Consider the following 71,291-nt stretch of genomic DNA (forward strand, 5'->3'; position numbering starts at 1 on the left):
CATTAAGGATCTATCTATAAGATATAAACCAAAAAAAACTATAAAAGAATTTAGATAAAGAATTATTATATAGCAAGAACAGAAACTAGATAAGAGATCTAGTATATTAGGTTGTATAAGAGATAGAGCACTAGTATAAAGAATTACTAATAGGCCTAGGGCAGGCATACTAAGAGCTAAGTGGCTTACTAAATTGGAAAATAAAGAGAATTTAGAAACCCCTACTAGATTTAAAAAACAATATATAAAGGGCTATTATAACGTAGTAATAAGAAGATACTTCCTTATAGATAAGCTATATATACTTTAGTAGCTATACTAAAAGTAGTATAGGCAAAGACATAACAATAAGTAGAAAGATTTCTATATATAGTTGGATAAATAAGTTATCTATAACCACCTAATTATAGAGAAGGCCATAACTTATATTAAAGAAGCCTTAATTATAATGTTAAAGGATCTAGAAAAATAATTAGAGGACTAAAGAAGCGAGAGGCGTATCTTAGTACCTATAAATAAAGTTATAACGTTTAGATTAATATAATAAAGATTTAAACTTAAAATAAAGATAAGTTAAGAGTTAACCTAAAGCACCTAGTATACTATACGCTATTATAGATTGTATACGTGGACGATATATATAAAATATATAAGAATTTAAAGAAAAAGAATTAGAAATACCCTATAAAGATATATTAGGCGCTAGATAAATAATAGTATAGAAATACTAAGTATATATATAGCTGGCATCTAATAGAAGTTTAGGAGTTAGGATATTTAATACTTTAACTAGGAAGATTCCTTATAGAAGAATACTTAGACGGATAATAGTAGTAAAAATGCTTAGAGAATATATGTCTATAGTATATAGAAGATAAAAAGTAAACTAGGTATTAGCTAAAGAGTAAGCTAAGTATAATAGGATTAAGCAGCTAATAGTTAGGAAAAGTAGAGGCCTATAAAATTAAAGGGAGCTAGTAGTAGAGCCTTAGACCCTTAAAGGAATTTAAGAATAATACCTAAATTTATAAGTTAAGTAGTAAGATTAATAGTTTAAAGCGCTAATAGATAGTAGAGTAATACGGAACTATATCTTATTAGTAGTAGTTAAGAGAATAGGATTACCTTATAGATAAAAGAAATAACCTTACTTATTAGTTATAATTTTAAGAGATCTAATAGCCTATAGAGGAGGGATTATTAACCTTAAAATAGGACCTATTTAGATAACCATTAAAGGAAAATAAATTAAGATATCTTTTAATATCCTACTATTAGGACGGGATAAGGCAGTATTAGGAACGCCTTAGTTATAGAAATATAATCTAAAAATTAATTAGATTATAGGTTAGGTTAATATTAGAGATACTTAATGCCGTAAAATGTAATAATAAATTAAGTTAGTATAGTACTAAGTTAGAGCGATATATAAAGAGACTAAGTAAGGCTTAAGTTATATACTAAAGAGATATTATAAGTATAGTAAGAAACTATAAAGCCTAAAAAGTAAAAAGTTAGTAAATTATATAGTATAGAACTATAAGATAGAGTTAGAACTAAGAATAAGTTTAAGGTTCTTTCCAACTTATAAGCTTACTAAAGAAGAGTTAAGAGTACTTAAAGAGTTTATTTAGGAAAACTTATAAAAGGGATATATTAAACCATTACAATTATTAGTAGGTTATTTAGTACTATTTATACTAAAGAAGAATAGAAAACTTAGGTTATATATTAACTACAAGCAGTTAAATAGCATTACTTAAAAGGATAGGTATTCTTTACCCTTAATTAGTAAAATTTAGGATTAGATAGGTAACGTATAAATCTTTATAAAGATAGATCTAAGAGAGGCGTACCATTAAATTAGAATTAAGGAAGCTAACAAATAGAAAGCAGCCTTTAGATTAAGAGAAGGGCTATATAAGCTATTAGTTATATAATTTGGATTAATAAACGTACTAGTAATATTTTAAAAACGAATTAATAGTATATTAGGAGAACACCTTAATAAGTTTATTATAGTATACCTTAATAATATTATTATCTACTTAATAACTAAGGAAGAGTATAGGGAATATGTTAAATAGGTTTTAAAGAGATTATAGGAGGAATAGATACTAGTAGTAATTAAGAAATGCGAGTTCTTTATAAGAAAAACCAATTTTATTAAATTTATTATTAAACTAGATTATATTAGTATAGACCTAAAGAAGATCGAAGCTATAGTAAGTTAGTAAGAACTAGAGAATATAATATAGTTAAGGTTATTTTTAGAGTTTTGCAACTACTATAGAAGGTTTATAGCATAGTAATTAAAGAATATTAAACTATTTACTAGGCTTATAAAGAAAGAGGAACTATAGGTATAGGGAGATAAGTAAAAGAAGTTATTTAAGGAACTTAAGAAATTGTTTACCTAGGAACTAATCCTTAAAATTTACTAACTAGGACTAGACACGGTTGTGGAAATAAATATATTAGATTATATATTAGAAGTTTACTTACTATAGAGGTATAAGGACGTATAGCATATAGTATTATATTATAGTAGAAAGATAACACTACTAAAGTTAAACTATAATGTCTATAATAAGGAGTTATTAGGTATAGTTATAGTACTTAAAAAATAAAGAGCATTCTTATAAAGTATAGAGAAACTATTTATAGTTAAGATAGATTATAAAAACCTAATAGGGTTTCTAATAATAAAAGAACTTAATTATAAATAGGTTAAATAGGTAGAGATACTTATAGAATACTATTTTAAGATTTAGTATACTAAAGGAACTAAAAATATAAGAGCAGATATACTTAGCAGAAAAGCTAAACTATAAAATAATAAGAAGCTATTAGGAGCAATACTACGCAAAGATAAAGATAGACGGATTAGATATAATTACCCTAAACTAGTAGTAACTTAAGAGGATAATAAACTAGAAAGAGTCTATAAGATATTAGAAAGCTTTTAGGTATAAAAAATTCTAAAAGTATAATTAAAAGATTTATAGATAGATATATACGAGAATTAAGAAGTAAAGTATATCCTAAAGAGCATAGTAGAGTATTTTATGGAAGATTTCTATAAGGGAATAACTTAATGACATAATGGAGTAATAGGCTTAGTGTTAAGACTTTAAAAGAAATATATTATTAACGGAATCTAAAATATTATAAGAAAAGTAATAAAAAAGTATCTAGATTACTAAAGAAATAAACTAATAAGGTATAAGCTATATAGAGGGCTATAACCTATTAAAATACTAGAGAGACTATAGGAGGTCATATTATAGGACTTTATTATTAAGTTACTAAAATTAAGAGATCCTATTACTAAATAAGATTATAATATAATCTTAGTAATAGTAAATAAGTTAACTAAATAGGGCTACTTTATAGCATATACAGAAGATATCTTAGCGGAAGATATTGCTAGAATCTATATTAAAGAAGTATTTATAAGATATAGAGCACTAAGTAAAATTATATTAGATAGAGATCTAAGATTTATAGCAGTATTCTAGGAAGTATTCTTAGTAGAGTAAAGAATTAGAGTAGTAACTTCTACTATATATTATCCGCAAATAGATAGTTAAATAAAAAGACTAAATTAAACGCTAGAATAGTATCTAAGGCATTATATTAATTATATATAGAATAATTAGGTATTGCTATTACTAGTTATATAGTTTATATATAATATAACACTATAGGAAGGAATAGGCATATTACTATTTAAGGTAAATTATGGATATAAGCTAAGAATATTATTGTTACTATAATAAGTAAAAAAAAATAAGTAGCATAGCTAAAGAAAGAATAAAGATATTAATAAATCTTTATATAAACCTTATAGAATTAGTAAAAAAGGTATAAAAAAGAATAAAAAGGTACTATAACGCTAAGAGATCTAAGGGACTAGATCTTAAAGAGGGAGATAAAGTGTGGCTACTATACAAAAATTTTAAGGGTTAATAACTAAGTAAGAAGATAGATTATGTTAGACTAGGACCTTTTAAAATTATATAGAGGATTTTACTAGTTATATTTAAGTTAAACCTANTAGCTAAGATAAAGATCTACCCTATATAGTATATTATAATACTAAAGCTAGTATATAGGAATATTAAACCACTAGTTTATAAAGCAGACATATATAAAGGACAGGAAAAAGATAAATAGTAAGTTTTAAAGATTATTAGTTATAAGGATATTAATAATAAAATATAGTATAAAGTTAAGTAGATAGGCTACACTAAGACTACCTAGAAGCTATTAGAGAATTTAAAAATTGCTATAAGAAAGGTATAGGAGTATTAGAAGAGATTAGGTTAGGCAGTATTAATAAAGAAGAATTACTAAAGAATAAGTCACCTAAGGGGGACCTAAAAAGAGCAGTTGCCGAGCTACTTAGATTTATTTCCTTCCCTATTAAAAGAGAATTTGTTTTTTTATCGCTAAGTTCCTATAAATCTTATTTTATAAGTTTTTACTCCTTAAAATAAACCTTTTTACAACCCTTTTTAAGACGAAGTAACTAAGTAGACGTCGTAATATAGGCTTTAAGGGCCTTCTGCTCCACATTATAAGAACGTTTTAACTTAGTAAGGGCTTTAGACAGTTTACTATCTAGCTGCGTAGTAGTAGATTAAATATAAAACCCTAAGATAAATTAATTAAGAAACTAGACGATTATTAAAAGCAATAGGTTGCGTATATTTAGTATTAAAGACAAAGTAAATGTTATAGGATAAATAAATATTTACTTTAATGCACTCTAAATAAGAGGACAGTTATTGCGAAGATAGACTTACTAATATAATATAAACTAACCCCTCTTTTAAATAGCGAGAATACAGAGACGGTATAATCTTACTAAGAGATAATATCACAGCAATAGTACGAGCACGGCGTTGCGCTTGCGAAGAAGAAGAAGCTTTATGTATAATAAGTAATAATATTAACTAAATTAATTAGATGGATATTATACCTCTAGTAAATAACTTAAAGATATTAAGTGTCTTTAAGAATAAAGATGGAAAGAAGGGAGATAGTGTTACGGACGCTTTAAGTACAATATTATAACTACTAAAAAAGGAGTTAAAAGAAGCTAGTTAGTTAATTTAGGTATAGTCTAAAATAGAGCTAATAGAGCTATATAATAAGGAATAGTAACTAAAGTTATATAACGTTATATGTAGTATATATAGTGTATAAAGGGAACGTATGTATAATATATATAACACGTACCTTACGTATAAAAGGGATTTCTTAGGAGTACGGTTATATATTTAAAGGACTACAGTCCCTACTTAGATAGTTTTCTCCTTTGTAGTAAATCTTAGAATATAATTAGAGTTAATCTATTAGGTAACCAGTCCACTAGTTATATTTATATTATTAACTATTCTATACCTATATACCTATCCCATTAATAAGTCCACCGTAGTATTTCCTATAAGGCTTCATTACAGTTTTTAAAGCCACGTTTTTTAAGCTACCCTACCTTAGGCGGGATTCTTACCCTTATATAATAATGCCGACCTAGTAAAATCTCTGTTAAATCTATCTAAATTCTTAAGCTAACCTCTTTATTTCCTTCCTAAGTTTCTAAGCTGGCTGTAGGGAGATACCCTATAGGCTATATTTCTTAGTTTTAGTGTTTACCTAAGTTTCCTAAGCTGGCTGTAAGGAGTTTACCCTATAGGCTATAGTTTCTCTATCTTAGTCTCCGAGTCTCTATATCTAGCTATACTTTTACTTTATATTCCAAGTTTTTAAAGCTGGCTATAAGGAGATACCCTACAGGCTATATTCCTTATGTTTTGATTATAGTATAAGACTATAGGTTACCGATTTTAATCTCTCCGTCTTTCCGTCTTTAAATCCATATAGATAGTACTTTAAGTTTACCGCGATAAGAATTTATGTTTTAACCTTAATCTCTATACTCTAAGCCTTTTAAGTTTACGTAATAACCTTAATCTCTATAACCCCTAAGCCTTTTAAGTTTACGCCTTAACCTTAATCTCTATAACTTTAAGCCTTTTAAGTATTAATATCCGCCATATACCCCGTAGATAAATTTTTTCTTATCTCCTTTATTTTACCCCTTTGCCTTTAGCTTTATTTAGTACTTAAGACAAGCACTAGCGGAGAGCAATGTAGTAGGGATATAGGTAGGAGGGTCTAAGAACTATAAGGACGAGGACCTTTAAGGACTAAAAGAACGAGAACCTTTAAGGACTAGAAGGATAAGGATATATATCTATTTTTTTACCTCTATATTTTTACTACCGTTACTTAGCTTATAGGAGCTCGCCTTATTAGGGAGGGATATATTATTACGGCACTAACCTAACGCGTTATTATAGCTTATATACATGTATACATAAGTACGGACCTAACCCCTAAGCGATACGTATATATACCGCCTTACCTCCTATATAGCTCCTTATATAACATCGTTTGTCAATTATATATAGTCACCTTATATATCATACCTTAACAGTCCGCACGTACTATAACACTCCCTAAAAATATAAATAAGCTACCCCCTTACCAACTATAGGATTATAAAATTAAGATTATCCCCAGAAACTAGGTCCCGTACTATAAAAATAGACTACTCTTACCTACTAAACTTAGGTATATAAAGAAATGGATTAATAAAATGCTAGATAAGGGTTTTATCCGCAAATTAACCTTACTAGCTACTATACTACTCCTCCTCGCTACTAAGCCCGGCGGCGGTATATAAATCTACTATAGCTACTAAGGCCTAAACATAGTTACTATTAAGAATTGGTACCTACTGCTACTAATCCGCAAGATACTTAACGTACTTTATAGTGCTAAGTACTTTACTAAACTTAATATAATTACTACGTTTAACCAGATTCGGATTATAAAAGGCCATAAGTAGCTTATAGTATTTATTACCCGGTTTAGACTCTATAAAATACTAGTTATACTATTTAGCCTTTATAACGCCCTTAATAACTACTATACTACCTACCTTAATAACGTCCTTATCTTTTTTAAAATACGCGCTAAGTATACTAAGTATATAAATAAAGTTATCTAAAGACTTAGTAATACTGGACTTTAGATTAATATTAATAAGTCTAAGTTCTACGCTACTAAAATAAAATACCTTAGCTTAATTATCTTAACTAATAGCATAACTATAGACCCTAAGAAGGTATAGGCCTTATAGGAATAGAAGGACCCGATATTAATTAAAAAACTATAATAATTTCTTAGCTTTATAAACTTCTACTAATAATTTATCTAAGGCTACTCTACCGTCGCTATACCTATAATAAAACTCCTAAAGAAGGATATTAGATAGCTATAGGGACTAAAATAAGCTAAATCGTTTAAGGCCCTTAAGGGAGCCTTTGCCTTAGCACTAGTACTAGCATACTATAACTATTTAAAAAAACAGTAGTAAAAATAGACGTGTTAAATTAGGCTTTTAGCGAAGTCCTTTCCTAGTACAATAATAACAGTAAATTAAGACTAGTTGCATTCTTTTTCGCAAAGTACTTTACGCTAAAGTAAAACTATAAGATCTATAATAAAGAACTCTTAGCTATTATTAAGGCTCTAAAGAAATAGTGTCCTAAGCTATAAAGGACTAAGGAGCCGTTTAAAATTATTACCAACTATAAGAACCTATAGACGTTTATAACTATTAAGCAGCTAAATTAGCGCTAAATCTAATAGGCAGAGTTCCTTTTATAGTTTAACTTTATAATTATATACAGACCTAGTAGTAAAGCCACGCTCCCTAATGCCCTAAGCTGGCTATTAGGAATAAGGCCTAAGGACGCTAATAATAAACGCCTCCGCTACTAAGCCTAAGTCGTTATACTACCCTAAAAAGTTAACCCTATAATCTTAGAAGAATTACTATATAAATCCTATAACTTTAATAACGCGGAGTTTATAGCCGCTCTAGACCCTAAAATAGCTAAAAGGTTACTAGTTAAGTTAATTTAGTTAGGATACTAGGAGAACAAACTCGTAAGAGATATAGTAGCGGCCCTACGTAATTAGAAAGCTTACTAATAGCTAAAGAAGATTAGAAAATTACTCTATTATAATAAGTTAGAATATAGCATTATCAACAAATAGATCTACTTCCGCTAATATTTCTTTATCCCTAACGCCCTAGACCTCTACCTAGAAGTTATCTATTACTCTTATAGTAGCGGCCCCGCTAGTTACCTTAGTCGGGTTAAAACCTTTAACCTCTTAAACTAAATATACTAGTAGCTAGGAATCTCCTAATTTATAGCTACCTTTATTAAAGACTATGCCCTATACTTTCGCACTAAGACCCCCTATTTAGCCCCGCCTAGTTTTTTAAAGCTACTAAAACTACCCGCTTATCTATAAACTAATATTTTAATTAGCTATATTATAACGCTACTGGTATACTAACGCTATAGTAAGGTATATAAATATATCCTTATTATTATAAACCGCCTAACTAAAATATAATACCTTATTTTAGTAATAGGACTCTTAACAGAGGAGCTAGTTAATAGCTTTATTAATAATATATATAAGCTCTACAGTGCACTAAGTATAATTATCTCTAATTATAGTTTATAATTTATTAGCAACTTCTAGTAATAACTAAGTAAACGCCTTAAGATAACCCTAAGACCAAGCTTAGCCTAGCACCTAAAAACGAATAGCTAAACTAAAATTATTAACGCTACCATAAATAAGTACCTTTATACTTTTATTAGCTTTATATAAAATAACTAGGTTAACTACCTACCGCTTATTAAGTTTGCTATAAATAACTAAATTAATAAGAGTATAGGCATCTCCCCATTTTTTGTAAACCATAGCTTTAACCCTCGCCTTGGAATTAAGCCTACTAGCCCCTACCTACTAATACTATTAGTATAAGCAAGGAAGGAGCTCTTCTACGCAGACTTTATAGCCAACCACTTTAAGCGGATATTAATATAGCTTAAGGCCCTAGCCTGAATTTTATAGCAATACTATAAAGAGAATACTAATACCTATAGGGACGAGAGCGTGTTATTCTATAAAGGCAATATAGTTATAGTTAGCTTAGAAAATATAAAGATAAATAGACCTAAGAAGAAATAGGACAATAAATAGGACGGCCTATACTCTATACTTATAGTATACTAAAGGGTAGTTATAGTAAACCTCCCGGACTATATTTAAGTAAATAAATCCTTTTATATATCTAAGGTCCGTCTTTAGGCTACTAAAAAAATCCCTAGCTAAGTAAATATTAATACTATAGAGCGCCGTAATATATAAGGATAAGTAGTAGAGAGAAATAATAATAGTAATATAGAAGACAAATAGGAGTTTAAGAAAATCCTTAATATATATAACGGAGACCCCTAAGGCCTAACTTATAAGATTAAATAGAAATATTATAAGGATATAACCTAGCAGCTAAAAGAAAACCTAAAGGGTTATAAATAAGCTATATAGCACTTTTATAAGCAACACCCTAAAAAGCTAAGACCCCTAGACTAGGTATAAGATAAGGAAAAGCTACGCTAAGGTTATAGCCGACCACCGTATTAAAATTTATAGTGGTTAAGATGTTATAAAACTTTAACCAGTAGTTAAAGTTATTTAATTAGCTAGATTCTTACCAAGAAACGCCATATAGATTAATTTAGGTGGCGGTATAGAGTTCTGCTAACCTTACTTACTAAACTAACTAATTAGGATTTTCTATGCCCGGTATAGAAAATTGCCATTAGCTTAATTAAGGGCGATAAGCGGAATTAATATCTCTGCGGTAAAAAATAGGCGACCCTATATACTACCTATTTTAGAGTTATTTATTTAATTTAGGGACCAAACCATCTAGGGGAGAGGAGTACTATTACGGCACTAACTTAACGTATACTGTTTTATACTATCTTATACTATTTCCTATTATTAGCTAGCCCACTACTAGTACCTTAGTGGCCGGCACTACTACTTATATATAATATCCCCTTTCTACCTTCTTCTCCTCTTTATACTATAACGTAGTTATTTAGTCTACTTTATTACAGCACTATAATATCTACTACTATATTTGCCCTACCCTTTCCTTATTACCGCTACTAGCAGTTAAATAGTCTTCTAATAAAGGCGGCGATAGCTTAAACATTCTTAATATTTAATTGCCCCCTTATAGATGGGTTTAATAGTTCTATAAGAAGGCAAAAATGGGCATATATAAGCTAATTAAGTATAATCTAATTTCTAATACCTAACTATAAGTTAACAATTTAAATATACTTCTAACACCTCTAAAGCCGTACTCTACTATAATCCTCTTTATTAATAGCTATTAATTAAGCGCTCGTTAACTTAGGATTAGTGTTTTATTTCTAGATTTCTTATAAGGCCCTAAAATATAATCCTATAAACTAAAGGCTGCGTTACTATATATAAATCGAGCTTAATCCTCTAGTAGATAGCTAAGTAAGCCCGCGAAGCCCTACTGCACGCGTCCACGTCGCCGCGGGTGGAAACATCATCGGGAAATCATTCCCTATGATGGCTAAGTGCAGAGGCGATAGAGGAGAGCCGTCGCAGCGCGCGCAGCGCGCTGGTGTTGCGACTCTGTGGTGTTGAGCCTATAACGCATATATCGCCCTTAACAACACTAGAAGTCCTACTGCCCCTACTTAGGGCTCCTGCCATACCATCTAGGGGGGCCATTAAGGGAAACTGGGATACGAAAACCGCCCAACGTACGACTACCTAGCTCGCAGCCAGGCCTAAAACTAGCCTTATTCAGCTAGTCAACGTAAACGCGCCCTAGGCGTATAATAGGACACCCTTAGGCTTACACTAGCTTTAAGACTAAGAAAATACGGCAAGGGCGTAGGGAACCTCTTTTTATAAGAACTTATTAAGGTTAACGCGTTATAGATACTTTGTACGAAACTTATTAAGGCCCTAAGGCCACTATAAAGAACTTATTAAGGCCCTACCTAGAGAACTTATTAAGGCCCTACCTAGAGAACTTATTAAGGCCCTACCTAGAGAACTTATTAAGGCCCTACCTAGAGAACTTATTAAGGCCCTACCATGAGGGCCTATCTAGTATCTGGTACACCTAGGTAACTTAAAAAAGGGTCTTAATAGGCGTGGTGCGCGTAACCTAGACGACAGTAACGTAATAGCGACGTAATAGTAACATAATGGCGACCAGACGGCTTAATAAGGTGGAAATATAGGCAAAGCTCTAGGCAGCGGAAACACAGGCCAGCTTTAATAGCCCTATAGCGTACGACTTAGTTAACTTATAAGTAACTTACAGAAGGGTCTTAATAGGCGTAGTACACGCAACCTAATGCGCATATATATAAGGCGACTTATAGGAGGGTCTTAATAGGCGTAGTGCATATAACCTAATATATATATATAGGGGAGGCTATAGGGGAAATATAGGCTAGTTAGATAAGGTCTTAATAGTTAAAGATATAAGCTAGCTTATAAAAGGGGGGGACATAAGCTTAGTTAGTAGGAGAGGGGGGAGTAGGTCGTCCGGTACGGGACCTAGTATCTCTACAGCCCCTCTCCTATAAAACATAGTCAGCCTATTATAAGGAGACTCTTATAGGCAACGCGAAACGGGAACCTCCCGCGGGGTATAGTGTGTAGTAGCCACTACTAGCTCTAAGGACCTTACCCCTTAGCTAGGCTTTGACCCTTAGTGCACTTAGTAGGTAGGCAGGATTATATCCTAGCCAGAGAGACTACTATATGGCTTAAGAGAACGGATACGCGTGTTGGTATATTAATAGACGGAACTATCCGTTTCTAGGGCGGTACGCCAGTAAGATATACTTAAGGAGTAAACAGGAGTTACTTAGGCAGGAAGGTTTTAGCTAGGCCTAACTATAGAAAGTGCGCCTAAGTCTGCATTACAAGATGCAGCCATAACGCCTTTATAGGATTACGCTAGTAGGCGTATAAGACAGGAGTTGCAACCCCTAGAAATGGCAGCTTATACCCATACCGGCGGAAATAATAGAAAAGTGTAAAACTAGAGGCTATAGAAGGCTCCTAAGCTATATAAAAGCGTACCAACTCTAGAAGGAGACTCTTATATAGACTGCTGGGGGGGCAGACTAGTACTTAGGCTAATAACCCGTTATAAGATATCCAAAGAATAGTGAAATTCCCTATACGAGTGGTAGTGGCAGCTAACTGCTTATAGACTAGGGACTAAAGCACTAGAAAACTAAGGGTAGAGGCTTAGATAAGCAGGTATGTTAAACTCTACTATATTACTAGCTAATATATAACTACCTACCTCACATTACCACTACTACCTTCTACCCCTTTCTCTTCTAGTAGGTTCTACTTCTACTAGAAGTAAGAAAAAAGCAGCTATAAGAAAGGAAGCTAGTCCTAATTATAGACGAAAAGGACCAACAACCTTCTAGATACCTCTCTATACGAAATAAAGTCAATTAACTATTTGCATCAAAACTGCAAGTAAAAAAGCCAGTTTTAGCGTCTATAGCTAGAACTAAAGGAAACAAAATATTCTCCTTACGACTACAGAAGAGTATAATATGCCAGATTTCCTAGTCAAATATAAGGAGATCTGGCATAACTGCTTTACCTTTTAAAGAGAACAAAACTAGAACCATGGGGTTCAAATATAGCCCATAGGGTTCCTACCCTACCCTTTCTAGGAGAAGAGGCTCTAAGCTTCTAAAAAAAGAGATTAAGAACCTTTAATCCTATAAGGATATAAGGACTACCTAAATGGATCTTATCTAGCGAAAAAAGACACAATTTACAGACCAGATTTGGCTCTATAGTTTTTACTAATAGAGAACGAAGAAAAAAGACAAGAAATCCTTAAGCAAAAAGAGATATCAATTGCAGGTACAGCTACTAAAGGTAGTAAAATACCTCGAAGTCTCTCCTACTACGCAGTGCACTAGCTGCCAAAAATTTGGCCATATAGGAGACAGATGCTCTACTAGAGCCTGTAGATTCTATGCGGCTGCACATTTATCTAAAGACCACTGCTGTCCTACCTGTTTAATATCAGGCAGGCCTTACGAGCACACTACCCCTCTTTGCATTAATTATAAGGAAAAACACTTTACTAATAGTAAAGACTGTGAGAATCTTAGAGCAGCTAAACTAGTATATGCATAGTACTAGCGTAGAAGGTTCTATAGAAGAAGAGATAAAATAAATAGGATTCTAGAAGGAGGTAACTCCTACTAGGCTCTTAGTAAAAGGACAGTAGAGAGCAAAAGAACAGAAATAAATTGCAAAGGGATAGGGATAGGTGTTAGGATTCCTATAGTTTTTCCTACGTTTTCTCATTCCCTAGTAGTTGTAGTAACTTAGTATTTTACTAAGGAGCTATAAACCCTTAGGGGTTTATAAACTATTAGGACATAGCTACTAGTATATATTAAGCTGCCTAGAAAGGATTCATATATATAGAACTATAGCGCCATAGCCCAAGGCTGCATGCGCAGTATTGTACGTAGTATAATACAATCGGATATAAAAAAAAATAAAAAAAAATAGCTAAGTAAGTCCTTTAACCTCTTGCTAAGACAAACCTATATATAAAGCATAGCGTCGCCGCCAGTGGTAGGTAAGCTAGTAAAGATCGCACCAAATAAACTGTCTAGAAGAATAATTGCTAGGTGCCCGCAGATATGCTATTTATAGTAGCCGCTATAAAAGAGCTCTTAATCTTCTTTACCTAGACAATAGATACGAATTTCTATACTATTAATAAAACTAAATATTAAATCGTCTCCTAGCGAACTGCTAATAGCTATTATATACTGCTTAATCCTTTCTAGCGTTATTATAGGCTTATTAAGCTAAATCCTTGCTCTAAACTTATTCTATATATCCTATAGAATACCATTCTAAACTTACAATAGCTAAAGTTGACTGCGGCTAAAGAAGAATATTATATAGCTAAGAGGAAGAAGATAAGCTAAGCGCTAGAGGAAGATAAGTAAGGATTTATCGGGCGAACTCGTTGTCACGGCACTGACCTGACGCGTTGTTATGGCTCGTGTACGCGTATGCATGAGCACGGACCTGACCCCTGAGCGACACGTATATATACCGCCTCACCTCCTACATAGCTCCTCACACGACATCGTTTGTCAATCATATACAGTCACCTCGTACATCGTACCTTGACAGTCCGCACGTACTGTGACACTCGTTAACGCATTTAGCCAGCTAGAGGGTGGATCTATTATAAATTTAGTACGTAGATCAAGCTCACGTATAAGCTTTTTAACTTTATCTTTAGTGGATCTTGTAAAGAACTTAAACAGGTAGTTGCTAAGGCCTCCTTCGTCCTCCAGCTTTTAGACGTTAATTAGCTTATAAATAGGACTAAGTCGCTTATACGGCTTCTAAGGCCAAATTAGATCGTCGTTGCTGTAGAGGGCGGTTGCGACTACTAAGGCGTTGCTGCTGTTTATTTAGATTAGCCAAGAGACAGCAGCAAAGAACGCCTAGTGCTTAAGCTCGTCCATAAGGGTATCACGACTTTTAGCGTTAAAGATTTTGGTAAGGAATAGGGTCTATTTTTAGTAATAACTACTCGTTAAATAATCTGTCTCGAAACCCCTAAATGACAAATTGATATTTAACGAAGTTGACGTCAAGTAGGCGCTAAATATTTAGTACGTTGATCATATCGAACGAATATATCGTTCCATCGAAACCCCCCTAATAGAAAATTGTCGAGGTGGTAGGTGTGTGACTCTAGTCGGAGAGTCGGAGAAGGAAGGTCTTCTCCGAGAGCTTCAAACCTAGTTCCTACCAACCCAAAAAACATCCACGCACCAGCATGCCCTTTCATCCCCCCAACCACAGCTCTCGACACCGCCTTAAAACCTCCCGCTCTCGGTCTCGGTCGCCCTACCGATCCTCTCGTCACCGTCGCACTCCCCTCCAGCCCCGCTCACGCTCACGCTCCCCGCATTGCCACGACGACCGCGACTCCACAAGACACAAGCGCAAGCGTTCACCTCAACGGCCGGCCAGCCTCCCATTCCGCGGCCGGCCGCTCTCAAAGCATGACCATGCAGCCTATAAACCTATGTTCGCGCTGTACCTCGACATCCAGAAGCAGCTTGTCCTCGAAGATCTAGACGAGCACGAGGCGAGGGGCAGGTGGAAGAGCTTTATTGGAAAATGGTATGCTATCATCCCAATTACAAATACATCACCAACCTCTCGAACGGATCTTCGTAGCCCAATTTCAGAGCACCCCGGCTAACATTTGTGAGGAATCGTGGAGAACTCGCAGAGGGCTGGTATGATCCTGCCACACTCCAGAAATCACTCGACAAACCCGCCTCCGGCTCGCGCTCCCTCAAAACCCAGCGGCGTGGCTTGCCTAGCCGAAATGCTAAACAGAGCGCACCGCTAGCGGACGGCAAGGTGGAGGAGGAGAGCTCCGATGATGAGATTGGTCCGGCGCTGCCATCACAGGATGCCGGAATCAGCAGAGCTGGTCCAGCGATACCTAGAATGGAGGACCTAGAACTCCGCGATGGTATGATTGTTTTTTGTTCTATGTACAGGTGTTTGTGTGCTTATCCACAGCAATAGAATTATGCGATGAAGACCGCGCCTACCACATCGACGACCTCCGCTACGCCCGCAAACTCGATCGCAATGCTCAAAAAGAGCGTCTCGAAGAGATGGTCCCGCGCGCCGACCCAGGCAGCCGCGAGCGCCAGCTCGAGAAGAGGCGAGAAGCTACAGTGACTCTGCATGCTTTTCGCAAGGCGAAGTCACCCGGAGTTGAGGAAGTCGGGGAAGCGGACTTACTCGGGGATGATGGTATTGATGGGTTCAAGAAGCGGAAGAAAGAGGTGGAACGGAAGAAGAATGAGCGAGAGATAAGGAAGGAGGAGATTTTGAGGGCGAGGGCTGAGGAGAGGGATGAGAGGTTGCAGGAGGTTAGGGCGAAAGAAGAGAAGACGATGGAAATGCTGAAGGCTATCGCTAAGCAGAGGTTTGGCTAAGAATGGCAGAAGGGTTTGCAGAGTATTGTTTATGTAGGGGTCTCGTTAAACGGCATTAAGGATTAAATGTATTAATGGCATACTGGATGCCGAGTGCTGTCTAAGTTTGCCCAATAGAAAACCGTGAGAAATGACAGAAAACAATATACCACCCCTAAAAAAACGCCACAGTCGACCCTGCCTCAAATGAAAGGGTATCCACAACGCACAGCCCAACGCCGTTGATGCCAAAGGGACGCTCCACCAAAGTAAACATCAAAAATCCTCCAAGCCACCCGACAGGAAAGATGCATACCTCCTCTTCACTCCCAGCTACTCGCCATCTAATATTGAGCTGGCAAGCGGCCCGAAAAAGGGTACCTCAAACCGGTCGAGGGTATCCGCTACGGAGGAATATTAGCTGAAGCCCTGCAAGAACTCTTCTCGGTACAACATAGTGCAGTAGCTGAAGGCTAAGCTCACCGTCTTTATATGCTCTTAATGTCAAATATGCGATGAGGCCGATATCGCACGTGAACAGAAGCCAGGATATTATGCTTGACCAGGAAAAAATGATATGCACAACCTAGCAATGCTCATAAGCTTCACCCCCGAAATGATGAGAAGGCAAGAACACTCACGAATATAAAGGTAAACAAGAGGCTGGCTTGCCATGCATGGAACCTACAGATCCGGTCAGTCGCAAGATCAGCCGACATTAATCTAAGAAAGCCTCGCTCTGAGCCCTAGGTTATGAACCAACTCTTTTAGGTAGCCGAAAAATCTTCCAAGATATCCATATTCAATGGATCCATATCACACTCTTAAGAATAAAACACTCTCCAAACTTACCGAACATAATCACTCCGGTGCTCCAACACCAACAGGAGCACACTCCCCGCCGGCGGCAACAGCAAATATGCCAGACACGCCTCATAGTCCATCCTTAGCCCGAGCCTCGTCTCAAACATATCCACATCCTCCCTGACCCCCCCAAACCCGCCTATACCACCAGAAGGTGCATTCCAGGGCTCCCGCTCTGGCCCCTGGCCGCCGAAATAGTTGCCTTGGGGCGGGTCTATAGCATTCGGAGAAGTCACAGCGGTGGTGCCGATGTTGCGGGACTGGGTGAGCGAGGGGCGGGGCGAGTAGGAGGAGGAGCGGCGCGGAGAGGTTGGAGGGGGTGGAGAGAGGGCCCGGTTGGTTTCGGGGGAGGCGTCTTGGTAGGGTGCGAAGTTCATAGCCGATTCAAAGTAATAGATCGCGGCGGGAATGGTAAGGTATTAGGGTATTAAGGTAGTCCGAGGGTTGGAACTATTTGTTATGGCGTTTAAGGCGTTTTGTAATAGCTTTGAAGCTGGGGACAGGTTGAAGGTTGAAGCGGGAGAACTTCGGTGGTAACTTAAGTTTCCTGACGACGCGGAATATCGGCGTATACTTGATCATGGTGCGCATAATGTAGACTGGTATCATCTATTAGACTACGCGCGTTAAAGTTAGATCCTGTTATTTTGAGATGCAATGATCCTGCTGGCAGCTTCCTGTGGGTTTTGTCCACAGCATTTTTAGTGTGGGAAGCTTTAGTACCGCTGAAATTACAGTCTCAGCACCAGCGGTTGATGCTGGACATTACGAATTGGACCACTCAATCAGACCTTGTTCCTTTATTCGTCTGCCTTCCATCCCACGTCCCATCCCCAGCCAACTCGTACACAGGATTGCCATCATGAGCACAGGCTCACTTTTAGGGCCATCCCATAATAAACAGCCGGATTTTGCATCTCGTGTCTTTCCTTAGACATGAGCTCTTCTCCGACAAACACCCTGGACAGACGCTTTTCTACTGCCGACTCTAGCTTAATCGCAGGACCATCAACCATACGCCGAAATCGGAAGTAGTATAAGCCCAACGCGATAAGTAGGATAATTGCTATTACATCTCTGACGACTATTCCGGCAATAGTGCCAGTGGAGAGTGACGTGTGGTCGGTGTGGGTGAGAGTAGTATTAGAAACGGTTCCGACTGCCGGAATTGCAACGATGTTCTGCGCGGGCATCGGTGACTAAAATAGTGCCTGGTGAACTGAGAAGTTCGAGCGCTCGTAATTAGCAATGACATAAACTTCCTGCAGGAACGTGCGGCCGAGCGTGTATTGCGTGTCATTTGCAGCGCAGCGGATTGGGAAATATCTTGTTGAATTGTTGTAGATGGGGTAGGTGGCCTGTAGGTCAAGAGAACGATATTAAGTTACTCTTACTTCCGCGCCGATCTCCCACACCGCCATGCACCCGAGATTTTGAAAATGATGATTGGGTGTTTCCCGAGGACTTTCTGCGTGAATTAGCGGCGGCCCAGGTAGTACAGTACCCCGCGATTTTGAGCCACAAAAGCCCCACCATCCATAAATATGTCCACACTAGTTTTAATACCCAGGTACCGCCTTACAGCATCATTGATTCGCTATCTAAAGTCACAATATTCTAGGTCTCAATATCTTCGGGGTAGTAGGAAAGACAAATCAAAAGCATGTTACTTCGTCATCCTTGCTGTCGTTTTCCTGGGCTCCCAACTTTCACATGTTATCGTCTCTATGTAATTCCAGCTCTACGTCAAATTCGCGTGTTTGATTTGTTCCACGTGTTTAGCGAATATGGGTAGCTGTATCATAAAGACAGTATAGCGCCAGCCAGCACTGATTTGTGACAGCTCCCACAGTAGCAAGAAGCAAAGCCAGCCATGAAAGCAAAACCAAACATCCAAGCACCACATAGCATGTGAAAAATTAGTTGTGGCGCTTTTTCTTTGCATTTCTCATCTGCCTGAAGGAGCTAAATAAGAAGAAAAAGGAAGGGCCAAGAAAATCCGCCCCTACCCACTAAAGGTGTAATTATGTTGCAATTCACCATGCACTCCTTGAACTATAAATCAAGTCCACCGGCACTTTGTTCTTCTGGTAGAACTCCTCACAAGCGTTCTTCAAGTAGTGTGCATTTGCTTCGGCAGCCCGGGCCCGAATGTCCAGTACGTTATCAATTCTAATGAATGAGCGACCTGCCTTCAAGAGTTCACCTTCAGCCTGAACTGTGAGTGCCGGCATTAGGAAGCGATCCGCCGCCGTTAGGAGGTCAAGAAGATCGTCGAGCCTATCAGCAATCACATCAACTGCGTTTTCGTCCGTGACTCGCATGGGCGTCCAGTCAAATATATCTGCGTAGGCGAAATCAACTACCATGGACAAGGTGTGAAATGAGATGCCTTCTAGGTTGATCCGTTCATCCTTGGCCCAATTTCCGTTAAAATTGGCCGCAAAATGAGCCGAGGCAGCAGCGAGGACGATTTTATGTGCTTGTATATCTTTTCCGTCTGCCGATAGAGTTATGTCTAACATCTTCCCTTCATGTCTCATTCGAGTCATTGAAGCAGACAAGGACTCCGCCATACCGACGTCGGGCCCAACAATGGTAGGGTAGACAATGGTTCTACAACCAAGCGCCCTCAGCAGCCTCTCATGCCGCATCAATCTTGGTTGCACAGACATCAAAGGAGGCGAATCACAGGGGCTTAGCAGTACCAGATGCTCAATCTTGAGCCAAGATGACTGGAGATCTTCTAAACGTACCAAAGCGTCATCAGTAATGGCCAGGTTAAGCCACAACGGGCTTGTTGCATGCGTGAAAGAGTCGCTGCTCTGATGGAGATTGTCTTGCAGAAAATCATATGTGGAAGCCAAGTCAGATAGAAAACTTGGGATTGCGCCTTCGGCCAAGTGTTCTGCGGACTGCATCAAATGGTTAAGGTGCTGCCACACCATGCTAATTGGAGGTCTTCCGTGTAACATGATTTTCTGGAATGCCATCTCAGATGGCTCAATTGAGGAAAATGAAGTTTGGCTCCAGCAGATCGGTACATACTGGGACTTGATAACATCCTCGAGTGGCAGAAGAAGCTTCGATGCAGCTAAGGCAGCCATAGAATCTCGTCTGTAGCTTGGTTGGCTGTCCAAAGCTGTCAAAGCAGGGAAGATGGCCTCTTTTCGAACCATCAACCATTCGCTCTCGGAAAAGCCAGAGGTAGCGCTAGGTAATGAAGACGTCAGGGGTTCTAGAACTGCCTGAGCGTCAGATGCAAGTCGAGGATTCAAGGGAGGAGTGTTCCAAGCTTCAAGTCGCTTCCTCATTGTTTGCAGGCACAAGGTATAATCCTTTGCGAAGTTTGAGCCGCTTCTTTGCTTAAGACCGATGTCCAACCAGAATTGTTTACGGCCCCTAACTGCTGTCATCAGGAATCTCTTGGCTACTTCTTCTCGAAATGCCGCCTGGAAAATGTGATCACCGTGATCGAAAAGCGCGCTTGCAAGATGCAACACACCATTTCCATCAGGCGCTAGCCTTGAAACAGACATGAGATTGATAAATCGCCATCTTTCTCCGTTATTCTTGTTTCTGTGGGAGAAATTTCGTGGATGATTAACTTCGCAGACTTGGGAAAGCGCCAAAATAAACAATTGATAATCCTTTTCAGCACCAGGGGCGACCGTCTGAGGCATGTGCGGGAGTATGTTTGTCTCCAAAAGAATAGTGTCAGCTCTCTCCTGCACGCCTAATGATTTTAGCGTTGAAGAATATGAGGTTGCAATTCCGGATTGAACAAATCGGTCATACTCAGACATCCATGGCCGTAAGAGCTTGTAGTCAGCTGGAACTAGGGCCGTACCAGCGGCGATACAGGGATGTGAAGCACTGACAGTAGGCCATATTGGTAGAATTTCCAGCCTATTTTTTATACGGAACGGATCGGAAGGATCCAGGTCTAAGTAATTTTTCACAAGTTGTCGAAGAATCTGATTGAAATCAACGTCAGCATTCTCGTGCCCTAATTCAGGTTATGCGAAGATTATACCTCTAATTCGACATCTGCGAAGATAGTCCTAATATATTTCTCAAGCCCTCCTGCCTGTCGTACGGCAAGCACTGAAAAACTATTGATCAATCGGGCAAATGAGGACGCTTTCTTCAGTGAATCCTCAGCTGACTTGAGGTATAATGGCATATACTCGCTATTGAGCCTGTAGAGTCCAGGAATCTTATCGCAGAATTTCTGATGTTGCTCATCTGCCGGCTCAACAACTGATGGGAGGTTCTTGTGCTCAGATGGTTTCAAGTATGTTTTGATGCCATCGCAAGTAGCCCGTAAGATTGGATAATTGTGAACTCCAGAGCCAGACATTAATGTGATTGTTTCTTTACTGTGGATCTCTTTCTCACGCCAGAACTCCCAAAAGCGCTGCAACCAGGCGTCGAATTCTGTTACAGAAGCATTTGCCTGAAAGTCCTTCTTCCCAAGTAGCGTCCCGAAGTCAGAGAGATCCAGTCTCTTGATATTGAACTTCTTTTGGCGATTCAGGAGTTTGACCTTAAAGTCATTCCCTTGATTCACCAGCGTCAAAAGTTCCGAGGCAAAATCAAAGAGTTCCCCCTCCCGCTCGCTGGCCGCATAGTACGTAAGAGTTGGTTTGGAGCGGCCTACGATACTCAACACACCTAAAGTGCCATCCGCAAGTGGAAGTACACGACAGCCATCCAATTCTTCAAAGTCGGCATCGGCCGCGGGCATTATCTCCTTCAGGAGAACTTCCAAAGCCTTGAGTTTGGAGTTGGATTTGATCAGATATTCAGCTGCTGCTTCCGACCGAAAAATCTCCCGAAGCAATCTTGGTGTAACGGATGTAATCCTTGGCTCTAGTGATTGCAACTTTGTAAATGGGACGCGGACAAGCGTTGGAATCTGAGACTCAAGGACATCTCGTAAAAGTTCCGATGTCTCGCTGGATAGGAAATCAAAGGTGGCCTCTTTGATCTCTAAAGCCTTTGGAGGCTGGCGTTTCTTCTTCCTATCCAATTGACGGGCTAATGGAAAGAGGCGACATGAGCTGCTGGGCAATTGTTGCCAGAATGAAGTGTAAACCAGCTCTGAAAGAGAGCCTTTGGGTGGGACTTGCTTGGGCCAAAGGCGAAAAGCATCTTGGCCTACTTTTCTCGTAAGGTCCTCAAGGAAAGGAAGATACAAGCTTGGTATCACCGAAGTGAGCAGCCATCTGTTCCAGTCTGCGCCATCCTCTCGAGCAGAACTTTCGATGGTGATGGAATTTCTATCTCCAAAAGTAATAAAGGTGGCGTGGACATTGACTGGTAAGTCCCATTGTAACGGGAGAGGAAGAGAGCTGAATATTCTTGATTTTGGAGCAGCATAAAGTTTTGCATCTTTACCAGCGGGAGTGGAAGATACTAATGCAGCCATTCCACATTGGACATCCTTCATTCTCCTTTTGTGGCGATGCAGAAGCTCAGTCGGGAATTCCGCCGGATCCTGAATGGCAGTCCACCACCGATCTTCTATCGTAGTGCCGCCATCCAATCCGTTTCCTTTGGTCACGGTACAGACGGTCCAGTCAGAGAAGTCATCTTCCAGTCCCCTGCTGGAGGATTTTACCGACCAACGAGGATGCCTCTCCCCGTATACCTCGAAATCGATTGACCGCACATTTCTCAAAAATATTAATGAGATGCGCGCTTCGTCAAGAAATTCTTCCATATACCGTTGTGCTGCAGTGTAATCCAATGGCGTCTTGCTTTCCCTCAGCCTCGAATGCACAGTCGAAGGTCGAAGGGGAAATCGGAAAATTGTACCCTCGTAAAATTCCCGCTCCCGAGAGTAACCCCACAGGCCATCAAAAGGAGCTAGTTGATCCGGGCATGTACTCTTAAGTCTTGAGAGCTCGATTTTGACACCTGGCATTCGACGGCCGGTGCGATAGTTCATGTGCAAGACGTGCTGTAAAGGACTAGGGCATAGTGAGTAAGATGGCTTAGCAAAAAGACAAGGGGGAAGATGAAAACGACAAAACAGAATAATAAGAGAAAACAGAGACACTTACTCTAGAACCACTAAGTAGCTTCCTGATAGCAGCATTGGAACATCGGTCCAGTGATACATCGTTTGAGATCCCCTACCAAACTTGCCGATTGTGGAAGGATCATCTCTCTTACTACCTCTTCCAACGTGCTCAACCCTTCGAAATCCTTTTCCTGAAATATCCCATCATTGTGGACCACTAGAGCAGGTCCCTGATACGCCGATAGCTCTGGAGTCGCAAGAGATACTTGTGGATGTTGTCTAGCATCAAGGAGCCAATTGATCTGCGTTGCGCTTCCAGCATCGTCTGCATTCGCCAGGTACTCTTTGAACGTCGCTTCAACCGGGTAGCGTTCAAGTGTATCATTGATGCCATCCGTGACTTCCTCGTGTTGGTCGAACTCGTCATCATCAATATCGGCCAAGCCCAACTGTCCCTTCTTGATTCGTTCACTCAGTGGTTGAATTCGTAACTTTACGACAATGCTATAAGAAATATCCGGATGTGTGAAATTGGTGGTCCCTTGTACTGGTGAAAGCGGTCCAAGATCATTATAAGTTGCATCCTCAAGTGCACAAAGACTCCCTATAGCGCTAACAATCATCAAGGTTGACAAACGATCCCGACCAAAGACAGCGGCGAGCTTGATGATCTCGATTTGAACTGCTATATCTGCTTCCCCCAGACTGGCCTCTTCTTCGGCTTCTTTTCTTCGCTGAAATTCTCTTTGGGCCTGCAACAAATCTTCGAGGTCGGGCTTTTCTTTTATTCCAAGTCTTTGAAGGAGCGAAGAATTATCATACCAAAAGCTGTTGTCGATATTGTATAGGTATGGCTCAAGTCTTTCGCAGCCAGTATGAGAGGCCATTCGAGGACCGACAAAGCAGCCACTTTGAGTCAGGATGCATCGGAGATCCATCAACTCCTTATAGCAGATTTCGACTTGGCCCTCTCCTTGAACATACTTCAGAACGGCGTGGACAACCTTCCCGTCCTCCTTCTCAATCCCTCGCTCCAACTGCGCGAGAAGCGTGGTAATTGGAATCGCCTCATTCCAGCCAAGTCGCTGCTTCCAATCTTCCGTAATATCAAACTGGACAAGTGAATGCACAAGTCCGACGAGCAAATGATCGCCAAGTCCGCGACATTGAGTAGCATTTGCTAGAACCTTCTTTCCATGACAGTCGATAGCTGGGAGCCACTCCAGCTCCCGTAGAATGACAGGTAGTTCTGTGTCTGCGCCTGACGACCACTCCACTTTAGACTGGAGTAATTTGCCGGCTAGGTCCCACGTTCGTTCAGTATCGTCATGGTCGTTCGCGAAGCACTTAATTCGACCCTTAACCAGGTCTTCGGTGAGGCGCTCTCGTAGACCACAGTCAATGGCTACTCCTTTGTATTCGTCCATGACCCACTGGGCTGGAAAAACCTCTTCATCATCAAAAAATAGACTTCGCAGGAGGTGGTTAGACGAGTCAATAAGTTGTGCTGCCGTGGCGAATTTTGAGACCCTCTTGTCATCAATGGGGGAGAGAGGGAGAAAGGGTAGTGATGCTAGTCTTTCACGAGTGCCCCCTTCGAAATTGTAGAAGTGACTGAAGAATAGCCTCGCAATATGCTCTCTGCAACATATGCTCAGACCTCTGAAGTGTCCGCTTTCCCAAAATGAAACTATGAAGTCCTTCAAAAGGCTCACAGTACATGGGCACGCCGCCAGCTGAAATTCCGTGAGAAACTTTCTAGTATCCTCCAATTTGGCGTCCACGAAAAGTACGTTTGTCCCATCCGGTACGGGCACATTTCCAGGTAATCCGATGACTTCCGAATAGCCATTAAGAGATGTCCAACTAAAGCAAGGTTCCAAGCCATTTCCCGGCTTCCAAGTGAGTTTCTGAAAGATTTTGAGTCCTCGTAATGCGCTCGAAATAGCTGGAATATCTCTGCAAAGATGGCAATGTGAAACTAGAAGTTCCTGCAGATGAAGTTTATCGTCATCGGATGCTCGTTCTATAGCCTGATGAATGTTATTCAGCCAAAACGTGAAGTCTTCCAAGACCCCGCCGTTTTTGACTAATAGACTAGAATCATTCACGGAGGCATCTACGAGAAGCTTTAATGCGCGAGATGAAAGACTGTCTGAAAACACAATGGGTTTGTTGGAGACTGCGTCGATAGTGGCCATTTTGCGAAGGAAGTCTCCAATTTCTCCCGGAGGTGCGTAAATCGTTCCACTTGACGGATTTTGTGGCTTCAGTTTCCTATGCTGGCCATTTGAAAGTGGCACAAGCCACAAGCAAGATACGTCCACCTCGGGTAGGCTGTAACCTCTTGCCACGATCCAGTCCCAAATGTTGGAGACGAAAGCCTTCGTATCACCGTCTAAGCAAACGAAGTCTTGACTTGGATCGAAATTCTTGAAGTATGTGCTCAAACAATAAGATTTGAGATCATTACTTGAGCGTTGCCGGAGAGAGGAATGCAGAGAGGAGCGCAACAATCCGTTCCTCAGGGCATGTACGGTGTTTTTTGAAAGCCTTCCAAGACTAATATTTAGATGCAGTTCACGGCCGAATAGGGCGTGTTCATCTTCATCTCGATGAACGAAAGCAACACGCCGATCGATTGACTTATACGTTCCATCCTCGAAGGGAAATAGCTCCATAGCTCCATATCCCCGAAAGCTAGGATCTGACAAGATATATTCGAGAAGGGCTTGCTTTGCATCCTCGATCAATGCTCGCACTTGATGTCTGCTTCTCTCGAGGCGGCCACACAGAGAAGTTGGACTTAGACGCTCCACCAAGTTGCTACTTTGCACGGTAGGCAATAGTGTATCCGGAAGGTAGATCATGGGGGTTCCTACGTCGCATAGAGCTCTCCTCAAGGCTGGCGATTCATCTCCGTTGGCTAGTAGTCCTAGGTTTGAACTTGTATAGCCAAGGTCAGTGTACCAAATCCGGCAGGACCTGTCTTGGGCAATCTGCAGGACCTTCTGAATCATCCCATCCATTACATCATTACAGTTTGCCACTGTCAACGGCCACTTTGCAAACGCAGCTCGTTCAGGATCTCGCTGTGCGACATGCAGCAACATATTGACCCAGGCCGTCGGAATTGGCCTAGCAAACAACCACTCATTCCATTGTGCAGGTAGTTGATCTTGGACACTGCTGTCGCTGCTACCATGGATCCGGGCCCGGTCTGGAGATAGGCTAAAGAGGCCATGTATATGGACCGGCTGGTTCGTAGGGATTGGCAGAGGCAGAACCGTAAATAGGGAACCGTTGTTCATTCCCGGAGCATCTGCCTATCAGGATCTTAGAATTATTGCTAGCATTTTCTTGGGTCCATATAACTTACAGGGATTTGAGCTGCCACTGCAATCCAAGGTATCATGGCTTGAGCATTGCACCAGTCTCGTAGCTTTTCCTCTGCTGGATGGCTTGCAATGCTGTGATGCACGGCGAAGCTTGTTCGACTATTCGCAGTTGGGGACGCAGACTCTATCTCGACATCAAATGAAAGTTCAAATGGCTTTTCCGGTTCCGTAGACGCTGTCCTAACCATGTCATTGACCAATCGCCTGTTCCTGTCCCAATTGTAAGAAAATACTCTTGGTTGAATCACATGTAGTACGTACATTCTCACATGCTCCGTATTACAGATCTTGATACTGGAATCCACAGCACCTCCAATCTCAATCTTGATACTCTCGATATTCTTCATAAAAAGCAGCCCGGAGATTTCAAATTCAGAGGCGAACTTTCTCATGACCTCCTCGACGTCAGAGGCTGTGGTTGGTCGCTTGCAGATCTCACTCGCTTCTGCCTGCGACGCGGTTCTCAACGGGATTCGAATGATCGTACCGTCAAACGGCTTATCGGGTACCTCCATGACGGCCGAAAATGCGCTCATTTGATTTCCCATTTCCACTTCCCCTGCATTGGCCACGAAGTCCCACATCGGACCGCCAGGATTGGTGCAATTGGGAAAGCTAGCCGACCACCGGTGATGCGCGTCAAGAATAAGAAGGTTATCCTTGGACACAATGGATGGTGAATCAGTCCAATTGTAAACCTAGATATACTGAGTGACTGTGACGGTCAGCTACAGAATTACAGCTTACTGAATTAAACCCTCTTCCAAATTTGCCAGTCGAGTAGGCATCCCGAAGTTTGCGGGAATCTCCCACTCGCGAGAGGGACTCAAAATCCTCAGCTGGGAAGACGGCACTGTTATATGCCAAAAGTGCAGGACCTTGATACTGGGCAAGATCGGCGTGAAGAAGATTGTCCGTTGGGTAGCTGTTTAAATCGAGGACGAGTCTCTATAGATGGAGTCAGCACCTGTCCGAAAGAAAAGAATGAAAGACAAAGTTGCAGTGGAAAGAGCAAAGGTAATCTACGTACAACGCTCGAGGCTCCGGCATCGTCTGCGTTCTGGAGCAGTTCGCGCAAGATTCCACCACCAGCAGGGTAGTCACGACAAATGCTCCTCAGCACAATCGTCATGGGCTGGGTCTGAGGTCTATGGGCCTTAGGGAGTGGAGGTGCCATTATCAGTCAATGCGGTGGATTTGGGTGAGAATTGCCAGTTTAAGATCGCACTAAAGCTGATGCAGCCTTGTGTAACGCAGGCGCGTTAGGTTTGGTCATACGCTGGTCAGTTAGCCCAATGCAGAGGCTATCTGGACATTGATTTTAGAGTATTTTTGGGGTCGAGATATTCATGATAGCTGTAGGTTCGTAGGAGGCGGGCTGGTAAATTGGGAGGGGTGAGATTGTGGCGTGATAGTCGTTTCACATGGATTCAATCGCGTGACTCGGGAGACATCTTTCTCGATTCAACCTTTCGTTCTCAAGAATTATGCACCCACACTGCAATAAATCTGATTCTAAGACTGTCATCAATCTGGATCCAAAGGTGTCGTTAGATATGAATTGCCGTATCTTACAGTGCCGGCAGTGATCTTTTTAGACTGGACTGGATTTAAGGATCGATCCAGTCCAGTCCTATGGAAACCAGATTTGGATCCAAGAGCTCCAAGGAGCTCCAGTCTACCCACTAGACCTAATATGGTAAATCTTAGCAATATTATAGTGTTAAGGATTAAAAGTAGAGGTAGCGAACCTTACTAAATTATATATAAAATCGTCTATATTATACCTTAATTGACATCAGGAAGCTCGTTCTCCATCTTGCCACCCTCCCGTTCCTCATCCTCCACCTCACAGTCGTGCTTAATAGCCTCCTCCTCAGCTAAAGCTTCCTCATCCGCAGCGGCGTCCTCCTGAGCAGCAGCCTCCGCAGCAACTGCGGCCGCAAGGCGAGCCTTAGCTTGCTCCTTTAGTGAGAGTTCTGCCTCCTGCGGACCCTGCTCCTTACCTTCCGCTTTACCAATGTCCTTATTATTAAATATACCCTTTATAGGCGGCCTATGCCTATGCCGAAGATACTTGTTCGCCTTAATAATATCCATCTTTAGGCGGGATCGTCAATCTTCGAGGAGGATCTTATAGCTATTAAACAGCCATTCGTATCTACCGCTTATAGGAAGCACTACGAGCACGTCGAGGGCGAATCGAGTAAGATCAGGCTGGCTGTGGTGTCGGACGCAGGAAGGGGGCAAATAGCCAGGTAGCGGGTGATACTGGCTGTCATGGTGGTGAGGAAGGGAAACACTAAAGCAGTAAGTATGGGATACAGGAGCAGTAGTAGAAGCAGCAAAGTAAAATTTGTTGGTAGGGGGGTAGCGACCCCCTTCCCCCCAGTAGAAAGTCAAAGTAGAAAGTCGTTTTGTACCGGCTAATCCTATTGATTTGATTGGCCGACTTAACGAACCGAAATTAGATTCCTAGCATTAGAGCGGTTTTTCTGGAAAATGAGGATCCGCGAAACACCTGCTGCGTAGAGTTAGTATACGGCTTAGTAAAGGACGCCGTCGATTGAGGTTATACAGGGGAGCCTTGCTATCGTACTATACCTAATTTATCCAATATTAAGCCTCTCGTCACAATTTTATCGCGTCGCTTGAATCTAACGCGTTTGGTAGTTATGTATTAAAGCCTCCGTCGTATATACCGCCCGAATTAATAAGCCGCTTCTACGACGACGAGGATAACGGCTTCCTCCTTCTTTAGACAGCGAGTTAACGCTAGGCTACATTAATAGAGGAGTCTTGGCGTGGTGTTTATGCGCCTAATACTCGTGCATCCTTTTAAGCACCCCATTTCCAATGGGATTTAGATAAAATTAACGATAAGGTTTATTGGCGAGAGACTTAGTAAGGTCGTCCAATTTAGCTTCAGTATAGGTGCCAGCTCTAAGTGTAAAATAGCTTCCGCCCAGATAAGATTTAAGCTCTAGCGCCGCTTATATATCATACTAAGGAGCCTATAAAGTTTAATACGTATAAGGCTTTACCAGAGAAGGCAATGTATACGCTCTATAATTATCTCGCATACCTAACGCGGTACTACCACTATACTAAGAATATTGGTCACAGTCGCTCTTAGATCTCTAAGGTTTTTAATAGCTCGGTAGAGCGTATCTATCGCAACTAGCACAACTTAATTCACTAGCGCCTATAGCTAAATAATTATACCGAATTCTCTCATTATACATAATATCTAGAAGAGGCTGGCTAGGGGGAGGGTTAAGTATAGGGTGCAATTAACGGCACCTTCTTTAGATTCTATCGGCTAGTAAATAGTGTCCACTAATTATAGACGTATTCTAGCTATTATAAGGGAAACGGCCTTAAATATTAATTAATTACTACCCCAGATGGCCTTATCTCTTATACCTCTAAGCCCTTCCTAGCTCCCTTAAACGACTAGGATATATATAGCGAATCTAGTGTAGCCAAGAAGCTCTGTACGATATTCGCTAATTACGAGCCGCTGTTTCTATTTGGCGATAATACTTATAGAGAGTTATACGGCTACATTCCCCTATAAAACAATTAGCAAGGATTTTAATAGTTAACTAAAAAGCAGCTACAGTTAAATCACAAATTATTAGGAGCTAGAGTTATAGTAGAGACTTCATTTAGAAATATAGAGAACTACCTTACTTATAACCACTTTAAGTAAAGCCTTTAATCAGCCAGCTAGCCGGTGGCTACGTACTTCTTAGTATCCGTTTTCCTATATAATATATTAACTTATCTATATAGCCAAGCAGATATAATTACAAGCCGTTTTAACTGCTAGCCGCCCTCTGTAAAAGACTATTTAGGGTAGAATTAAGTTAAGTAGTTATAGGAAGGGTTTCGGACGAGTAGAAGGTAAGGTAGGTAAGGTAGGCAAAATAGTGGGTAAGTAGAGATTTTAGGCAGATTTCTAAGTCCTTTAAGTAGCCTTCAAATTTCGCGCATATACAACTTTTGTATATAATTTATATATAAAATCTATAAAAAGCTATAATAGACAGGCTAAAAGTAAAGGAATAAGCTTAATCCGTTACCAAAATATAAAAAGATCATACTCTCTAACCCAATTACTTACCACCTTCTTTCTTAAATAGCTTTACTAAAAGATCCTCTAACCTATTAAACCGACTATTCTATTCTTAATTGCGATATCTTATAATCTCTTCGCTCTCATCTAATCTCTTTTTAAGCTTACAACCTTACCTATAGTAGAGTCCTCCCGCTCAAAGCGCCGCCTCTAGATTTCTAATTCCTCCTTCCTCAGTCAAAGCTCCTCCTTTACAACACTCTCGCGTAAGGCAGTAGCGCTCTCCTATATCTTAAAATATCGCTTAAAGACTGCATTAGAGCTATTTATAATTAATGCGCTATTAACTAAAGCCCGCTTACGAGACTGCCCTAAACAAAAGCCTTCGTATATAACTACGTCGCGCAAGGACTCGTCGTTCAACTCGGTAGTAATAGTATCGCCTACAGATTTAAATTCACTAGCTCAACGTTTTAACACCCGCTTTAGCATAAAGGTACATAATTCGTATTTATCCTTCCTCTCCTATTTAAGCTGCTCTTCCGTTTTAGAGTCTTCCTCTTTTCTACACTTCTTCTCCTCCACTATACTAATTATATCATTAATATAGCGGTCAAACTTATTAAATTACTCCCTTCCTATTCCCTTATTGCGACCGGCTAGGAATCTCCTCCTCTTACCAATCTAACCAGGAAGGATCTTCTGCTTACCGTCCTAGCTAACGCCGTTCTTACCCCCAAATATTATCCTATATAGATTGCTCAGCTCAAAGTTTAGCTCCCATTTAAAATCCTTCTTAATATTCTTGCAAAAGGCGTTATCTAAAGGAGTATTTAAATACTTTTTCTTCCTAGCAGCAACCATCCTTACAACATTAAGTTTAAGGCCTTTACTCTATTTAATAAGCACCTTCTTTAACACCCATTTGCCCATCCTTTTAGAAGTCTTAAATATTATTTTCTTACCTACAGGCTCCGTAGGATCCTAATTAAGCTCCCCCCAGGGGGCCGTTAGTAATTGCTTAGATAACGGAGTTAGAGCGTTCGCTAGTCACTTAGCTAATAATAGAATTATAATTAGTGGCTATAAGGAAGTTAAAATACCATTCTGCGAGGACGTATCTCGTAAGGGGATAGGGCGAGCTATATAGCGGGCTTTAAGATACGGAGGTGTATGCGGAGGGGGGGAAGCTAGGTATACTGGCGACGACGAGAGCTCGTATAAGGGAGGAAACCTTACCCTCCCTTCCTGCGGGGTATCCGGCAGCGATGGTATTAGCTTAATATCATACATATCCTTATACACGAAGCCTATACTAGGATTCCAAAAGTACGGTTGCAATTAATTCAAAATCATCGCATGCAGTGGCGGCAGTTAAACTCTATAAGGACTCGGCCGATTGTCTTCTATATAGCCTTAAGGCTCTTACTAACTCGAATTTGCCATTATAATTGGTATCTAGCCGCTCAGAAGTTTAATAGGAGGTCATTAAAATGCAAGGTGGTGATAGAAAAGGAAGACGCGTCTCCCGCGATCGCGTTATCGCAACTACCTCGCGCGCCCGCGAGGTTCAAATAACCTCATCGCCGTGGGTACTACTTAATCGACTACACCTTATACGGCAGGTGTATTGGTGGTAGAGCTTATCCACCAGGTGGATTAATTGATCCACCATCCACCTACTTGGCAAGAGTTATGCAAGCCACCTTATTTTACTATACAAGCCTCGTACAAGGGGTAGGTAGGGGGGTGGCAAGGGTAAGATCAAGCACCTTGCCCATTCGGGCAGGTGTTGTAGCAGGTGGATTGCTAGAAAAACCGTTCTATTATACGGTTACTGGCGTAAGAATTAAGAACACGAGGGTACGCTTTTATAAAATTTAATATATAACCATCACGATTATATTATTTAGCCCCCTGCTTTGGCCCCGGCTTGCGGGGGGTTGGAAGGTTAAAGAAGTTAAGGAAGAGCTTTATATAAAGCTTTGCGTAGAGCCTCTGTGTAGAGCTTCGTGTAGAGCTTTGTGCAGAGCTTCCGTGCGCGGGGCTACGTGCGCAGAGCTACCGTGCGCAGGGCTACCGTACGCAGAGCACCATATCAGAGGCGTAGGTAGAGCTTCGTGTAGAGCTTTGGTAGAGCTTTAGTAGAGCTTTAGTAGAGCTTTATACAGAGCGACAGTATATAGAGCCACCGTATGTAGAACCGTGCATGTAGCTCTACACGAAGCTCTACCTACGCCTCTACGGTAGCTCTGCACAAAGCTCTACTTAAAACTCTACTCGAAGCCTTCTACAGAGCTCTATAATTGTCCCTACGAACGGCTCTACAAACGCCTAGAAGTCTATTAAATATTGCCGCCGACATCTAGTAAGGCACTCGTAGTAGTATCTTAACATCTACTACCGTTCTCACCACCTATGATTCTACCTACTTATTCCTGAGTTAATTAATTAGATTATGTAGTGGCTTGCGAGGCGCCGCGCGAACTAATTTAGGTGCTGCTATGTCTACTTGACGTTTGCAATCTACTTCCGTGGGCACGCCTCGGTGAAGGTTTCGGGCGAAGAGCTTCTATGCGGGGGTCTCAGTTACATATTCCCAGCCCGTATGATCTCATCTTCACCCTCTCTGCTTTCCTATTCAGCTGCTGTAACAGGATAGCTAGCTTACAATCATCTTCCATTCCAGCATACATGGTAACAGTTCGAAGTAGGCTCGCATGGCGAAGACTAATTTTTGAAGAAAAACCTCTCCCGATTCAATGAACTTAGGACCAGTTATAACTCCGGCTAATTAGCGCGTACTTATGATAATTTTTGATAGACCATTCCGTACAACACCAGTTCTTCTCAACGTCTACATCCGCCTGACATGTTCGTGAACGAGGATTGGCTATCTCCGAGCTTTCCAGCTTATGGGAAAAGCCAGATTGTCGGATTCGAATTCCTTCGGTCGGACTTAAGGCGTAATCTACATCAATCGCGGCAACCCAGTTCTGGCTCGTTCGGTCAAACTCTGCAACGAAGCCTGAAGGCCCGTTCGACTTCATCTCTTCGCCCACAAGGATAACATTCAATTTCTCTCCATCTGTCCAATAACATGTCTCCACCTCAGACCACTTTTGGTAGGAGCGTGGGATGCTCATTAGACACTCGCGGAAAACATCAGAAGTCACTATTTTGATTGAGAGTGCTCCGAGCAGACACTCGTCTTGTATTCCGATAACATAGCATATCGGACTGAACAGAGGTATGGCTAAATCCGTATCCCGAGTTACTTTTCCAGGAGTAAGTACTCCTTCCTCCGGTTTGCAGATCAAATATCGTCAAGTCATGCTGTGTAGCAGGACCACCATGGTTACTTTTTGGGTGAGGCTTGGAGAGCACCCAAAAATAGCGTCCACAAGACGAGAGCGATTTAGTGAAATATGACGGTGGTATCTCCGTTCTTAGAGTCAATCAAATTGTCATAACCTTCCAACGGAAATACTCACCTATAAAGACCGGTCTACTCTGAATGCTGAAGTCCATTAACCATAGACCTAGGTTGAAGTATTCCAGAGACCAAGCAAGAATCGGGACGTTGGGGTGAAAGGTGGCCGATACCCCAGTAGTATTAAGAGGTATTTGACGTCTCCCTTTCCTCTTAACCATTCCCATGGAAGTAAACAGTTGTCAGAATCTGATGGAAAGCGGCAGAGCTGACTTCGATTCGCAAATCTTTCACCATCTCCTTATCTCTGCAGTGATTCCCACCGGGCTCGAAAGATGCTTTGCAAATATATCTCCCAAAAGGACCTACGGTGATAATTTCTGGCTTCCCATAAACGTTGTTGCCCGGATCGCACCAGATGCTAGGAGGGGAAGGGGAAGTGCCAATGGCTGACTTGACAAGAATGTTGTTGTTTTCAGTGGTAAAATACATATGATCTAGGGACCCAGACTCCGGCGACCTTACCGAGAGGGACGGACGAAGCTATCTGGACTTGTGTAGGCATATTGAAGGGATTGGTGCCTTCGAGCTTCCAAGAGTTCCCGCAAATCTGCCAAACAGTCAGTATATACGCACTGTGAAGATAACGAAGCAATGATACCGTAATGGAATCTCCATCAATGACCTCAGAATTGAGATAATAGACAGCAGACTCAGCCCAATGTCGGAGATGGTGCTCCTCTTCTCGATTTCCAACCTGCCCGTCTTCTAGTGCCACTACTGTCTCTCGCAAGCTTACAGAATCCATAGAGAAAAAGCCATTACTTGCTATCCCCAGCATATGAGAGTCAACTGAGCTAAATTCTATAGGGTTACATGCCCAGCTCAACTGGATTTGACCAATGTTAGCCCAGCCGTCTTGCATCCAGCGCCAGACATAGCCAATTCCCGGCCCGTCATGTTGCTTTCTTTTGGCAAGGAATAGGCTGGACCTCGGTTCAATACTGCCGAAGAAAACGTTCCCGGGACGCCGAGAAGTATGGTAATCATAAGCACTTGATTCAAAAGAATTTTCCATGTATTGGAAAAGGTGAATTCGGAGCCAGTCTCGGTATCCAAAATCGTGAAAGGGAAGCGTTCTTCTTCAGTTGCCTGGGGACGACGGCGGAGCAGTTGCTTCTCTTTAGAAATAGCGACAAAGCGGCCGGAAGGACCGACCGCAAACACTCTCACGAAATGGCCCCAGAAAGTACGTGTGAACTTCGGAGAAGCCGATCCTAGTTCCCGCAACTCTAATAGCAGACCAACAGGCTCTTCCTTAGGTTGCCTGACGACTACGACGTGTTCCCCGTTAGAACATATGTGCAACGAACGCAGCCCAGATTGAAAATGACCGCGGAGGTTAGGGCCTGACTGTAGCAGAAGCGACAGGTCGAAAGAAAACCCCACGGTTAATAGTACATTGCGCCGCAAATTAAAGACTAAGCTACTAAATGCGTAAGGTGGGTTAGGTATAAGCAACCCTTTATTCACAGTTGTGCGAGGCCCGAAAAGATTATCGTCAATGATGTCGCCGTCTTGGAACTGCCATATGTAGGTGAAAACATACGTGGTTCGCTCCGGTTATGGGAGGTAGAGACGCTCTTCGTATAGGTAGTCATTGCTCATTTTCAATTGAAACTCAACCGATGCGGATTTCTGACCCCAGATGTGCCCGAGAGATTCAAATTCCGATCGACTCTTTAACCTGGCTAACACTAGTCCCGTCTTGATGTCTGTACATTTGATTTCCCACGAGAGAATTTTTGAAGTTCCGATGTCGTGGTAATGGGTACGATTTGCTACGAATAATCTGTTCCGCGACATATCCAGGATTATCGCACTGTCATATGAACGGATTAAACCTGAAAATGACTGTTCGAGGGCGTTGATAGGCGGTATTATATCCAACGAATTCAGAGTACTCACAAACAGGAGGGCCCGACCACGACTTCTCCAGGATAGCATCTGAGCACGGTTTGCCAATCGCCAAGTAGTTGTCGGATTGATGGAACCCAAGCTCTCAAAATGTGAACGGTTCCTGACTGTAGTGGTATGCTATATTTGCTGCAGAATTGGTTTACCGAGGCTAGAATGCGGGAAATGATGTTCTTAAAGTCGTCGGGTCTTAGAATAACCAGGCTCTCAATCCAGGCCAATGACTTTGGGAGAACACAGGAACCCCACGAGATCATTTTCGACATGAGAAGGAAGATGCCGAGTGATACCACAAAGGTGTTTGGCCCAATAGAGTGAGGCGTACTCCAAGAGGCCATATATCTGCTGGGATTCTACGGTATGCGGACGAATCGAAGTTGGCTAGATGACTGATCCGAGGTCGACAAAGGTGGAGCCCGCCGCACCAGGTACTCGAGAATTATACTGGTCATGAACACATGTATATCCGTAGGTTCTACGGATGAAATCAGCAACCCTAACGCTTCGTCTGTAAAGCCGACTGTGTCATCGAGTTCGACTTGAAGGGCACGCAAACTTAGATTATAAATGTCTTCGCGAGATGGAATGGAACTGGGCGTGATATATTCCATTCTCGAATGCACGGCATAGGCTATTGCAAGCTCTTGGTAGCGGAGTGATCGGACAGCAGGCCAGCACCGTCATAGGTGGCAGTTCCGTGAGCTCCTCGGTAGGGGCTAAGCCCGTCAAATCAGCAGTTAATGTGATATCGTTGTCATATTCTGGACCGGCGAGCTGGGAGAAATACTCAAACTGATTCTGCGGGTTGTCTGAAGGGTAGTCTGGAGTGGTGTAGGTTATACACTCAGGAGTGGCTTCGAGTAGCGTTAACGAGACATTTGCAAGATATCGAACGAGTCAAACGAGTCAGTCATCTTACGCTGTGTGAGTTCCATCTCTGTGAGAATTCTGTCTCGAAAACGTGTACGGAGGTCCTTAACAAAAGTTCTTGCACCTTCCTAGTTAGGGAGTTTTAAAACTGACGTATGCGCGAGCACAGGTGCGTATTTTACAGCCCACGTAGCGCATACTAGAGTCTACCTGGTGTATATTAAGGCACGCAAACTTTAAAGATTAATTCACTAGCCTAATACTATATATAATAATAATAATTTACTAGATTTTTAATTTATACCCAGTAAGATAATGCATAAAAATATAAAAAGTGGTAATGGGTATTATTATTCCTAAAACTTCCTAATTGGGAAGAACTTTTGTTAGGGACCTCCGCACGGACAAACCTGTCGATCCGTTTGGCCCTTGCAACGTTGATTCGTGTCCTATTCTTATCGATAAGCTCCAGCCAATTAGATCGTTAGGATCCTGAGGATTAACGCACGATTAGAAGGCATGGTGGTTAATTAATCTATATTATCTGCGAAACTTTTTGATTCTGGTGTTCACGCACGGACCACCTGCAGTAGGACACCAACGTTGCAAAGGATAGCGAAACAGAGTTTCCTTGCCATGCCTCCGCCGTCTTCTTTCTCCTATTATTGCTACGCACATCATCACGTTTGATCTTATGTTTTTGCCATAACACCACTTATTGATTCTGTCCAGATATTGCTTTCTTCTGTAATTGAGGCCGGTAAGCCAAGATGCAACGGAGCAAGGGAGAGCTAACGTACGTCGCATGGAAGTCGAAATCCCTGGCCATTGTCGCAGCCACATCATCCAAAGTTTTCTCTTCATCACGATAGAGTCTTCGGACCGTTTCTTTGTGTTGTTCCCATTGGGCAGCTGAATACACTGGTTGAGGACGGCTCATTGTGACAAGCTATAATGTGCGCCGTCTTGCGGATTGAATGGAAGAAAAGCAACCACAATGCTTTTGTGCAATGAATGCGCCGTCCATAACTAAGCCGGAAATGGACGAGGCATCTGAAATTATTTCTCACCGTGGGGCGTAGAGATTGTAATTAGTTAGCTCACCGCCCGAGTCCCTGCGGAGGGCTGACCGGCAGGGATTCGACAAAAGTACCTCGCCTAATTTCCGTGGGCGGATTGGCCCGCAAGCTAAGTACTGGAAATTAGGTCTGTAGGGCGTTTCGCAACATTTGTTAAGCGCGTCGGCCATTCCAGTTAGCGCGGAAAATCAGCGAGTGGATCGTTTGTACATGCAAAAGTACCATCCTCACTAGGGCGCACCACGCATGAGACTTCGTGCAAGACTTTTGTTCTGTCCTGAAGTGCCGGACGTGTTTCTGCCCGCGAAACCATACCATATAAAACCCATGTGAGCGCTCTCAATACAGGATGGAGATGAGGCCAGGAACCACGCATTTTCTACGAGTCGACGCTCTAAAAACACTCCCCTGGTATCTGTTCCTAGAAAGGCAACCATCTTGCATCCAGATATGCAGTCTGCTGTAAGTGCTCCCATCTGCAGTGAGGAGAGTCCTGTGGCGGTGCTGATGGTTGCTGCCTAATAAGCCTTCCGCAAACATGCCAGTTGCGCCACGCCCCCTTCTTGGCAACTTCCATTTGGCGCCATTTGATTCGACATTGAGGTTCGTAGGCACCCTACCATATATATTCATCGGCGGTCACCATGTATAACCGAGTCGTAGGGAAGCTAACGTCTTCGTCCCTGTTGAAAAAATCCTCCCCGATGGTGCAGCGCTCCAACCCCAACCCCCTAACTGGCTGCAGATCTCCCAAGCCACATCTCGCCCTCATTCGTTTAGCCTCTGGACCGACCCTATCAGAGTACCGTGTCAAACTGGCGGGCCCCAAGCAGTTTCGAATGAGCCGCGGGACGTTCGGTGGACAACTGAAGGACAAAATGACTTCTATCAGCAGCTAGGCTTCCTACCTCATGCTTCTACTTCAAAGGCTGCGGGTGCTCTCGACTTCGTCCTGTCGGAGGGCGAAATCAACTGGAACTCCCCATTGTGTAACCAGTTGGAGAGCTCACAATTCTGTGGGTAGGTTGCACATCACCTTGCTATGAGACTTAAGAAAGTCGCTCATTGGGTTTAGCCCCCCCTTACCTTCTTTGCAGGCAGATGCTACTCCCGTTGTGGGAGATTCACTCCGTCAGGATTCCAATTTTCCTGTGGAATTATTCAGAGAAGGCGGGCCGATGAAGAGCAGCTTAAAGCTCGCTGAGGATGGAGAGAGCTTTGTCCGAGGTGAAGTGCTAGAGAACCGTTACACTGCCAGTTCAGTCAACAAATATGGAAGTCCTGATCGGCGTTCACTCAACTCCAGAAAATGGAGGTATTACTGTAACTTCGGGGGATGCACGCGGTCATTCAGCCGCCCTAGCGACCGCAATAGACATCTAAAAAGCCACTATCCGGAAGAGCGAATATTTGCGTGCCCCGAAAGACCTTGCACCATGAGGTTTTATCGGCGAGACAAATTGTTGGATCATTCTCGGAGAGTACATGGAGCGGGAAGTAGGAAATACGAATACATTTCTGGATCTTGAAAAGACATTGCTATATCTGGAGGCGTCGTGGGGCATATGCGTGGTCATTCGACTTCGCTGCGGTTAATTTGGTCAATGATGACAACGGGACTTCAATTTCAGGTTTCTCTGCCTAGGTAGAAAATTATATACCGGAGTTACTTGTTACAGATCTATCACACTCATTTTACTCTCTCAGTGCTTTCAACGTGTCTCTTTTCAGTAGCACCTCGCCCGAATATACCGGAATCAGACTTGCTGATAAGCAAGCAAGCAAGCAAAACACCCCTCTGCTTGCTTGATTGCCCGATTTGGAAGCTCTCTGCTTGCTTGCTTGCTTGTTAGCCTCAAAATCACATCTGCTTGCTTGCTTGCTTGTTAATTGCTTGCCAAGACAGTATAGAATTTGAAGTTCTACAGAAAATCCGCTATGGCTTCGCCTAGTAACAGTACATTGCCCACTAAGTTCCTCCACCATTAATTAATTGTAGTATAAGGTATAAGCTCGTTCGCGCGGCTTAAAGGTAGTTTATGAGGCAGACGCGGTAAAGGTAGCGCGTAGATCGCGATTTTGGCGTGGTGTAGAGGATCGGGAGGTAGAGGAAGGTGTAGCAGCTGTTCCTTCGTTAGCTATTAGCTTTATATAAATTAATAGACTTACTACCTTCTCTAGTGGCCTTCTTATAACCCATCTTCTTTCAAGAACGCGTGCATTATAGAGCAGCAATTATCATTAGCTGTAGCCTAGATCGACGAGGCTCTAGTAGATCACCAGCTTTACTAAATCCTCGCTCACAATCCGAGCTTATAGCTGGTATAGTTAGTATATTAAAGGCGAACTAGGCGAGGCGTGGAAACTTAATTTACATCTGCCACTAGTACTTAATTGGATCCTAAGCTAATGGGTGTTTCTTTAGTAGAGGATTAAGCAACTTCCACCGCATATACTCGTCCTCGCAGACCATCTGGCTTAATATTAAGGCACCAGAGTAGGCGTTAATATAGCTGTCACGGCCAGCGGAGGCTCGCACGCGTTTTAGAGGTGGTGCCTTTAGTTTTACTAATAAAGGTATTAAACGATCTTTATACTAAAGCTAGAGAGTTTAGAAGATAGCATTGCCACTAATAATCTAATCGGGCCTATCCTTTTACGCGTTTTAGTAAAAGCGCTTAAAATAAGGATATAGAAGGACTGCTACATAATATACTGGAGTATCGTTAAGCTTAAGGTAGTAGTTGTTCAGCTTTACCCAGGCCGCGTTTAGATTAATTATAAAATAATCCTCTATAGCTTCCTAATTTAGATAGTCCTCTATTATAGCTTTAGTGACGCAATCCTTCTTTTCTTTAAAGACTCTAAGCAGCTAATTAAACGTAGGAATAACCTCCTAAATCGCGCCGTGTTTACTAGCTTTGCCTCTACCTTCTACTAAGCTTGTGGCTTCTTTAAGAGGGCTAAGGATCTCTATATATTCATTAATAATTAACCAATTGTATGCGTTTAAGCCGCCAACGGCAATATAGCGGCGAGGCTTGGGTACCTTCTTGCCTTTAGATCTAAGGGAGGCTATTTCCTTTTTATGCTTTATGATCTAGTACTAAGCAAACGAATTAAGAGGCGCTTAGAGCTCGGTAGCTCGTTTAAAGGTAGTGTGGTAGCTATTTTAGCGGGTCTTAATAGGCTTAATAAGCTACTTAATTCGGAAGCCTTTTTGCGGAGGTATATTCTTATTAACTTAATATTGCTTGAATAGCTATATAAGCTAAGGCGTGTTAATTAAATTAATAAGGTTATAAAGTGTTCCGAGCGGTCCTTCCTTCCGCTATTACTCTAGAAACTCTTCTTCTTCCGGTATATTTGTATTCTTATTTTTAAAAGCTTTTTTATTTTTACTGAATATAAGCTACTAAGCAACTAGATTTAGGATATAGTAAGCGCAGTAGGCGCGCCTATAGGCCCTATTAAAGCTAAATTTAACTGCCAGATAATTTAAACAAGTATTATTTGTATAGGCGTTATTAGTAATAAAGTAGCTAAGCCGCTCCTTTATAATTTTAAACGTATTAAGGACGTTACTAATAACTTTTGCGTAGTTAATTCCTAAGTGCTGGCCGAGCTATATAGGTAGAGTAAGTATATAGTCCACTACACGACCTTCCTTGTTAAGGTGATATATATATACGCCGGTAAGAGTAAGCTTGCCATTAGGGGTCTGCTAGCTATTAAAGGATATATATAGGAGTAATCTAGAGGTAGCGAGAGTCTTAGTAATAGAGGGGAGGTATGCTTCGTAGTTGGCTAGTATATAGTCTGCTACCGCTTAATAATTGAGCTAGAGTACGCGCTTAGCCTTAAGATTCGCAATTCGTATTATATGGCGGAAAGACAAGGTTTCGAACTCTTATAGCGGGTGGTTATTTTTAGTAAGCCAATTAATAGCTAATTGCTTAAATATAGAGGTATTAAAGCCGCTAATAATTGCGTTAGCAGCTTCTTAAGAGACGTATTGGCCTAAAGCCTAAAGTTACTTAAGAACGGTATACCCGCGCTTTTTTAATTTAAATGTAATCTCTCCATTTTTATCGTATCTATAACCAGGAGTATTTTTAGTAAAATACGTTTAAGCAGCAGTATTAGCATTTGATATATTATAACGACTAGGGCCTCCACAGTTAAGAATTTTATGTTGGTGGCAGTACTTACAGATAAAGATAATTTACTCTAGCTTTACCCGACTTTGGTACCTGTACCCATATTTATAAATAAAGCTAGGTGTCCGCTTTAAGCTATAATAAGGTTTTTAAAGATCTAGAAGTCGTTTCCAGTTAATACCATTATAATTATTAACATTATTATTATCTGTAAGCTAGTCGGGCGCGGCGGCTTCCAATGATAAGACTATAGGGGCTAAGGGGTTTTCCGCGGATATCGCGCTTATATTTACGTTGGTAGGGTCCTATACCATAGTAGTAGCGGTGGCTAAGTGGGTTCTATTAAATTGGTGGAGTTAGTAAGAGATAAGGATAGGAAAGTGTTTATTATTTAATGTAAGCTACGTGAGACTTTTAGTTGGCGCGGAAAAACGTTTTAAATAGGCTTAGCGGTTACCTAAAAGGGCTTGTTTACACTATTTGCATTACCTTGGCCACTAGAAAAACACCAAAGGTTTATCACTAACTACCGCTACTTCTAAATTAACTATATACAAGCAATAAACAAGCAAGCAAGCAAGTAAGCCCTTTCATTGCTTGCTTAATTGCCCAAAATAAAGCCTCTTGCTTACTTGCTTACTTACTGCTAAGACAAGCAAGCAAGCAAGCAAGCAGGGTTTTGCTTGCTTATCAGCAAGTCTGACCGGAATGGCAATATCGCTGCTGGACATCGAAATTCTAACACCTGGTAAGCCACTCAGTATAATCTTATTTAGAATTTTAAATGGTTCTAGCTTAGTATAATCTAACTTCTTACTTAGTTATCGGCTTTTAAAATATTTATATAGTAGCTATACTTTATCCTCAGGCCTAGGGAAGCCCACTACGTCCGCCTTAAAGCTAACTTCCATTTCTCGCCATACATTGAGCCTGCAAGCTTTCATGCCTATTATCAACCTGACGTCGACGTTTTGGAATCAAGGATAGTGGAAGGAGGCTGAAGAGCTGGAGGTGCAAGTGATGGAGACGAGTGTAAGGGCACTTGGGGAGGAGCATCTTTACACGCTGACTAGCATGGCCAACCTGGCATTTACGTTCAGTTTCCAAGGCCGGAAACAGGTCCAGGGTCCTCAGCATCCTCACACAACATCATCACTTGAAACTCTAAATGGGTGGCAAATGGAGAACATGGGGATCAGACTTTGAAGAGACTTTATTTTGCTAGTTACATACTCGTAAGTCCCCTAGGTGTAGAGATTATAGAGCAAAGAGAAGCTAGCGCAAATGCGGAACGGTCGAGCTGCGTAAGCATGGTTATGAGTGATATGAAACGGTAATGAAAGCTATTCGGCACTAGAAGTTGCCACCACAAGCAGGCAAACTGCACAAAGGTTGTGGCGAATTTACACACTGGTGCATACCCTAACAGCGCGGGGAAGATGAAACGCGGGTCTTGACTAAACGTATTTCCACAGCCTGGGCAGAGAGGACTTCACGCATCAGCCTCGTCGAGCTGAAGATAGACCGCAATACTTTCTACAACACAGGAGCGGCCTGCAGCTAAGACATTAGTTGCAACGGAGATAGGCGGGGAGGAGGTTGAACCACTTCCGAGGAGCCCGTTTATGGTGAACAATGGTACCTAGTTAAAGCAGATAAGGTTAATACCCGAGTTAACTTCCGTGACGATGCTTATGGAAAAATAGGTGCAGAAATCGGGGTTTACCTCAGCAAGCTCAGACGTGATTCCATTGGTGCGGATTTTCAATCGGTCCGCAAGCTGACTAACTACGTTTGTGCAAAACCACTGAGCCACATTTCTGAGGTTTCTTACGCGTTCTAATAATATCCGCGTTACGGAGATTACGGAGATTAAAATAACTCAACACTAATATTTTATATTACTTCCTAAAGTTAATTAATTATATAATAGAACCTAGGCTTTTAGAATATATTATTTTTATTACTTAGGTATTTTTAGGTATTATAATTATTTTCTTTATAAAAAAAACGCGTTATTAAGAATCCTATAACTATATATAACTTTATTAAACGCTAGCTAATATATATAAAACCTATATAGATCTATAATAGCCACCCTAAAGAACCTATTATAGCCTAGCGGATATATAACATCTATGTTATAGTGTATAATACCTACTAAAACCTTATCGCGCGCCTACTACTAAGTTATAAATATCTAAATAAATCTACTGTATATTAGCACTAAAGCCCACTAGCTAAAAAGAGAAGAAGTTAAATAAGGTACTAGAACAGCCGCGGCTATATTAGGTGTTAGATAATTAAACTTAAAAAAATTATAAAACGGACAAAGAATAACGGTTATAGAACCTTTAAAATTAGCTTTTTGCGCTTTATAAAGAGAGTAAGGCCTAGTAGCTAAGTAAGGCTAATAAAGCTATTACTTTTTTATATCTTTATTACAGATATACAAAGCAGCTTAAAGCTCTTAGATAGCTACTATTTAAGAAAAAAAAAAGTAATACTTATTATAAGATCCTTATTTGGTAAGAGTATAATAATATAAGCAATGCCATATCTTCTTTAGGCCTTAGTAGTAATTATTATTTTACTACTTAATGCAATTAGTATAGAGCGGAAGATAAAGATTAAGAAGCTTTCTAAAATAAAGCCGGTTTATATATACACTAAGATAATATCTATATATTTTTTACGGAAAATCTATATTAGAGTATATACTTATATTTTAATATTACTAAAGCTATTAGTTAATAAAAGGTTCTATAAAACTCTTACTAACCCTACTTTTTATATATATAGAGCTAATTAGGGGGATTTATTCTAGAGTTTATATATATAGCTATAGAAAGTACGGTTATTATTAGGGCGGAAGCCTTAGTTTATTTATACTGTAACGCTTAATAATATAATATTTAAGATTATTTAAGGGTTAGTAGGCTTTTAAAATAATATTAATATAAGGCCGTCGAAATCGGACTCTGCACCTGTACGTGGTGACGGCTACGAACCTGGGTCTTTGAAGATCAGATCCAGAGCCAACGCAGAGACGTCGCACAGCGTGCGGACAGGACCTGGTGGTGGTTGTGGGCGTTAAGGGCGGTGGTGAAAATTTTTTCGGATGGTGAGATCTTGAAAACCACCACTGTTGGCCCTCTACAGTACGACGACTACTACTGTTCTCCTATCCAGGGCACCTATACGATCCAACATGGATGGACAGTACTCGATAACATCCCCTAACCCCCAATTAAAAGCATCAACGACCTTATATTAATGAACGAGTAAACACACAAACGAACGAACGAATAAGCAAATATACGGCCCCTCCTAACCCCTAGGGCGATCGCCCGCGGAGCATGCGGTTACTCGCCGTTTTACTGCCGTAATACTGCTGGCAGCCTAGATTGCGACCCATGGTTTTCCTTATCTTCTTTTAACGGAGTGGTGACCCTTTAAAAGGGCCTAGCTGGGGCCTAGGTATAAAAGATACCCAATATAATATATCCCGCTGCTTGGTATTACGGTAGTTAAAATAGATAAATCCCCCTTACGCCTTTAATAGCTTTAGGGGGGGGGAGGCAAGGCGTATATAGCAATGGTTAATAAGAGATAGCATATAGGGGATAGTTAAGATATGGGAGAGGCAAATACACGGCGATCGATTAGTAAGGCCTAGCTAGGACATAGTAAACCCTAGCTTTGGATAAGCTAGAGAGGGAAGCAGTGGTTCCTAAGGAGTTTAAAACATCTAAGGAGGAGGACGTGCTGTAGGCCCGTAGGGCCGCAGCTACGTGTAAATATGGCAAATCGGGGTTTTTTATCCTACTGAGGCTGCTTATAGGGTTTTTCCTCCCCCAACTGCAGGGGTTTTCTTCCTGTAAATACATAAGTTTTCCCCCCTGTGCGGAGTAGTCTGCGTGGGCTAGTAGGATCCGTATCAGACGTTAATCAAAGAGTTACTACTAATATTAATATTATACAGATATTATTTAACTAGCTAAATCTATTAATTATTAGAGAATATATTAAGTAAGAAAGTAAGAAGTCTTTTAAGAGCTTATACTTTATTATAGACCGCGTATATACCGCTATATCCGCTAAGTAGAGAATCCAATATACGCTAACTCCCTACTAGATCCTAAAGATAATTATCTTTCTTAATTTAAAAGACATATTATTACTCTATAGAGACTTAATTTATTTATAGTTAGTATATTACGGGTACTGAAAAGCGCAAGCTAAAAGAGCTATTTAGCTTTATTATATATTATTAGCTATTATAGATAAAGATAGACTATATAAGGAGTTTAAAAAGCCTAACTCGGAAATCTATATTCTACTTTCCTCTAATTCGCTTACCTATAGCGCTAATATTCCTAATATTAACTATATTACGTAGTATTACATATATAAAGATAAGTTTATTAACATAATATAGCAATAACTTAGACGCGGTACTTGTAGTAGTAGTAGTAGTTAAAAAGGTAAGGCAATATTTCTACTTAAGGATTAGTATAAAGGTCTATATAAGGATATTGCTAGGCTAGCTAAAAATTGCGGTTATACTAGTAAAGCCTTTTAATCTTAGCTAAATTAACTTAGCTACGAATATTATATTAAGTAATAGGTGCTATAAGAGAATAGTACTGCTAATTTTACTAGCAATATATCTTTAAGAGTGTCTATATATAGCAATACTAATTTTAATACATCCATATCTAATATAGGGTAAGAGCTTAGTCTAGGTGGAACATCTATAGTCCTACCTATAGATATTTTACTAAAGAAGCTAGTGTAGCGCCTAAAGACTAAAGCTAAGAAAAGAGCAGCTCTCTCCTATTATATATATGCTCTTATAAATAAGAAAATAGGCTACTTATAAAAGATTATATTAGAAAGCTATAAGGAATAGTCTCCGTCTACTAGTAGCTAGGGTTATTACTTTAACTATAATTCTACTTTATAGGCTTTTAAAGATTTTAATATCTATAAGCTATATATAGAGGGGATTCTAAGGAAAATATAATAAAAGGCCTTTACAATAAGCATAAAAAATTAGTTCTATAACTAGATAGAGAAGAAATATTAGTATACTGTTTAAAATTTAACCTTAAGCTATATTATATCTAATAAGCAAATTACTACTCTTTATAGCTGCGCCTAGTATATAACCAGCTATAAGGCGCTTAAGAAAAATCTACTTAATTATAATTATAATTAGCTTAGTAATAATCTAGATAGGTTTATTACCTTTATTTAAAAGAAGGTAAAAAAGGTAACTTAGGTAAAGAGCTAGCTATTAGTATTAGTAAGCAAATTAAAAGATAGCGTAGAGCGAATATTACTATAGTCTAGAGTAGCGGAGAGGCGTATGGTATTAGTAGCTTAAAGTCTATAAATATAGATAGCCTAGCTACCTTAATTAATATCCGCTAAAAATCCATATATAGGGCTGCCGATACTATTATTTTCTTAGCCTATATCTAGTAAGGACGCGTAGCTAGCTAGCCTAAACTCTAGCTAGCAGAACACCTCTAGGCTAAAATACTAAAACCCTATAATAGATATTAGTCTTAGGTCTAGTTTTTAACATAGGGCTGATATCTAGGATCTTAAAGTTAGGCCCGCTCTTAGGTTTAACGTTAGGCCGGGTATTAATAGCCCTAGGGCAATAATTAGCGTTAGTCATTATCCAGTATTAAGTATCGGCCTCTTAAATATTAGGGTGTATACTATAATAATAGATATTAAGTCCCTATAGCTCTAGGATATTTAAGTCTATGCTATAGCATTAGAAACCAGTCTCTAGGGGAGGCTACGTATTATGGCTTATAAGGCAGCTTTATATCTTAACCCTTAAAATAATCTAGATATTAGAGCTTATAGCGTAGTATTAAGTCTTAGCCCTTAAAGTAATTTAGATATTAAAGTTTATAGCGGAGTATTAAATCTAAATCCTTAGGGCAGTTTAAGTATTAGAGCTTATAGTACAATACCAAGTCTTAACTTTTAGATAAGCCTAAGGTTTAATATTTATAATATAGCACTAGGTCTCCAATTGCGAAAATTTCCAAAGTTTAAGATTTATAGCGTAGCACCAATTCTTAGGTAGTAGGAAATCTAGAAATTTAGAATTCGCAATATAGTATTAGATCTCCACTCCTAGAAAACTCTAAGGCTTAGGGTTTATAGACTAATACTTAATCTCCACCCTCTAAACTAGGCGCAGTTTAAAATTCGCGTACTAATACTTAATCTCTACCTTCTAAATTAGGTTCGGCTTTGAATTTATAGCCTAATATTTAATCTCCGCTCTTTAAACTAAGCGTAGCTTAGAACCTATAGCCTAGTACTTTATCTCCGCCCTTAGTTTTAGATATAACACAGCTTTATTAGGTTAGTATTTAATATTTCTTAGTATTTTACTCGTTTGTTAACTTAACTAAGACTAGGGTAGAGCTCTAATTAATATCAAAGTATTAAGCGTTAATCTCTATATACGTATTTAAATAGTCTATTAGATTCTTATTTAGAGAGATACTAATGTTTATATTTAAAGCTCCTATAACCCGCAGAATCTATATTATATTAGCTATTTAGTCTAAGTATTTTATAATCCTCTTAACTAGATATTATCTATTCTTCTTAGGCTACTATACCTTAAGCCTCTTAGCTAATATTAAATCCGCCTTATAGTAAGAGAAAACAAAAGGATATATTAACGCACTTTAAAAATAAGAAATCTGCTTACTAAGTAAACTTAATATCCGCTTATAACCCTTTTCCAGCACCTTAATTAAGCGGTAATTTTATATTAATATTACTTCGCAAGTTAACTAGATGGCGCCTACTTACTTTAATTAATAGTAACTTAACTATAAAGGATTTGCGTATTACAAATAAGCATATATAAGGTGGTTAATATTTACTAAGGTAAGTTATAGCAGCGATTATTCGTTAGCGAGCTAATTTAATAAAATCGGCAGCGTGGATATTTACCTTTAATTAACCTCCACACCTCTTTATCTACTAACCTTCTACCTTATAGCACCGCACTATAAGCTTTACTATTATTATTTTATCTACTATTTATTAGCATACTATTATTTATAATACCTTTATTTATACCTCTAAATATATCTAATAGCTATTTAGTTAAGGAACTTAATATACTCGATATTAATATAAGGGGATCTTATAGACAGGGGGCTATAAGGACACGATTGTGGAATAGGATAGATTGGTAAGAGAGACGAATCCTTAAGGAGGTAAGGCCTCTAGAATTGTAGAGACTATATACTACGGGCACGTGCCTCTAGTATGTGACCGGCAATTATCTAAGGGGCGTCCGGGGGTTGTCCTAAGGGCAACCTAAGGTGTCCGCAATAATATCCCTTATATTGCCCCCCCCCTTCTTACAGTTGGCCCCTAATCGCCATTACCTTGCAGTAAGGAGATTATAAGGGCTCGTCCCGGAAGAGGTTCGGAGGGATATTAGAGAAGTGTTGGTATACCGCTATATATTATCTATCTATCTAACCCCTGCTTTAAATTCCTAAAAAACCTTAATAAGGAAAAAACATAACTAGAGAAAAGATATAAGAATTGTTAGAAGACCTATTAGAAGCCTACCGGAAGTATACCGGTAACTACCTAGGCTAATATAGGGATTTTTATATAACTCTGCTTTTAAGCCTTTATGCCAATCTATAATTAATTACAAGTATTATAGGTAATTTGGTGTTTTAGTATAGTTCCGTAAAACCTTTTAGTATAGGATTTAACGTATAGAGCCTTGGCTTGCCGTTATCTTTAACTGCTAAGATATAGTCTATAATTCTTTCTTATAATCCTTTTCTTATAATCCTCTACATCACTAACATATTACTCCCGCATTTGCCCTTAGGCTATTAGATGCGGTTAAGGTATTAATTAGTTAGTTAAAGAGACTTGTCTCTTAAGATTTAGTGTATATACTTTTAAATCTAGTAGTCCTATGCTGTATATTTGGCGTAGCTCTACTGCCTAGCAAATAGGGACATTTCGCGATAGCAATTGTAGCTATTATGCGATTTGTTAAGAACGTCTATAACGTTATTCTTTAATACTATAGTATTGTTTTAGGTCTAATTTAACCTATATACGTCTTTGATTTGATGTCTTAATTGCCTTCCCCTGGCCGCGTAGTTAGTTTTTATAAGGAAGTAATGGTTAAATAACTTATACGCGTGTTTCCTTCCTTTTAAATAGCGCTATTATAACGGAGTTATATCGGCAAGGTTGCGGCTATTTACCGGAAGGGTATTGGACGGTAAAGTATAAGGACACCTTTGCTTATTGAGCTGCTCCTTTTCCTTAACACCTTACTTTCCTATTATTAACCTTCGTCCAATTTTGGACGTATCTTTGATATATTATTAAGATTTTCTTCTTTTCTATTAATAATTTAATATACCTCTTCGTTCTCCTGCTAACTGCTTTTCTAAGCAGATTCTATAGTATATTTTGGCCTTGCCTTTGTATATAGAACCCCAACCTCCACTGACTTGTAACTGGTGCTAGTCCTACCTAAATAATTTTACCTATACGTCTTCGAAAAACCAGAAATCTAATGATAGGATTCTAAAGACTTATAATAAGACGCACTATGTTAGATTTAATACCTTTAGTTTTTATAATTAATGCATACATACTAAGAGCGGCAGTTGCGTTAAGGTGAGCTTTTCTATCTTTAATAGATTTCTATTGCTGACTTTAAGCTTTAATAGCCTAGGCCTAAGTGGCGATGTTCCTTTAATGTCCTTAACTACTACATTGCCTAGGCTCTCTCTTATTCTAGTGTAAATGCTAAATAACTTGGCCAAATTTGAGACTATACTACGGCCATTTACACTGCCTATAATTCTTAGTAAGCTAGCTAGTAACGCCTGATATAAGAGTAAGGTTAGTATACTGAGGATAGGGTAAGGGATAGGGGTGATGAGAAGAAGGTTGCCGTCTATTATAGGAAGGAGTTTGTGTATACGCGTTAAGTTTTAAAAGAGCATAATATAATAAGGTATTAGGTAAGTTACCCTTTAGGTACCTAGTAGATAGGTAACTAATAGTTGCTATAGTAAGGTCTTGGTGGTTCTAGACTATGCTAGCTAGCTAACGTCTCTGTTTATTCTGGGCTTAAGCGTGTCTTTATTAACTATAAGCTTACGCCGCAAGAGCTTCGTTGGTATTAGTTTGGACCTAATATTGGTGTTAAGCGTTTAAGAGTCTCTACTCTAGCTACACCTTATCGTCCTGCCCCTATTTTTATGCCTACTTATATACCTACTAAGGCATTTAGATCCCATTCTCGTTAGCCATTACTTAGTGGCCTAATAGATACTAATCCTACTTCTGATAATGATGAGGCGTAGTAGCTTTTCAGATTGGGCATTTGTGGTTTGGACTTTTGGGATTCGTTCTTGTATATAGTAGCAATTAAGGACCTTAATTAGGTGCTTAGGAAGGCCTTATAAGGCTTTTAAAAAGGGCTTAGAAGCCCTAGGAATAATGTTTTTGGTATAAATTAATGAATAGAAATATAATTCTAGCAAAATGCCCTATTAACTCTATACTATATACGTAAAAAGGCTAAGGACCTGTCCTGCCTTAGGCTGTAGCCCTATCCCTATAGTTTCTAAAGCCTGTCTGTTCCATATCTAATTTAACCTATTTACTCTTTTCGCGAGCTTTCTTCCTAGGTCGTGATGACACCGTAGTATTAGAGCGCTTTTTGCGACTTGTAGATTATAGACCTTGGTCCTAATATTCTTTTAGAATATCTTTATAATAATTGAGGTAATCCTCTAGTTTCTATATAGAGTCCTTAGCGGGCTAGCCTAGCTATTTGACTTTAAATTAAAGCTTGTTCTTAACAGACTTATAGCGTAGTATAGCTTTAACCTTATACCACTCGCCTACTACCTTAGGGTGTTTAATTGGGTCTAGACGGAAGTTCTTTTCCAGTAGTAGTCTATGCTATAGCTCTAGTAGGTTTATATAAAACACTAAATATATACAGGCCATAGATGGGGGTAGCTAGAGACGATAGGCTAGCTTGCTAATTCGTTCCTTAACTTAGAAGGGACCTAGGTATCTTATATTGAGCTTCTTTGATAGTTAATGGGTCTTAATATTTATTAAACATAATAGAACCTCATCGCCTACTCCGAAATGCTTATTTTGGTGCTTGCGGTTATACTAAAGTCTCTACTGCTTTTAGGTATCTTATAGGCTCTGCTTCGCATGCTTCCATTACTCCTTCTATTCTTAGAGATATCCTTATACTCTCTAGTAGATGTCCTTGAACTTCCCGGTAGGATCCTATAACTAATTATACGGCCTTAGCCAGTGATTATTAGGTATACTATTAAACCTAAATAGTTAAACGCCATAGGCAATCTGGATTAGTGTATACTTATGCGATATATATTGCTTTAAATTATAAGCGTACTCCGCGTATAGAAGTAGCTCGCACTAGTTATTTTGCTAATAGTTTAAATATATCTGTAGGTAAGACTCTAGTTCCTAGTTCTGGCGTTCCATTTACCTATCTATTTATAGGTAGAAAGCCGTATTATACTAGTGGTCTATCTTTAAATGGAAGCATAGGTCCGACCAGTATTGGCTTATAAAGACGCTGCCCCTATTAGTAATAATGGAGTGTAGCTAATCTACTTTAAGAAAGCATTTCTCCTTAATTAGGTTGGCGAGCTCTTATACGTTAATTGTCTTATTAACGAGAAGGTATTAGATGTACTTTAAAAACCTATTAATAAGTATAAGGACTAAATCGTATGTTCGTCCTTGGCTATTTTTAGATGGCGGGAGATCCGTAATAAAGTCTATGGCGTAATGTTGCTATGGCTTACTGGTGGGGGGAACTGATTTAAGTAGACCCTATAGCTTATACCTATAGATCTTATATACTTAACACTTCTCGTAATAGCTAATATACTCCTTTACTTCCCGATTAAGCCTTAGCCAATAGTATTTGCGCTGAAGTAATTCTACTGTCTTTGCTTGACCATAGTGGCCGCCTAGAGGATTATCGTAATTCTTTATAAGAATTTTCTGTTGTAGATTTACTTCTTATAGCACCTAAACCTTGTTACCTTTATATAGTAGGCCTATTGGGTCTAGTTCCTAATAGTAGCGCCTAGCAGCTTCCTTTCCGTTACGTTTCTGGTTTACTTCCGTATTAAGGATGGCATAGAAAGCGTCCCTCCGTTATACCTTATGGATAAGATCTATTAACCTTTTAAATAGTTCCTAGGTGAAAGCTATTTTGTCCTATACTACTCTAAGTATAAAACTAGATAGTACCATAGATCTTGTAACTCTTTAATACGCGTACGTTAGGAAGGCCGCTATGAGGTTAAAGTCCTTTAGTTATTATAGGGCTCCGAGTTCCGATTGCTCTATAGCTTCGCTATTGGCTTAAGGGGATAGCTTAGCAATTAGGGATAGTATATTACTAGGTTCCGAGAATATATTAGGGATGTCCTATTTAGGTATATTCAGACCCTTATTAGTAATGGACCGGGTACTAGCCGGAACGTTAGTAGAAACCAATAGGGCTTATACCGCCTAAGACTTAGTATATAGAGCTGTGGGTGCTTAAGCATCCTATACTTAGAGCTTATTCTATAATATAGGGAGTAAGATATCTATTATCTGTTTTCCTTCTCCTGTTTTAAAGCCTTTAGCATAGTCTAGCCGTCGTGACGGTCTATTGGCAGGGTTGTTTTCCCCTGGCTTATATTTAATCTCGAAATTAAATCGCGCGAGCTCCTCTACCTATCTAGCTTATTGAGGTATAAGCTCCTTTATAGTTATAAAGTAGCGTAAATTATGGTGATCTAAGAGTACACGAGTGATATAGCTCGCGTGCTTAAGGTAGTATCGCCACTATTTAAAGCAGTTAACTATAGCTAGTAGTTCCTTATTGTGGGTATAATACCTAACTTTAGGTCCTTGGAATTTTCTATTATAAAATGTTACTGGTCTCTAATAGAGCTAGGTAGCGTCTAGATGCCTATTAGGTTATAGTAGGATACTAGTAAAGGTAAAATTTAATACATTAGTAATTATTATTAATGGCTAATCTAGGTTAAAATGCCGTAGCAATAAAGCTTCTATACACTTCGTATAAAGTTCCTAAAAGGCCTCCTAAATCTTCCTAGGCTATAACTATAGCTTATACTATTTAGTTAGTCCCTTTTTAGTTTTCTTTCTTACCGCCTTTAAGCTTTTTATTCCTTAGGTTAGGTCTTAGGAAGCTTCCGCAATATAGTTAGATAGGTATTAAGCGACGTCCAAGTAGTTATAAATAAAGCGTCTATAGAAATTGGCAAAGCCTAGAAATACTTAAATATCCTAGTAGCTCTTTAGCTCCGGCCACTTCTGGATCGTCTACACCCTTACTAGGTCCATAACTACACCCATAGGCGTTATAATGTACCCCAGGAACTCGACCTACTTAGTATTAAAGATATACTTTAACGCCTTAGCGTAGAGGCCCTAATTATCTAAACGTTTTAGCACTTCGTGGACGTGTTACTTGTGTTAATCCTTATCTTCTAAGTAGATTATGATGTTATCTAAATAGACGACGTATATGCGGTCGACTAGTTCCCCTAAGGCTCTGTAAATATACGATTAGAATATTATAGGCGTATTAGCTAGCCCAAAAGGTATCATTAGATACTCGAAGTGGCCGTATTAGGTCTTAAAAGTGGTCTTCTACTTATCCCCTTCTTTGATATGGAGCCTATAATAGGCGTCTTATAGATTTAACTTTGTGAAGATTTTCGCCCTAGATAGTCGATCTAGTATTTTACTAACTAGTAGTAGCGGGTAACGGTTTTTAATTATAATCTTATTAAGACCGCGATAGTCTATATATAGCCTTATAGTTCTATCTAGTTTTGGGATAAAGAAGATTAATATACCTAACAGTGACTTACTAGGCCGGATCTACCCCTTTTCTAGTAACCTATTAAGGTACTCCCGTAGGATCTTAAGCTCTTTACGCGAGAGGTTATAGATAGGAAGGTTCGGCGGTTATTTACTTTCTTCTAGATTAATTATATAATCGTACTCTAAGTTCTATAGTAGGACTTTAGCTCTCCTGCCCAAAAATACCCTTAGTAAGTCCCTTAGGCCTGCTAGAATATTTAATAAATTAGGGTTATGTTTATCCTCCGCGTTATCATTAGGTAGGTCCCGGAGCTCCCTTAAGATACTTGCGGGCAGTGTTATGCGCTATAGTGGTTGCTTATATATGGTTGCTACTATATATTAAACCGTTTTATACGGTAGCTAGTAGAGGGTAGGGAACTTCTTAACGTAGCGTTTAAGGTGCTGTAGTATACTCTCTATATATTGCTTAAGCTAGAGTAATCTATAGCAGTTAAAGTATCTTATAAGATCCTTAAGATCGCCGCCTCCCTATAATATCTCCGCGACCTATCCGGTAGTTCCCCATAGGGTCTCCATTATAGAGGGGTTATTACCTATACTAGGCTCTATATCTATCTTACTATTAAATAGGGGTTAGATCCGATACTCCTTTAGGTGTAGAGCGTATACTATTTACCTAGGGCTATATTCTCTAGGATGTCCTTTAGGCTTATTAGTAATATACGCCCTTCTAAATCTTTATCGTTCCACTATTTAAAGGCTCTAGTTTTAAAGCGTATCTTAGGATCTACTTCCGCAAGCTAAGGGTATTTAAGGATAAGATTATAACCTACGAAGTTGGCCGCCTAGAAGGGTTATAGGCTAACTACCTTAGTGCGGTTGTATATGTCGGCTACTAATACTATAAGCTTATAGGCACTGTATAGTTTAATCCAATGCTTACCTAGGAAGCCTATAATAGGTTTTCGCCACCTTTGTAATAGGATAAGTTTATGCTCTTTTACTAAATTATATTATATAAGATTGATTTCGGCGCTACTATTATATAGTGCTTAGAACTGTTATATCTTACCTATAGGGAGTATTATTTCTAGCTTAATAGTAATATAGAGAGTCTTTCCTTTTATATCTTGCCCTAGTTGTAGCTAGGAGAGGTCCACGACTAGGGCTTTTCTTTTTTTAGATCGTTAGTGCGGTTATTGCCCTGCTTGTTTTTCTAATAGGATTTACCTCTAGAGTTTTCTCTTAACTTCTTAAAGTGTTCCCGTGAAGGTGCCAGATAGGTATTAGGTTGACCTTAAGAGTCTTTTTTATTATTTAAGGTTCCTAACTTTAACCCTTTTAAAGTTCTCTTTAAAAACGGCTTCTTTAAAGATTAGGTCTGCCCTATGTTACTACTAAAGTGTCTATACTTCTAGTGGCCCCTTAGCTTTTTACCGGAAGAGGTCTGGTTCCTTATTATATCTTTAGCGTTTAGAACTGCTTGTTTAAAATCTGTATATATAATAATCCGCGATAGAGCTCCTACGCGCTTTATTTTATTATAAATTATTAGCTTAATTCTAGCCCAGATAAACCTAATCTTTTTCTTTTTATAGATGCTACCGTCCTTATTTTTAAAGGGCTTTAGATCTATCTACTAAGTATAAGTTTCTATAAAGTTTATAAACTAACGGAAGTTATAGCAGTCCAGCTATATCCCATTCTAGAATAGCTCTATATTATTATATTATATAATATACGGATCTTAAGTTTATTTCTTTAGGAAGGTTTACAGCTGTAGCTATATAGTAATTTGCTTTTTATTAAGCTAATTAAGTGCGATCTAGTTTAGCGATTAGTCTTTAATCTTACTAATAATCCAATATATACGCTCTTTGGTATTATCTTATATTATTAGCATCTTAAAGAAGTTATCTACCTTATAAACCCAATCGTCCAACTACTAGGCGTTAGGTCTATAGCGGAGTTCTAGACTACTAAAGGCCTTAGCCAGTTAGTCTATATCCTTTTTCTATTTATAGCGTAGATAACTCTCTAAGTCTTCTATACCTTCTTAAATAGGTACTAGGTAGCTCCTAAAAAGCCCTTAGCCTTAACTAGGTTATAAAAGAATTTATTTAGCTTAGATTAGATCCTACTAAATCTAGATTTGCCCTTAAAGGGTTCTAATATATTTATTAGTAGCTTCCTCCTACATAGCTTCTAAGAGCCTTGCGATAGCTTCCTAATATCCGTCTTAAAGGAGATTGGTATAGGGCTCTTAACCTTCCAAACTCGGGCCTAGGGAGGCTCCTACTATAGAGGTAGTGTTAGTACTAGTAGCTAGTATAGGCTTCCCAATGGGGCTTAGGTCTTAAGTTAGTGATTAGCTTAGATTACCTAAAGGGGTAGGCCTACTTAGCTCGTAAGCAGTCTATATACCGCTACTATGCCAATTATAGGCCGGTGGTCTTCCGGGAGGGTTCCGGTTGGTTCCCTGGTCGAATATATTAGTATATTTCTTTAGCATTTCTAGCTTAGGGGAAGATCTTAGAGTTGCCTCTAGTGCTTAATCTTTTAATTAGCTTAGGTGGGGCCGGAGGGGTTCCAGCTGCTTTTTAGTGGTATTATAACCGTTATAGAGGGTGTCTGTATTTTCCTTAGCGTTACTAGTAATTATAGGTATATAAAAGTCTTCGAGCTCTTAGAGCATCTAGGTATTAGGGCTCGTTTAGCCGTCTTACCTAGAGGGTTATATTATCGCAATCTTTTGCTATTAGAGGGACCTTCCTACCTTTGCGTGACGGCTTTTTATAAGGTATCTATGGAGTTTCCGTTTAGGTCGTCGCAAGATTTTAAGGGAGAATAGTGGTTGTAAATAAAAGATATAAATAAATAATCTGGTCTTTAAAGCCGACTACCCTTTTAAAAAAGAGTAGGAAGGATTTAAATATAAGGGGATCTTATAGATAGGGGGCTATAAGGACACGATTGTGGAATAGGATAAATTAGTAAGAGAGACGAATCCTTAAGGAGGTAAGGCCTCTAGGATCGTGAAGACTATATACTACGGGCACGTGCCTCCGGCACGTGACCGGCGACTATCTAAGGGGCGTCTGGGGGTTGTCCTGAGGGCAACCTAAGGTGTCCGCAATAATATCCCTTACAATTAATAATAAAATAATTAAGGGCGCTTTTAAAGACGCTTTTTCTTTTACTAATCCTTTAGAATTTTTACCTAGAGAGTAAGCTTTCTAATACTAAATTATACCTATAGCTAATATAATTTTAGGAAATATATACTAAAGCACCCTTTATTAGATCTAGTAGAGTACTATTATAGTGGGGTAAAATGGACCACTACTTAGTGCCTTAGCATTTTCCTATATATATCGAGCCTTTGGCTTCTCTCCTTCTTTTAAGGACGACTTACCGGAATACATTCTTTCCTTTCTTCTTGCTGACTACTTTCCTACTAATTGATTACGACTGACGACCGACTCTAATTTTATCTAAAATAGCTTAACGGAGAGTAGTAACTCTAATGGCTTTATTTTAATATAGTTTACTAATAAGGCCTAAAAATTCCAAAAAGAAGCTAGTAAAGTCTTGGTTCTGTTATTATAGGGTTTTAAGTCTAGTAACAGCTGTATATTTACGGCTAGTGTTATTATACGTTCGTTCTAATAAAGAGATAAAGATTTTAAAATTAATAAAGGTGCTATTATAAAAGAATAGGTCTATAGTTTATATAGCGTCTTTACTTAAATAAGACATTTTATAGCTAATTTTACTAACTTTAGTAGGGTATTAGTTATAGTTTATTAAAAGTTTAAGACGGAGCTTACTTATAAAGGGATATAGGTTATTTTAATTTCTATTAAATATTAAAGGGTTAAGGAGCTTTTTAGATTTTATAGTAGGTACTAGGTTTATTATAGGTACGGGTTAAGCTACTATTACTAGTTTAGGGTTTATATTTAACGGGTCGGGTTTATATATAGTTATTTTAATTTTGTTTATAGGTGTTGCTATTAGGGTCTCTAACGTAAGTGCTTTAAGGTTACGGAGTTCTTCGCAAATTGCTCCTATTAATTGCTAGTGCTAAGCTTTCAATGTTACTCACTATTAGGCCAAAGCATCTATAAAGGACTGTTGTATTATAGTTAACTATTCCCTAACTAGGGCTATAATACTTATAGCTAACGCGGAGGGTTTAAGTTTGTTTACTATTTTAATAGTAGTTATTTTAACGTAATGTAATATAAGGGCGTAAAGAGACTTTAGGGAAGATTTAAAGGAATAATATAAATTCTATCTAAATTTAAGGGTATATAGCTCTCGCTAAGAATAAGACATTACGTAAAGAAGAGAAAGAAATAATAAGAGAGTTATATATTAAATAGTTTGGGGTCTTAGTAGTTAATGCGTACGTATATATGTATACAGTCTTTAACTAACTTTAGTAGAATTTAATACATCTAGTAGAACTGGGCAGAAGTCAATTAAGCTAGTAAAATTTAGCAGAATTAGGTTAAAGCGTCGGAATTTATCTATTAAGTGTTTTACTAAGACATTCCTACTATAACTAGGCTAGTCCTATTACACTTACTAAGGAACTATAAACTCCTAGTTTAGGGGTTTATAAATACTAAGATATAGCTATTAATATATATTAAGCTGCCTAGAAAGGATTTATATATATAGAACTATAGCACTATAGCCTAGAGGCTATATGCGTAGTATTGTATATAGTATAATATAATGGATAAAATAATAATAATAATAAAGTATAGTCGTTTGCAAAAGATTATTTAATTACACCAAGTGTAAGGGTACTTTTGGTCCCTTACTCGGCTACATCCTAGGTAGCCTTCGGCTAGGCCTTGGCCACCCCTTATAAGCCCCTCGGGCTTGCAGCCTCCTTCCTCCCCCATTGGTTCGTCTCTCTCAGTACGAGGCTATTACCTACCCTCATTACCATATCGTCCTCTTCTATCGACTCCCTATGTAACTCATGCTCGGCTTGCCTGCTCCCTACCGTACACCCTGGCAATACTGCCTCACACCAAGCTTACTAATAGCTGGCATTACATCTATTAAAAAAATACTCCCTTTAGCCCCACTAATATAGCTCTATTCTAGGGCTATTTTAGTAAAGTTATAGGGGGTGCTTATTTTAGAGTCAAAGGGGTTGAATTAAAAGAGGCCGCTAGGCAATGCACGTTTATAAGCAATGTATGGTACCAATATCCCCCTACCAAAATACTTATAACTTAATAACTGTAATAGTTACTTATATAAAAATTTTAATATGGCTTACCAATTAGTAAGTTAAACTTTTTATATGTTATATTATGTTATAATATTCAATTACGCTATTGCGGCTCCCGTTAGGGTCTATATAGCGGGTCTATATATATATATATATATATATATAAGAGGGGAACCGTACCGCTAGGGCTGGATAAAACCTCTCCTTCTCTTATTATACAGCCTATATGGCTTATTATGCGGCCTATATAGCCTCTCTTCTTATTAGTAACTACCAAGCACGAGTAGACGTCTCTTTAAGGCGCTATAGAAAAGCTATCTTAATACATACTCCTGGGTTTGTCCGGTGGGGTATATAGCTAGGGCCTAGGTTCCATTCCTAGCTGCTCTAGTTATTTAGGTAGGGCGTAGGCCAGTAGCCTATAAGGCTGGTGATGGTATAGAAGGTTCCGTTATTTACATCTACATTAATATACGCAGCTCTATACCTTACTAAGTTTTATTAAGTTCTATTAAGATATTAACCTTTACTAAATTCTGCTAGGTTACTAAATTCTATTAAATTCTGCTAGATTGCCAAAGTTCTACCAACTTCTATTAGGTTATTAGATTCTACTAGGTTGCCAAGATTCTACTAACTTCTATTAGGTTGCCAAAACTCTACTAATTTCTATTAAGTTGCCAAAATTCTACTAACTTCTATTAGGTTACTAAGTTTTGCCAAATTCTACTAGGTTAATAAGTTTTACTAAATTCTATTAGGTTGCTAGAGTTCTACCAACTTCTACTAGGTTACTATCTACAAAATTCTACTATATTCTACTATCCCTATAGTATTTATCCTCCGCCTCTTAAAGCACTTCCTAGCCTCCTCTCTTTACCCTAGCCAGCTCTCTAGCAAATAAAAGGTGTAGTAAGAGGTTTATCTATATAACTAGTCTATAACTACCTTAGCAGCCTTTAACTTAGTTAGGAGCTCTTTATATAAGGATGTTCTAGTATAGTAATATATTTCCGCCCGGCTAGCAGCGTGCCTAGGGTAGAACACCACTACATACATCGTTAATTATTGGCTATAGCCGCATAGGCAGGCCAGAGTTGGGTACCCTAGTACTTTTTAGTAGTAGAGGTATCTATTAAGCCCTATATACTCGGTTCTAAGCAGCGTATTAATTATGCTCTCTACCTTTGTAAGCCTCGCGTAGCGTTTAAAAACTTCCTTATTCTATAGCTCAGCCTAGGCCGTTATATAGTAGCTAGGATATATTTATATTGCAGAGCTATAAGAGTTATATATAAAGTAGAGTTGCAAAAACCCTCTTGCCAGGGCCCTCTACTATAGTTTTCTACTTTGGACGCCCCTTAATGTAACGGCTCGTATAAATGCTTCTAAACCGAAGCTTGTAGAATGCTATTTTACAAAGATACTAAGCTAAAGAGAAGGAAAAGGGGTCGCTAGGACCGATGTAAACAAATATATAGGGTAAGCCGCTAAGGCGCTAGCTTTAGGCGGGCCAATTATAGGTCGGCAGAATATAGCAGAATTTAGCAGGTAACGTGCGATAGCGCCGTTACATCACCCCCCTCTTTAAAAGAAAGCCTACCTTTAGGCTTAGTTAGAAATAGGGTAGCACTAGGCTTATAAATATAGGATTATAAAATATAAGATAAGGAGATAAAAAGGGATATAAATACGTCCAGACTAAGTATAAAAGGCGATTATAGGCTAAGTGGAAACACTAGGCTAGAAAGAGTAGCTGCTAAAAGTCTTAGCATGGATCTAACTAATTAGACAACTTTAACCGCTAATTAAAGTTCCTTAACATTTAAAATTTTACGGTACTCGCAGAAAACGGCCAAATATGGCAGAATTTGGCAGATAGCTGTATTAGGGCTTTAGGGCGTTTTTGTCCCTATATTCTTCCGGTAACTTATTATCTTTATTATACTAGCATTCTATCTATTTGTCTAGGTACTTTAGGGGTCTAAGCGTATTAGAGTATTAGTTATAAAACTCTTTAAGCTTCTGGGGGTAGCCTATAAAGTTTCACGTAGGGTACCAGGTTAGGTTAGAATCGTAGCCCTTCCATTTAATATAGTATTTTAGCGTTCCCCATACTAACTTACAGGCCAGTATTTCGTTAACCTCCTATTTATTATTACCGTTTACTTAAACCAATAGGGGGGGCTCGTTCTTTTATTTAGGTAATAGGTTGTTTATAGCTTTCCGTAACTTATCTAGTAAGAAAATAGGGTAAACCCTAATTAAATTTAGGAGCTTTATCTTATATAAGTTACCTATCTTCTTAAGAACCTTATACGGTCCTACTATCTAGTAGTTTAGCTTATGGCTAAGTCGTTTGGTCTTCTAATTCCTTATTATAACCTAGACTATATTACTAGGGACAAAGTTAGGCTTTTAACGGTATTTGTTCGCCTACTATTCTATTAACCTCTAAGCTTTTTTTAGGTTCTTATGGGCTACCGTCTAGGCTTCCTCTAATTATTTAGCGTACTATTGGGCCTTAGTATAGGATAGCTTCTCTTATATAGTTTGGGGTTTTTCTAACCTTTTCTAGTCAAAGCTTATACGGGGTAAGTATCCCATTTCTAGCTAAATTAGGGTAAACTCTGTAGAGTTATAGGGTAGGGTTGCTTACGCGTAGTCTATTAAGGGTAGTAGTTTAAACCAGTTATCCTAGAAATAGTTAATAAAGGGCCTAAGCCTCTAGTCTAGGTACTAATTTATAATCTCTATCTAGCCGTCTATTTAGGGGTAATAAGCCGTAGAAAGCTTTAGCTTAATGCCTAAGATCTAGGTAAACTTATTCTAGAAGGCNGATATAAACTATAGCCTATAATTAGATATAATAGTATCTAGTAATCCGTAGATTTGGTAGACGTAATAAACATATAGCTAGGCTGCCTCTTTAGTATTAATATTCTTATAACAGGGAATTAAGAACGGGCGTTTACTAAAGCGGTTAACTATAACTATAACCATATTATATCCATTATAGTCCCTAGGTAGTTTATAAAAGTCTATAAAGATATACTACTAAGAGCGCTCTAGTATTAGGAGTAGCTTAAGTAGTCCTAAGGTCTTATCCTGTGGGATTATAGCTCTTTAGCAGTCTTTGCAGTTCCGTATATATTAATTAATATCCACAACCATTCTTAGCTAGTAGTAGCGGCAGTTAATAATTTTACGGGTCTTGTTCTTGCTAGGGTATACCATAGAGACTTAGTAATAAGCTTTGCAGATTAGTTTAGTCTATAGATTATTAACATTAGGGACTATAAGCCGCTCCTAGTATAGGAGCAATCCTTCCTCCATCTTAAAATTGGGGTCTTCCTTTACGGCTTATTTACGGAGGGCCCTTAGGGTATTAGCTGTATGGTTTATAGTTAGGAGGTAGTTAATTAGCCCTATTAGCTTATCTAAGGACTCCTTTATTAGTGCTAGCTTATTTTACTAGAAGTCTAGCTCCTTAAGGATCCGCGGGTTAAGCTATTCTAGATAAAAAAGGGCGCGCGTCTAATATTAGGTCTTTAGCTTATCCTAAGGTCCTATATCTTATTCTCTTTAGGTTAGGGCATTGGCCTTAGAGTTTTACTTACTAAAATAATATATAATCGTAAAGAAGAACTAGGAGAGTATTTCGGCCTACTAGGCTTATTATTTAGTAAGCTGCTTTATAGTTATAAAGTACTCTAGGGCTTTATAATCTATATATATCCTAATCCAGAAGTTTATACCTTTAAGCTCTATACACTATTAAAAGAGTAATTAAATAATAGCTAGTATTTCTTTATTGTGTACTTTATAGTTACACTTAGCTAGGTCTATTATTTTTAAGAAGAAAGCAATAGAGTACCATTTACTGTCTAGATATAACTATAATAGGATTCCTACTATAACCCTATTAGAGGCGTCCGTTTCTAATATTAATTTAAGGTCTGGGTTATAGTAATAAAGGATTAGGGAAGAAATAAGCCAATCCTTTATCTCTTTAAAGGCCTCTATATAGCTATTATTAAAGACAAAAAGTGTATCCTTCCTAATTAGTTATATAAGAGGTTTTGCCACAATTCCGTAATCGCGGATAAACCGGTAGTAGAAGTTACAAAAACTAAAAAAGGATTAGATTCCTTTTACTATATAAAGGGGCTTCTAGTTACAGATTGCCTCTACCTTCTTAGGGTTAACCTTAATTCCTTCTATAGTTATAATAAACCTAAGGTATTTTATACATTTTACCCCAAACTTATATTTCTTAATATTAACTTATAAGCCCGTATTTTGTAGTCTCTCTAAAACCTTCTTAATATAAACTTAATACTTAAGTTTGTTATCCAAGTATATAAGAATATTATCTAGGTATGCCGTATAGAACTTATTAAGGTAATTAAAAAGAACGTCATTTATATACCTTTAGTACATAGCCAGTCCGTTTATTAGTCTAAAAGGAAGAACTTTATATTTATAGAAACTATAACGGGTATAGAACGTTATTAAATCTTTAAATACGGGGTTTATCCTAATTTAGTAGAAAGCCTAGCGGATATTAAGTTTAGTAAAGATCTTTACCTAGCTTAGACATATAAGGGTCTTATTAATTAAAGGAATAGGATAATAATCCTTTTAAGTAATAGCGTTTAGCTTTTAATAGTTAATATAAAAGCGAAGGCCTCTATTAGGCTTTTTTATAAATAGGATAGGAGAAGTAAAAGGGGCTTAACTTAGCTTAATAAACCCTTTATCCAGGTTATTAATCAAGTACTACTTTATTACTTTTAGCTTATCTATTAATTATTAGTAAAGGGGGCTATAACCTAGCAAGTTATTGGCTTCTAATTAAATCTTATAATTATACGTCTGGTAAGGGGGTAACTTATTTAAGGCCGCCTTTAAAAATATATCCTTATAATTTATATAAATAGTAAAAAGGAGGCGTTTAACTAATTCCTCGTTAGTTTCCTCGGCTAGCTCTTCCTCCCTATTATTAATAATTTGGTTAATCTTATATAGGCTTATTATAAAGACCTTATTATCCTTCCGGTATATATTAAAGTAAAACGCTACCGCGCTAATTGCGGCAATGTCTACGGCGGGGGGGTTATATAACTATAGGGGCGTACGTAACTTTGTATACTTCTAGGGTATTAGTATTATTATTACTCCTTTTAGCTCCTATTACATCTTTCAGAGGTCATCCCTTATATCCTATTAATGCGTTCTTTTCCATACCAATTAGATCTACGCAATTTAGATATTATCTACGTCACTATCTATCCCGCTTCTATATATAGAGTCTTTTTTAAATATAGCGCTTTAGAAGAGTATCTTTATTAGTATAGAGTTCTTTCTAGCTTCGCGGCGGGCGTCTTTTTAAGTAAAGGCTAGGTTACGGGCCCGGACATCCTACTAGTAGGTAGGGTTAGCCCTTACGGCTAGTGTCTTGCGGTCAGTTTAGATTTCCCTAATAAAAGAGGGTAACTTCGGTCTATCCTCTGGCTAGATAAACTATCTTTATCGTATGTTTAGCCAAATATTAAAATAGGATATCTATTTTCGTCTAAGGATTATATTATAGGAACCTAGGTCTAGGATGTAAAAAGAGATACTATATTAGTATTGTCCGTTAAAAGTAATATATAACTTTAAAACGTGGGTAACCGGCTAACCGGCTTGGCCGTTATAGCCTTTTACCTAAATAGGCTTCTCTAGTTGGATGGCTTCTATATTTAGAAATTTGGCAACATTATTTATATAAGTAGTATTTATAAAGGCGAAGCTATTTGCTCTAGTATTAATAAGGGCAGTTATATTTACTCTATATCCATTTTAAGATACTATATATAGAACGGTAAAATACTTTCCACCTATTAACTAATTAAGATTAATCTTTTTAAGATCAATAGGGTACCCTAGGGGGGAGTCTTTCCCTAGGGCTCTTCTTTTCCCAACTCATTGGACGTTTCTTCTTCCTCTATTTCCTTAATATCGCCTATATCCTTTAGCTCTAGGTAAGATAAGGTAAAGTAACCCTTCTTATTATAGTTGTAGTAAGTAGCCGAGGCAGGGTTAATTGGGGTATTGCGACAAATACTAGTCGGGGGTGTGGTACATGGCTAGTCGGGCGAGGCCCGCTAGTACGTAAATGTGACCGCTTTTGGTATAAGGGCGGTCGTGGCTTATCTTCCTACTCTAGCTCCTATAGGTGCAGCTAATAAGCTTTAATTGTTCTGGGGTCGCTTTTACTAATTAGGGCAGGCGTTAATTTGCTTTAGTTCTAAATCTAGTAATAGGCAATAAGTTGCGAGTCTATTATACGTTAGAAGGTTATCTAAGGTTATAGTAATCTTCTTTTATAGCCGAATTATTAGCTTATTATATAAGTCTAATTAGTAGTTCTTAAGGGGAACCTAGCCTTCTCCTATAAGGTTATAAGGCAGTATTGCTAGGGTGTACGGTAGGGAGTAAGCAAGCCGAGCATGAGTCACATAGGGAGTCGATAGAAGAGGACGATATGGTAAAGAGTAGGCAATAGCCTCGTACGGAGACAAACCGATAAGGAGGGAAGGGCTGCAAGCCCGAGGTGCTTATAAGGAGGTGCCAAGGGCTAGCCGAAGGCTAGCCTTAGCGACCCCTAAGAGCCCCTAGGCGATGCAGCCAAGTAAGGGCCAAAATAACCCTTATAAAGGTATAGGAATTAAGTCTAAAATTCAGCAAAGGATTAATTTAGTTTTATTATTAGGCGATTATAGTTATACTAGGCGTCCTGTACTTTATTTAGGTTAATATAAATAGCCACTATCCGCCCCACGGACTATTCGCTTACGCTTATAGTCCTATACAGCTTAACGGAACACCGAGCTTAATGGAACACGAGCCCCACTATATAATTTTAAAGCCGTATATTTCTACGTAGGCTATATATATATACAGAAATCCTTAGTGGAGCACTTTAAGCAATAGCCTAGCTACAATCCTACCAAATATTACGAGTCTCAGGCCTCTACACATTGTGTAGCGTCCTCCTTTACCTACTTCTTCACCGTACGTGCAGCCGCCCTACCTGCCTTCTCTACTTCCTTTTAAACTCATTATAATACTTTAAGCCGTCCGTCTACTGCAGATATTAAGCCTCCCTTTTAAACAACCCGTTGGTTAGTCCTTTAACGCTTTACGCGGGCGTATACCGCTACCTACATTAAATATAGGTCCTCCTCTACTAATAAGTAAAGTACGGTATTCTTCTTAGCGCTCTTACAAAGAATTAACAAAGGATTCCTTACCCTATTAGGCTGCTTAATAATAAAGCTGCAAACCCAGTTTATTGTTATCTGTAAGCTATACGGTACATTAGGTATTTATAGCACTATAGGTTATAGCCGCAGTAGTTATATTATTGTAGGTAATGGCGTAGATAGACGCACTATAGCTATTTAATGTCGCAATCTAGTTAATATAACCTTAGGATTATATAGAATAAGGCTAGTCTTTACCCATCCTAATAGGATAGATAAGGATTTAAATATAGCTATATAAATTTGGTGTAGAGCGTAAAGGAATTTAATAGTATTAAAGTTTGTGCAGCCTATTCGCACAGCCATCTTAATAGCCAGCTTATAGTAGTGCTTAAATAGCTAGAAGAGAACAATATTAAGCGGTTATAGAAAGTAGCTTATATGGGGCGGAATAGCTAATAAATAGATGTTCTTCTCCTTATAATATTCTATAAATTCCTTTATAAGGTATAAACCATGGCCATTTAGTAATAGTAGCCGATGCGCACCTATCTGTTAAGCAGCGCTTTACCTATTAAAGTGCTAAATCTAATTAAACGTAAGGTTGTTATTTAAATAACCTTTAGTTTAAGCGCCTAGCATATAGTTGCTAGGTATACTTATATTATTAAGGTATTAATGCATAATTTATTAGCCCTTAATAATAACTGCTAGGGTAAGTATAACTCCATTACTAAATATAGCCTCTAACACCAACGCGAAATCGCGATTTGTCTTACTAGCTAAGTATATCCTTTTAGTGTCTAATACACGCGTAATTATCCACTAGCTGCCACTAATTCCAATATAAAATCCAGACTCGTTAAAGTTGTATTCGTTACATAGTAGAATACCCTATTACTCCTTTATATTCCTATACAAAGTATACCATTCCTATATCGCGGCAGGATCGTTTATAATAGCTTAATTAATCTCTATAGGCTTCTGCTTAACCTTATACACTATTAGGTTTTATTTAAGGAATCTCTTAGTCTAGTCGCGTCTAAGAGTAGGTGGTTTAGTGCCGTTAGGCGCATAGAGCTTAAGGATACGCTACGCGCAATTGTGGACTTAGTGGAACAGCGCGCTAACTTTAAGGCGGTCTATTTAATCGATATAGGATAGGAGCATAGCCTCCTAGTGTTAATTAAGCATTTTATTACTACCAGGCCTCTGCATCTTACTTTTAATACCGTTAACACGGTTATAGATACGTTTAAATAGCGCGTTATATAGGCGGGCTGCTAATCGAATATTAGGTGTTTCTATACGTAATAACTCACAAAGTGCATCTTACACGCGTATCTTAATAATTTCGGATTCTATAGGCATGGTTGTGGTAATTTAATTATATAAGGAAGTAGATAAGGCTTAATTTTGGGTACGTGTTCCGTTAAGCTCGGTGTTCCGTTAAGCTGCGTAGGACTATAAGCGTAAGCGAATAGTCCGTGGGGCGGATAGGTGCCGTATTATCTTATTAATAGATATAAATTAGACAGGGGAATCGTCCTTAAACTTAGCTTAAAGGTGCCGTTAGGCGTCTCCAGTGGTTTAACTAAAAAGGTAGAGCATTTTGGCTTCCTTAGAAAGGAAATAGTTATAGTTAATACAAAGTTTTCCTCGTACTTAAATCCTCCAATTCTTAAAGGTAGGGTTTATCCTATTAGACAGTAGTTAGGGGTTAGGGAGCTTAACGGACTTTACTTACTTCGTTATTATATCCGTACTCCCTAGTATATCGCATTTAGTAGAGTAAGTATATCGGCTAGGGCTTTAAGAAGGGGAAGCCGGGCTATTTTATAGGGCTCTAAGGCTTTCTAGGATCTCTTATAAGGTCTCTTATATATTCCTTACCTTAAGACAATCGGCTTCCTAGCTAGCTGCAAGGGCGCAAATCTACTCGCGTACGTCTACGACGTTATCGTTATCTTTAATTTCTAATCCTAATTAGATCTTAGGTTCCTCTTAGGTAAAAGCAGCTCTCTTAAATAAGCTTACTTTGGGTGCCATCGTTAGCTTTTTAGGGTTCGTCGGTATTATATACTTTAGTTTTAATTCTAGGGGTGCAGGTCTAGTCCTATCTAGCTTATAAGGTAGAATATTATCTAGGCCTTCCTAGGCAATATAGAGTTGTTTTGGTGTCTAAGTATAGCGCGTTAACACGTTATTACAGACGAAGTTTTTCTTTCTTTTAGGGTGGGATATTATTAAGGCCTTCCTAGGCAATATAGGGAGAGCTTAGTATAATGTAACGGCTTATACAAATGCTTCTAAACTAAAGCTTATAGAATGCTATCTTATAAAGATACTAAGCTAAAGAGAAGGAAAAGGGGTCGCTAGGACTGATGTAAACAAATATATAGGGTAAGCCGCTAAGGCGCTAGCTTTGGGCGGGCCAATTATAGGTCGGTAGAATATAGCAGAATTTGGCAGGTAACGTACAATAGCGCCGTTATACTTAACGTCTATCTGCTTCCACAGCAACTAGCCAGCTAAAACTAGCCACTGCCTATATATACCTAATTTGCTCTATAAGCCTATCCTTATAACCTACCCTACCTAAATAAACCGACATACACGTCCGTCCTTTTAGGCTATATAGACAGTGTCATTAATAAGGTATTAATCCTTCCTCTAAAATAGGTCCACTAGGAGTTAGAGCCTAATAAAGGGGTAAGGTTCCTAGAGTTGTCCATCGCTACTATTATATACTATGCCCCACAGCCATTACCAGCTACTTCGCGTTACCTATAACGCTCTTATAATAATAGGCCGACTGTGTCTTATAGGCGTAGGCCCATAATAACTCAACGCCGCGCAGCTATCGTTCCTTAGCCGCCTACTAACTAAACTTGTTATCCTCCTATTTTAACCAACACCTATATCTAGGTCCGTTTCAGCCTACCTATATAGGTTTATCCTAGCTCTTTTTTAGTCCGTTTTAGATTAACGTCGCCACCTAGAGAAAGGTTAACGCCGCTACTTTTACAGGTTTATCCTAGCTCTTTCTTAGTCCGTTTTAAATTAACGTCGCCACCTAAAAAAAGGTTAACGCCGCTATATAGAAAGGGAGGATTAACGTCGCTAAATATAGTTAATAGTATTAAGATTCTTCCTGTGCCCTTACTACTAGATAGTTTTAGAGCAGAATAAGTACAGAGGTGCCCTATTATCTCCTTAAATCTATCTATTACTTCTACTAGTAAATACAAGCGCTGGCTTATAGCCCTAGATTAGAGCCTAGGTAAGAAAACATTAGGTAGTTCTTAAAACTATTCCTCTATTTATAATAAGTTGTCCTTATAGTTTTTTAATTCTTAGCACGCTAAGACCTGTAAAAACTCTACTTTTTTAATGGCGTTAAGGACAACGCATTCAAAAGCGCCCTCTAGCCACAACGTAACGCCGCTGCATCGGTAACAGACGAAATCCTTACTCTTAGCTTAACCGTACGGACAGGATAAGATGGAAAGGAACCCCTATAGGACAGTATGGGTCGGATCTCGCTTTTAGTATTCCTTATTAAACTTTTTATAATTTCTTTTTTATAAAAATTATAAAATAAAAAACATTTAATTAAAAAAATGCTATAAAGTATTATATAAATAACTATTATAATTATTAAGTTATAAGTATTTTATAAATATATAATATAGTTTTAAATTTAAAAGATTTTATTTTATAAAAAGCTTAATTTACTATTTAATAAGCTATATTTAAATTTTTATATAAATAACTATTGTAGTTAATAAGTTATAAGTATTTTAGTAGGGGGATATCAACGTATTCCACCACTCCCTGGCAAACACTACTCCCTAATAAACCCTACCAAAATCAAGACGCGTC

General features: G+C 39.0%; 9 protein-coding genes across 9 annotated transcripts; 4 read left to right on the forward strand and 5 right to left on the reverse strand.

Annotated features, from left to right (window-relative positions):
* Nucleotides 1-1,979: 1,979 nt before the first annotated feature.
* On the forward strand, nt 1,980-7,207 carry K441DRAFT_589268 (uncharacterized protein; the record flags this gene model as incomplete). The annotated part of the gene is made up of 3 exons (XM_067644756.1): nt 1,980-2,078; nt 6,923-6,964; nt 7,109-7,207. Coding segments are annotated over 3 exons (240 nt in total), but the record flags the coding sequence as incomplete, so codon positions are not given.
* A 7,785-nt stretch (nt 7,208-14,992) lies between these two features.
* On the forward strand, nt 14,993-16,061 carry K441DRAFT_424993 (uncharacterized protein; the record flags this gene model as incomplete). The annotated part of the gene is made up of 3 exons (XM_067641577.1): nt 14,993-15,225; nt 15,318-15,586; nt 15,643-16,061. Coding segments are annotated over 3 exons (921 nt in total), but the record flags the coding sequence as incomplete, so codon positions are not given.
* A 312-nt stretch (nt 16,062-16,373) lies between these two features.
* Nucleotides 16,374-17,281, reverse strand: K441DRAFT_589270 (uncharacterized protein; the record flags this gene model as incomplete). The annotated part of the gene is made up of 4 exons (XM_067644757.1): nt 16,374-16,444; nt 16,524-16,626; nt 16,682-16,724; nt 16,893-17,281. The coding sequence occupies 4 exons, from the start codon at nt 17,279-17,281 to the stop codon at nt 16,374-16,376; spliced, it is 606 nt and encodes a 201-aa protein (XP_067497848.1).
* A 291-nt stretch (nt 17,282-17,572) lies between these two features.
* K441DRAFT_669334 (uncharacterized protein) lies at nt 17,573-18,230 on the reverse strand. Its single transcript, XM_067650127.1, has one exon. The coding sequence runs from the start codon at nt 18,095-18,097 to the stop codon at nt 17,765-17,767; it is 333 nt and encodes a 110-aa protein (XP_067497849.1). The 5' UTR covers nt 18,098-18,230; the 3' UTR covers nt 17,573-17,764.
* A 710-nt stretch (nt 18,231-18,940) lies between these two features.
* K441DRAFT_681978 (uncharacterized protein) lies at nt 18,941-27,510 on the reverse strand (the record flags this gene model as incomplete). The annotated part of the gene is made up of 7 exons (XM_067651525.1): nt 18,941-20,881; nt 20,941-22,872; nt 23,088-26,261; nt 26,315-26,543; nt 26,595-27,031; nt 27,081-27,281; nt 27,364-27,510. The coding sequence occupies 7 exons, from the start codon at nt 27,508-27,510 to the stop codon at nt 18,941-18,943; spliced, it is 8,061 nt and encodes a 2,686-aa protein (XP_067497850.1).
* A 572-nt stretch (nt 27,511-28,082) lies between these two features.
* Nucleotides 28,083-28,709, reverse strand: K441DRAFT_669336 (uncharacterized protein). The gene has a single exon (XM_067650128.1). It carries the CDS (start codon nt 28,431-28,433, stop codon nt 28,122-28,124), a length of 312 nt encoding a protein of 103 aa, XP_067497851.1. The 5' UTR covers nt 28,434-28,709; the 3' UTR covers nt 28,083-28,121.
* A 6,488-nt stretch (nt 28,710-35,197) lies between these two features.
* K441DRAFT_315632 (uncharacterized protein) lies at nt 35,198-36,390 on the reverse strand. Its single transcript, XM_067641132.1, has 2 exons — nt 35,816-36,390; nt 35,198-35,729 (listed from the first exon to the last, which is right to left on the reverse strand). Exons 1-2 carry the CDS (start codon nt 36,160-36,162, stop codon nt 35,471-35,473), a joined length of 606 nt encoding a protein of 201 aa, XP_067497852.1. The 5' UTR covers nt 36,163-36,390; the 3' UTR covers nt 35,198-35,470.
* Nucleotides 36,391-37,974: 1,584 nt separating this feature from the next.
* K441DRAFT_669338 (uncharacterized protein) lies at nt 37,975-39,461 on the forward strand. The gene is made up of 4 exons (XM_067650129.1): nt 37,975-38,235; nt 38,300-38,376; nt 38,437-38,793; nt 38,849-39,461. Exons 2-4 carry the CDS (start codon nt 38,312-38,314, stop codon nt 39,300-39,302), a joined length of 876 nt encoding a protein of 291 aa, XP_067497853.1. The 5' UTR covers nt 37,975-38,235; nt 38,300-38,311; the 3' UTR covers nt 39,303-39,461.
* Nucleotides 39,462-42,920: 3,459 nt separating this feature from the next.
* K441DRAFT_589284 (uncharacterized protein) lies at nt 42,921-43,139 on the forward strand (the record flags this gene model as incomplete). The annotated part of the gene is made up of 1 exon (XM_067644761.1): nt 42,921-43,139. A coding segment is annotated over one exon (219 nt), but the record flags the coding sequence as incomplete, so codon positions are not given.
* Between the last annotated feature and the right edge of the window lie 28,152 nt (nt 43,140-71,291).

Source organism: Cenococcum geophilum (genome assembly GCF_001692895.1).
Source record: "Cenococcum geophilum 1.58 unplaced genomic scaffold K441scaffold_69, whole genome shotgun sequence".
In the NCBI taxonomy this organism is placed as follows: Eukaryota; Fungi; Ascomycota; class Dothideomycetes; order Gloniales; family Gloniaceae; genus Cenococcum; species Cenococcum geophilum.

Excerpts from the sequence above, each read along its gene's own strand:
- K441DRAFT_669334 (XM_067650127.1), bottom strand. The coding sequence starts at position 18,097 with ATGCCCGCGCAGAACATCGTTGCAATTCCGGCAGTCGGAACCGTTTCT.
- K441DRAFT_669336 (XM_067650128.1), bottom strand. The coding sequence starts at position 28,433 with ATGGATATTATTAAGGCGAACAAGTATCTTCGGCATAGGCATAGGCCG.
- K441DRAFT_315632 (XM_067641132.1), bottom strand. The coding sequence starts at position 36,162 with ATGGCCTCTTGGAGTACGCCTCACTCTATTGGGCCAAACACCTTTGTG. Across the intron at positions 35,730-35,815 it reads GTGGTCGGGCCCTCCTGTTT|TGCGATAATCCTGGATATGT; the intron begins GTGAGTACTCTG and ends TTCATATGACAG.
- K441DRAFT_669338 (XM_067650129.1), top strand. The coding sequence starts at position 38,312 with ATGCCAGTTGCGCCACGCCCCCTTCTTGGCAACTTCCATTTGGCGCCA. Across the intron at positions 38,377-38,436 it reads CCATTTGATTCGACATTGAG|GGAAGCTAACGTCTTCGTCC; the intron begins GTTCGTAGGCAC and ends ACCGAGTCGTAG. Across the intron at positions 38,794-38,848 it reads GAGAGCTCACAATTCTGTGG|CCCCCCCTTACCTTCTTTGC; the intron begins GTAGGTTGCACA and ends CATTGGGTTTAG.